The sequence below is a fragment of the Lagopus muta genome, chromosome 7, assembly GCF_023343835.1.
Source record: "Lagopus muta isolate bLagMut1 chromosome 7, bLagMut1 primary, whole genome shotgun sequence".
NCBI lineage: Eukaryota > Metazoa > Chordata > Aves > Galliformes > Phasianidae > Lagopus > Lagopus muta.
The window spans coordinates 30173687-30245775 of record NC_064439.1 but is presented as its reverse complement, the minus strand read 5'-3'; the positions used below and the strand labels follow the sequence as shown (position 1 = coordinate 30245775).

Here is a 72089-nt window from a genome sequence, read left to right as displayed (position 1 = left end):
TTGGTCTTTAACACCTCTGGGGACAGAGAATACACAACTTTTCTGGGCAGCCTGTTACAGCACATCACCACTATCTCTGTAAAGAACTTTCCCCTGACAACCAATCTAAACCTTCCCTCAGCTTAAAACCATTACCCCTTGTCCTATCACTATCTACCCAACTAAAAAGTTGATTCTCCTTCTTTTTATAATCCCCTTTTAAGTACTGGTAGGCTGCAATGAGATTTACTTACGACTTCTTCAGACTGAACAAGCTGAGTTCCCTCAATCTGTCTTCATAGGAGATGTGCTCTAGATCTCTGATGACCATGTGGCCCTCCTCTGGGCCCTATCCAACAGCTCCACATCTTTCCTGTACTGGGGTCCCCACATCTGGATGCATTACTCCAGATGGGGCCTCACAATGACACAGAAGGGAGGGACAATCACTTCCCTGTCCCTTATGCCTACCTCTCTTCCGATGGAGCCCAGGATACCATGCGGGATCATGTTAAAGGCCCTGCAGAAGTCCGGGTACAGGACATCAGTCGCCTTCCCTCTGTCCATTGATGCTGTCACTCCATCACAGAAGGCAATCAGATTGATCAGGCATGACCTTGGTAAAGCCATGCTGGCTGTTTCAGATCACTTGCTCATCTGTCGTGCCATAGCATGTCTTCTAAGAGCATCTGCTCCATGATCTTCTCAGGTACAGAGGTGAAGCATACTGGCCTGCAGTTCCCCAGGTCCTCCTTCTTCCCTTTCTTTTAAATGGGAGTGATGTTTCCTTTTTTCCAGTCCCTGGGGACTTTGCCTGACAGCCACAACTTTTCAAATATGATGAGTAGCTGCTCAGCAACCACATCAGCCAGCTCCTTTAGGACCTGGGATGCGTGTCATCTGGTCCCGTAGACTTGTATATGTTTAGTCTCAAGGACCTCAGACTTGCTCAGCCCTTGCAGCAGAGTTGGGGGGAGGTGGAGAAGGGGGGAGAGGGAGGGAGCTTTACTGTCCAGGCTCCCATCTAGAGGCCCACAGATGTGAGCTTCAGGGACGCGAGAAATATGAGAATCCTGGCTGCTAGTGAAGACTAAGGCAAAAAACTCATTTAGTACCTCAGCCTAAAACTCTCCACCAAGAAGCCTCCGAAAATTCCAAGACACTTATGCTTGTTCCTCTCCATAGAAATCTTTGGTAAGGGGCAAAAGATGTATGATCTGAAGAGAATCCAGAATATATGATATTTGATCAATTCTTGGCTTGTCAGAAGTAGTGATCCCAATCCATTTTGCATACAAATGCTCATCAGGTAAAGAAATGACCTAAAAGATGATGTCCCTCCCCTTCTTTTCTGCCTGGCTGTTGACACCCAAAAGCTGGACTAGAAAAATATGCAACTCCATTCCTTCTCTCCAAACGCAGGTGTCTTGCATGAAGTTTTGCCCTGATGCTTTGTCCTCCATGAGATAGACTCGGGTGATAACTTTCATAGTAGAAGATGAAGTTATCAACCAGCTCAATACTCAACCAGTTACCGTTAACTGGGCTGTTCTGATAGAACAGGCAGGTCCTCTGCAGGGTCCTGACCTCTGACTGATGATAGAACTGAGTAAAAACTGCAGCAGTCATACTTGTTTTCCAGTCTCCCAGCTCCTGTGCTGTAAGGACTTCGGGATTCATAGAATCAAAGAATCACAGAATCGCAAGGTTGGAAACAACCTGCAAGATCATCCAGTCCAACCACCCTCCCATTCCTATTAGTATCACAAGCACTAAACCATATCGCGTAGCTCCTCATCCAGGCACCTCTTGAACACTGCCAGGGACGGCAACTCCACCACCTCCCTGGGCAGCCATTCCAGTGCCTGACCATGCTCTGAGAGAAAAAGTTTCTCCTCAAGTCCAACCTAAACCTCCTCTGGTATAACTTCTGGCCGTTTCCTCGGGTCCTACTATTTGCCTGGGAGAAGAGGCCAGACCCTTTTACGCCACAACCTCCCTTCAGGAAGTTGTAAAGTGCAATGAGGTCTCCCCTGAGCCTCCTCCTCTCCAGACTGAACAATCCCAGCTCCCTCAGCCGCTCCTCGTAAGACTTGTGCTCCAGATCCCTCACCAGTTTCGTTGCCCTTCTCTGGACACATTCCAGGGCCTCAGTGTCTTTCTTGTAGTGAGGGACCCAAAACTGAACACAGTACTCGAGGTGCGGCCTCACCAGTACTGAGTACAGGGGGACGATTACCTCCCTGCTCCTGCTGGCCACACTATTTCTGATGCAGGCCAGGATGCCGTTGGCCCTCTTGGCCACCTGGGCACACTGTCGGCTCATGGTCAGCCGAGCATCAACCAACACCCCCAGGTCCCTTTCCTCTTCAGTCATCCAACCACTCATCCCCAAGCCTGTAACACTGCATGGGGTTATTGTGGCCAAAGTGCAGGACCCAACACTTGGCCTTGTTAAACCTCATCCCATTCACCTCGGCCCAGCAATCCAGCTTATCTAGATCCCTCTGCAGGGCCTCCCTACCCTCAGGCAGATCGACACAACCTCCCAACTTGGTGTCATCTGCAAACTTACTCAGGGTGCACTCAATCCCTTCATCTAAGTCGTCAATGAAGATATTAAGCAGGATGGGCCCCAGCACCGACCCCTGGGGGACATCACTTGAAACAGGTCTCCAGCTAGACTTCACTCCATTGACCACCACCCGTTGAGCACAGCCCTCCAGCCAGTTCCTTATCCAATGGAGGGTAAAACTGTCCAAGCCACGGGCAGCCAGTTTCTGCAGAAGGATACTGTGAGAGACCATGTCAAAGGCTTTGCTGAAGTCTAGGTAGACTACATCAACAGCCTTTCCCTCATCTACCAGTCTGGGCACCCAGTCATAGAAAGAGATGAGGTTGGTCAAACACGACCTGCCTTTCATGAACCCATTCTGACTGGGCCTGATCTCGTGGACGTCGCGCACGAGCCGTGTGATCTCTCCCAGGAGGATTTGTTCCATGACCTTCCCTGGCACTGAGGTCAGGCTGACAGGCCCATAGTTTCCCAGATCCTCCTTACGGCCCTTCTTGTAGATGGGAGTCACATCAGCAAGCCTCCAATCCTCTGGAACCTCTCCAGTCAACCAAGAGCGCTGGTAGATAGCTGAGAGCGGCTTAGCAATCACCCCTGCCAACTCCCTCAGCACCCTAGGATGAAGTCCATCCAGTCCCATGGACTTGTGACTGTCCAGATGGAGGAGGAGCTCCCTAATGGCCTCCACCTCAATCTCCGGGGAGACATTCTGCGTATTAGCCCAGATATCCAGATCAGGGCACAAAGTGCCCTGGAGATAACTGGTCTGACTATTAAAGACAGATGTAAAGAAGGCATTGAGGACCTCAGCTTTCTCCTTGTCATCTGTGGTCACATTCCCCACCGCATCAATTAAAGGATAGAGATTATCCTTGTTTCTTCTCTTGCCATTGATATATTTGTAAAAGGATTTCTTATTCTCCTTTACTGCAGTGGCCAATCTAAGGTCAAGATGGGCTTTCGCCTTCTGGACTTCCTCCCTGCATACCTTAGCAACTTCACTGTAATCTCCCCTAGTAGCCTGTCCCTTCTTCCAGAGGACATAGACTCTCTTTTTCTTCCTGAGTCTTGACAGTAATTCCCGGCTCATCCACACCAGTCTTCTCCCCCTACGGCTCGCCTTATGGTATTCAGGGACAGCCTGTTTTTGTGCCTTTAAGATTTCCATCTTGAGGAGCATCCAGGCTTCCTGGACCCCTTTACCCTTAAGGAGTGACTCCCAAGGGACCCGTGCTACAAGCGTCTTGAGCAGGTCAAAGTCTGCCCTCTTGAAGTTCAAGATAGCAGTTTTGGTAGTCACCCTTCTGACATCTCCAAGAATAGAGAACTCTACAATTTCATGGTCGCTCTGCCCTAGACAGTCTCCAACTTTCACATCACCTACCAGTCCTTCTCTGTTAGCAAAGAGCAGGTGGAGCAGGGCATCACCCCCGGTAGGCTCTCTTCCAGTTGTGTAAGGAAGCTATCTTCCACACACTCTAGAAACCTCTTGGACTGCTTCCTTTGAGCCATGTTATATTTCCAACATATATCAGGGAAGTTGAAATCCCCCACAAGAACGAGTGCTGGTGATCGCACGACTTTCGCAAGCTGCTCGTAGAATGCTTCGTCCATCTCCTCATCCTGATTCAGTGGTCTATAACAGACCCCAACTACGATGTCTCCCCTACAGGCCTTCCCCTTGATCCTCACCCATAGACACTCCACTTTATCATTTGCAATCTCAAGCTCTTCAACATCAAAACAGTCTTTAATATAAAGGGCCACACCGCCACCCTTCCTTCCTTGTCTGTCCCATCTGAAGAGCTTATAACCATCGATCTCAACACTCCAGTCATGGGAGCAGTCTCACCATGTTTCAGTAACAGCAGCTAGATCATAGTTAGCCTGGTGCACAATCGCTTCCAGTTCCTCCTGCTTGTTGCTCATGCTGCGTGCATTAGTATAGATGCACTTGAGCAGAGTCATTTGCCTCACTCCCAGCTCTAAAATCATTCCCCTAGGCTCTTCTTTTGTGAGGCCTGTACTGTCCCCTTCCCCCGTCATAATTAGTTTAAAGCTCTATCAATGAGCCCCGCTAGCTTCTGAGCTAAGATTCGTTGCCTCCTTTGAGATAGGTGGGCTCCATGGTTGGACAGCAAGCCAGGGGCTGAGTAAACTACCCCATGGTCGAAGAACCCAAAGTTTCTGGCTCAGCACCAGCCTCTGAGCCAGTTATTCATTGCTTGCACCTTCCGTGCAAGATCTGAGTCCCACACTGCCCCTGATAGCACAGAACAAAAGACTACTTGTACTCCTGCACCTTGAACTAAGTGCCCTAAACCCTTGAAATCCCTTTTCATTGCCCGTAGGCTTGTCTGAGCAATTTCTTCACTGCCCACCTGAACTATGAGCAACGGAAAGTAATCAGTGGGCCTCACCAGCTTTGGTATTTTCCTGCTTATGTCCCTGACCTGGGCCCCAGGAAGGCAGCACACTTCTCAGCAGCTCGGGTCTGGTCTGCATATGGGGCCCTCCATTCCTCTGAGAAGGGAGTCACCCACCACGACCACCCTTCTTTCTTTCCTGAGAGAGGCAGTCTGGAGGCATGGGGGTGGCTGCCTTGCCTTAGACTCCCTCCTTGCCTTAGGCTCCCTCCTCGGCAGATCCTCCATCACCTCATTGCTCACATCACCTTCCATTTCCAGCATGTGAAATTTGTTGCTAAGGGGGATCGGGGGATGCGGGATAGGCAGGCAGGGGGAGTTCCCATGACGTCGAGTAGGGACCCTCGTCCAACCCTCCTCATCAGTCAGGTCTGTCCTACTCTGATGGGGCTGGGGATCCACCACTGTCTCCCTGGCACCTTTTCCTCTGACATGCCAGCCAGTCACCTCACCAGTCTATCTCCCGCTCACATTCCCTGATGGTCCTAAGTTTCTGTACCTCTTCCTTGAGCTCAATCACCAGCTGGAGTATCTCATCCACTTGCTCACACCTCACGCAGGTGCCGTCTTCCCCAGGTAGCAGCAGGCTCAAGCAGTCCCTGCAGCCAGAGACTTGAACAGCCACATTTCTGAGCAGCCCCTCTGTCTGGGTTTCCACAGTCTTCTTGGAATAAACCTGTTGCTTGGTGGAAACCATGTTAGCCTCCCTGTTCTCAATAGGCTGAAACAATGGTTCACACCTGCTCTGCTGTGTGGGTGGAAGATATCTTCTGCCCTCCCTGATGCTACTTAAGGATTATTAGAGGGTGTGAACTGCTTATCAGCATTCAGATTCAGAGCCTCTCTGAACTCAACGCAGACCTGTCTGGGATTTAGGCTAGACTTGCAAGTTATTGCTGCTGTGAACTATTTCTGACTGTAAGTGGTGCTTTTCACAGAAGCCATTTTTTGCTAATGCAGGGTCCTATCCACAATATCACAATAAAATTTAAAGGCTTTTGGCATTTAGAACAGTCGACAACAAGCTACTGCTCAAAATAATACCAAGAAACACTTATTTCTGAAGTAATCTTGGTTCTGCAACCAGCCATTTATCTACACTGAAGCCAGTACAACTAACCTCATCCACAATAAGCTGTGCCTTAAGACGCCACTTCGAAGCAATGCCTGGGTGTTGAAAAGAGCCTTGTTATTCACCTTGAGTGAAAGATCAATGCCATCAGGCTGCGGCACTTACTGCTCTGTGCTGGCACTCCTGGAGCCTCGCGTGCAGCCAGAACTGCAGCCCACTGAGCTCTGTGCAAGGACCCACCACCATTGTGTCCCTATGTTGTACCCCAGATGAGGGACAGCAAAGCTGACTTGTGCTGCCTAATTCTAACACACCTTGCAAAAGGTATTACGGCTAAAGCAATTCAGCAGCAACATAGGTGAGTAAAAGACAAGGCAATCTCCCCAGCAAACACAGAATGGAGATTCATGCACATCTGTCCTGTTTGCATTCATTTGACCATCAGCCAGTGCATGCAAGTTTCTGTTTTCACCAGTGCTGTAACATTTTCCAATTACAGCAGAGAGCTTGGAAAGATATAATCTCGTTCCCTGAAACAGCAGCGGATCCCTGCTCGGGGTTGGGTCTCTAAACTTTCCAAAGGCCATACAAATAGCAGTGATTCTCCTCAGGTTTCACCACCTATACTTATTTTACAATTATTCGAATGAAAGTTCAGGCTTGTGAAGGTTAATGGACTGCCTAAACGGGAAGCAGTCATTCTTTACTCACCCAGGGGCTGGATGCAGAGCAGGGACAGGCAGAACCAGCTTCCCCGTGTGCCCCCATGACCTCCGCTGTCATTTGGAGAAATCATCCTGGCGGAGGTCACAAGTACAGTAGTGTTTAGCCTCCTCATCTCCATGGCAACTTCCTCTTGGGCCTCTTCTTCAGAGCAGTTCCTTCCAATTGCGTTAATCTGCGTGTGGCTCTTTGACATATGAAAACCCACTTGCTAGGGACAGGGAGATGTGAGCAAACTGATATTGCCCAGAACCTTATGGCAGAGTTAAGGGTGAAAAGTGCACTTTCCCTAAGCTAGCCAGGCTCAGCAAATGACCTGTTCCAACACAACTTGCTATTTTTTTTTCTCTTCCAAAAAAGCTTTTTACCTTTGGACAAAGAAAAATAACAAGTCTGGAAAGGGCACTAGAAAAAGCTCTCGGGTGATTTCCACAAATTGTATGCAGTAAATGCTCTGAAGTGGCTAGCTCAGCAGCAGAGGGGTATCAGCTAGGGTTGTTCTTATCTGTATATTCATCCATATTCATCCACATTTTATACAGATCTATGTGGATGTTCATATATGAAAACAGATTAAAGTATTTCCCATGCAAGAGTAGCATTTTCTTCTTGTACACTTGGAAGTTCTGCCCTTTGTTTCTGAACAGAAGCAGCTTTGGCAGTTTTGCACCTTAGGCTCTTAGCTGCTCTACATGCCATCCGGGACCAAAACTCAAAGGCAAAGTTCAGATCATGCAGTATATGTCAGCTGGTGGCAATTTGACAAAGCTGGAGCTACAGAAACAGATGTGTGAGAGAGCTGTGAAGAACGATGCGTGCTCTAATAAGCTGTTCTCCCTGTTTTGGGAACATGAAAATGAAAGGAAACATGTAATGTTTTCATGCTATTATCTATCCAGAGAAAAAGACATTTAAGCAATTAGATAGATGTCTCGAGGGTTGTGCCACTCTGGACTGCTGTATCAGGGGAATCTATCAATTAAAGTGCAGCTTAACAAAAAGCATATCTTTCTTTCTGCCCAGGCATTTCTAAATAGTAACCTCTTAAAACAAAATAATTAAAATAGGAAAATTGAGACCTAAATACACTGAACCAGAAAGTGACTAGGCTGGCTATATAAAGCAGTGTTACAAAACACAGAATCCAAGTTGCCAAGTAAGTGCTTGCAAAAGTATTTAAAGAAGCAGTGTGCCAAGTCACAAACCTTTGCAGACAAAATCTTCTGGTGATGAATCATTGTGCTCATTTCAAGTCAGGTAATTTATTCCACAACAGACAGTCAAATTTCTGGTATGACGGGACCATAAAGACGAGAAAGCTTGTGGACTTCCCCAGAAGGCTCCAGTCCTGAAAAATGAATTTACCCTGAGTTTAATGAACTATGTATATACATTCAAGAGGTTTAGGTATGAAAGTTATTAACACAGACAAGGTGATGAATTCTGGCAAATGTATGAAGCAGAGCCTGCAGTCCCAGGCTTCAGTGGTGTGGACACCAAAGAGACAACCCAAATCCTCCTGTAGAATCTACCCAAGATCATTAGGTGAAACAACATCAGTTTTCAAAAGAATAAAATCAAAGCTGCTCATAATAAATACTGTTATGAGAAACAAAAAAAAAAAAAATATCCAGTATTTCCTTCCACAAAGCTTCATAGTTAAGTATTCTCACTGCTGTTTTTTTTTGTTGTTTCGGACATAACTGCACTGAAGTACAGATTTCCTGGCTTTCTTGCTATTATTATTATTTTTTTCAATCCAGCAAGAGGTACCTATAAATACTCGAGTAATAATATCAAGTTTATGACTATAACTGTCTGACGGTGTAAAGCAGTCTCATCTGAGCCTAACGTCATATTTTCTAACTTATCCCTCCTAAAAATCTTTAAGGAGAAAAGTACATTTTCAAAACACTGCATGGTATAAGAGAAAATAACTCATTAGCAAGTGAAAGTATTTTCCCATGCAGATCTTTAAAAACATAATCCTCACGAGTGACAGGAAGGTAACCTACTGTGCCTTTCTTAGAGGAGAAATAAAAAAACTTGTATCTGATTGCAGCCTTTTATATTGCCTCACTAGGAAACACCAAGTAACTGAAATTCTACTTCATTTGTATTTGGGATTTATTCAAAAAATTCAGTAAAAACTGAATTAATGTTAATCCCATTGCTGCCACATCACATAAGCATTATGTTTATTGTAGAACTCCAGCCATAATGTTGCTGTTACGCTTTGTGATTAGCAGCAGTAACACATTTTATTCAAGGAACTACTGTCTTTCTGCTTCATTTGGCTTCACAGGGTTTGAAGCTTCTTTTTGCTACCCTTTGGTTTGCAAAATATGCCAGTTTATGATGAAGCCTTTCCAAACAGGAACCCTTACGCCCTTGGGGGCAGTATTTGCCTCCCAACAGTTCAAGTAAAAACTTAATTATAGGCTTTAAATATTACATGATATGACAGAACAGAACACGTAAAATAGCTGCTGCTATTCCAGTATGCTTGCTGAAACTTTATTTCAATTGGAATATGTGAGACTCGAATCCATCTTTCTTTTAAATTGAGTGGAAGAGAATGGAGGGGGAAAAAAAGGAAGAAAGGTAGAAAAAAAGGCCACCAGGACATAATGAGCAATGTCACACACTGGTAATGAGAAGCCTAAGCCTTGTGAAAAATACCAATAACTTTGGCTAAAAATGGGACTTCTTTGCTGTCAGAATAAGCTTGCGCCTCTTGGTCAGCAATAGAAGCACACGTAATGCTTTTTACATTTAAAATATATTTCTCTAAAGGAATGGTTGCTTCCCTTTGTATTTTGGAAAAGTGTGTCAGTATTCTAACTCTGTAAGGCTCATTCAGACATGTACCTTTAGAAACGTTGATTACATGGGAATAATCAAAGCTCATAAGAGGGACATTTTCACTGCTGCAAGAAAAGTGAGGGCTTTGTATTAGAAATTATTTGGGCTGTCAGGTTTGCATAACTGCTGTTGTAATTATGAAAAATTGGTCTGTTTCTATTCAGAAAGGCCTAAACCATTGCTCACTGGATGAATACAGAGAGTAGAGCTCACATCCCCCTCAACACCAAACAGCTCCATGTATGTGCATACATGGACAATGCAGTGGAGGGAAAAAGTGGGACACTGAGGTGAGGACACTTCACCTTAGTTGCCAGTGTTGAGTGTGGCAGAATTCATCTCTCCAGTGGGAAAAAGTGTTAAGTCCAATTGAGATGCAAGAATGTTAAGTATTAATTCACAGCATAAACTGATGCCAATGATGACAGGAGATGGGAAACTCTGCAGTAGCTGATGGGCTAGCTAATGCTTTCTAGTCTATTATTCCTGGTTGTAATGTGATGGTAGGTACTGCAATAATAGTGGGGTGGCACAATCCGAGGCTGCAGCACACGAGAACAAACCCTGTACAGCAGCTGTGGATGCAGAAACAAAAAAGAAGAAAATGTGCTTACCTTTGTAAGGTCTCAGGTACACAGGGACCTCCAGCAAGATACCCTTGCCTCCACTGCCAACCCTTAAATGAGGTCTGGGAAGGGATGGATCCTGGCTCCAGCCCTTCCGGTCACTGAGAAGCATTGCTTGCACGCGAGCTCCTCTGGGTTTTGGCCCTGCCTTCCCACCAGGTGCTCAATCACTGGTTCAAGCTGTGACTCAGCGTTTCCGCTACTCTGCTCAATCCCTACTTCTATGAAACAAGTTTGTTCCCGAAGGGTACCAAACTGGGAGTTATATCAATATATATGTATTCACACACATGTGCACATGTGCATTTGCATACGAAGTTGCATTTCGGAAAGTCTTTCACTCTTCTCTCTACAATATCTATGTTAAAAAATGCTGATAAAGCCACAGTGTAATGAATCACTAACCTCTACAATGAAAAGGGCCAGTAAGCATTATTACCAAAGGGAGAGCTGAAATAATTCTTGCTCTTACAGACCTTTCTAGTCCTTCCTGCCATCAGAATCCTCCTTCTCTTTAATTAGCAGAATTAATTACCAAGCTTATGAAGTATGGTTTAAAAAGAACTAAGCTTAAAGAGTGGTAAGATTAATAGCAAAGAGAACTGAAAGTTGGAATCAGCTGATTTTAAAGACTTGTTTTCTAAATGAGAAACATTATTAAATCATCACCATAAAATTAAACAATAATTTCAAAGTGACACCAAGTACTACAGAAAGGAAAACCAGTTTCATGTCCTATTAGCCAAAATAGGTCAGTAGGGGAAAAATTAAAAAGGACAATTAATTTCTAAGAGTAAATGCAAGTTAGGAGATACAGAGGAAAGCATATCACCAAGGGGTAATACTTTTTTTTTTTTTCTTTAAAGCTATAAATATCTCTTATATTTCATTAAATTCTGACCACAGGAGGACCTGTTCCGTACTAACCACATTATTCAGCAGCAAATAATTATTGCAATTATTTAGACACTGCATTTACAGAACTTACATAAATGACCTCAACTGAGTATTTAAACTATACAAGTGTAAAATATGCTGTAGCTCAGAAATAAAATCACTCATCTACCCTTAACTTCGACTCAAGGGGAACATTACTGAGAAAGTCACAACAAGGTGGCATCCTTAATACATAATAATGACACATGCAGGAAATGCACCATTATTTATACATGTGACGCGCTGTAAATTGCTTCCATCATCAGAACTAATTGTAGTGATTATTAATGCAGTGTTATGAACTGTCAGAATTGCTCTATGTAATTACATTTGTGCAAATGCTTCATTACCTGCCTAATGAATTTGGCATATATGCACATGTAAACCACTGTTTTTGTTAACATAATGAAGGGCATTTTTTTCCCCCTTAGCTACTGATGTGGAACTGGTTTGACCTAGATTATAAAGTTCAGGCACCCACCACTAGGAAAAAAAAAAAAAGGGAAGGAGCTTTGATCTGGTTTATTTTCATTCTCAGCAACAGAACCTCATAATGCCAGATATTTAAATAACTGCTTCAGAGAAAAACTATATCCCCATTATTCAGTATGAACAACTGACTGAGACAAACTAACCTTAGCGTGTGTTTAACTGACCACTGTGTCTGACCTCTCTGTGATTGGCTAAATAGTTACAGAGGACTCTGATGCAAACAGTGAGATCTCTAGAATTGAATGGGTATATCTATGTTTGCAGCCCGGAAGGCTAGAAGATTCATGAGTGTGAAAATAACAAAAAGAGAAAAGGATGCTCTTCAACTCCGGTTCTTTGTCACACAGTTCAAGGGTATCCTGCCAAAGGGAAAAAAGGAATACATTTATCCACTTAACAGCCAGGAGTGTTATTGATAGCTGTGCCTGCCACAGCTGCTGAAAGGGAACACACACTGGCCTGAGGTTTGGAGGAGAGAGAAACAAAGATGAGCAACTACGACACAGTGTTTGGGGCAGTATTTCCCAGAAGCAAAGTTGTTGATGGTTACCTTTTTATTTACAACCATTCCTTAGGAATTACATCTTTGAACAACTGAAACTAATAAATATAGGGAATTTAAGTATAAATCTGTCAATAAAAACCACTATCATTTCTTTGCATGAGCCACCCACAGGCTTCTTTCCAGGTAGAAAATATGCAAGTTTGACATTTTATGAAAAACATATTGTTCCTTCAGATTTTACACCATTTCTGAAAAAGTCATGTTTGAAAGTGAAATTTAATTTTTTTTTTTTTTTTTTTTTTTTTTTTTTTTTTTGCTTTTGGTTGTTTGTAATACTGGCAAAAACTCTGAGCAAAATTCTATGAAGCTGGTCTTAAAACTACTGAGATATTTTGGCATTTCCCCATAAATCTTGCAGAAATTAATTCTTGACTCCTTGACAGTTCTGTATGTTCTACCTTTTAATTTTAAAAGAAACAGAAGTAACAAATCCGATTTTTGATACCTATAGAGACATAGATGTGTGGTAGAAACTTCAGAGGGATAAAGTCTTGGCTGCCAAAAGTAAACAAGTCATTGTTAACTGAACAACAGGTTGCAAAGTCTGAGCAAAAGTGAAGATTCTGTCTGACAAAAAAAAGCCTGTACTCAAGTCACCATCTTGAGTTTAACCATTAAAAATCCAAGACAAGCTTCTATCCTAAAGAAACAAAACATGAAATTTGAAATTTATTCCACCTAGCTAATGTGTAGTTTCATTTTCTCAGTACTGTTTTTTCCTCCAAAGAATTAAAATACCTTGACAAGAGATGTGTTAAGTATAATGTCTGCATGGGAACTTGCAGTAAGTTTCAAACACCAATGGCTTGAAACAAGGGGGAGGAGGAGAAAGGAGTGAGAGTGATTCCCAAAGTACTAAGCTTAGAAATAAGCTAATTAAAACACACATATGTATTTTTTGAACTGAAATTAGTCTGAAGTGGGACAATAATGCATATGGGTTGCTTTTATTAAACATTTTGTCCAGCATTTTCTTTCAGCTTTCCATTAAAAGCATTGCTATAATAAGTTATGTATATAAAAAAGGAAAAACATCAGTAGATGTGTACAACAGCAGTAGAAGATATCTGTTTAGTCACAGAACTATAGCTATTCTCATACTGCCATAATTGATACCTTTGTAGCTACAGCAGCTGTGACACAGCTCCTTTAGTGCACAGCTCTGCTTTTTCAGGTACTGGTTGACAGAGCTTCTTTTAGAAGAAACTCTCACCCTGCTTGCATCCAGGCTCTGCCTTCATGTATCCTATGTACACATAAAGACATGCTAATAGTATTAGTGAATCTCCAGGGTTGGAAGGATGGACGAGAATAATGGGGTTCAACATCTGGCTCCACACATGACCACCCAAAATTCAACCTGTATTTCTCATTACGTTGTCCAAATGCTTTTTGAGCTCTGACAGGCTTGGTTCCATGACAACTGTCCTGAGAAGCCCAAATACTTTACTAGGTGACTAAAGTAAATTATTTTGTTTGCTTTTATCATGGTATGATTTGCTGACATGAAACTTGCTACTCCACAGCTGACTGGCACCAAATGTGAAGACCTGTCTATAAGTTCCTCAGAATAAGGAGAACCAGGGTCTTAGAGGGAAGCAGGCAGAGCCCATCCAGGTCTTCTACATTTCTACCTCTTTCTTTGCCTACTTCCTTCTATCAAGCAGTGCTCACACAGGAGAAGAGTGAAAGACAAAACAGCGAGCAGTACGTAACTTGCTCATAAATTCCCTTCTTTATGCCTAACTATAAGAATTCATACATAGGGTACTGAAGCAATGCCAGAATATCTGGATGCATAAATCTACTCTGTGTGAGAATGGATATGGTCTAACCTAGCAGTAACTAAGAGCTGAACAAAATTAGCGGGTACCATCAAATGGAAGACCATGGCCAAGAGTTTTGATGAGACTGTGCCACTGGGTACAGCTGGTACAATAAACATACCTTTTTTTCTATCTTTATAAACATAGCTATGTACATCCATACCTAGATATTTAATGTGTATCTATGGACTATTAATACAACTTTCCCCCCAAAATGAATGGAAAACTGCCAAGTTTGCACGTGGCAGACAGTACCACATGCCTTCCATTTACTTTGGAAACAGAAGCTAGCAAAAAGACCCCAAAGTTCTGGTCTGCTACACATTAGTCATCAACACCATCAATTCTCCCCACAGAGGAAGGAGTAAATAAAACATGAATGAAAAAAGTCCATCTTGCTTTTACCTAGTCAAAACTGTAGAGGGCAGCGTATAGATTAGTTGCATCCTTGCTGGAGCTCCTCCGGTAATTTTAATCCAGTTTTCAAGTATTCCTTGAAAAACAAAGTGCTCTTCTGGGGCTGGTGCTGGTTCAGCACTAATGAAGACATGGAAATCAGAGTGACTTTCTTCACTGTATTGCTCGAGGAGTTTTTCCAAGGTTCCTAGCCCCTTGGCTGCCACACAAAATATTCTGCTGGAAAACAACCAATAGGCTTATAGTGAGATAACAAATACATTTGTTATCCTTAGGACATTGTTTTTGTTCCAGGCTTTGATTTTGAACCTAATGAAATTATAAACCTAGAGTTGAGTGATACGGTGGCATTACTCACATATAAAAATAAGTGTGAAGTGGTAGAGCACTTGAATGTAACTTAAATTCTCCATAGAACATGAGGCCTAAGACAAAACATGTCCAATACATACCAGGAGCGTGACTGAAGAAGTGCTAGGCAAAGGGAAATGTTTACAGCTATCTATAGCATACATAAAAAATGTTTCATACCACATCAGAATCTTTAATATTCTTAATATACAAAGTGAATGGAATGTCACTGACAGATAGGAGAAGTTCTTTATAAATGTAAAGAATTTGTCTCCAAATCACCGGCTAGGAAATGATGGAAATATCAAGATTTAAAATGGAGGTGTGTGAGTTCCACCCATTGACTAGCCCACAGTCTATACCTTTTTGTTACAGAACTAATAATTTAACTCAAATTGCAGCTAAGCCATCTCTGACTCTTCACTGCTGTGCAAAAAAATGATTGACCTGTCTTCTCTCTCCATGCAGTGGAAGAGGAATTAAAACTACACACACACACCAGCCAAAGAGTAGGAATATCAGCCTTGCTTGATGACTACTGCTTCACTTAATCACAAGAGCTTAGGAGGATGTTAGGAGGATGTTCCCAAATTGTCCCTTGATATGCGGAAAAAGGAATGAAGGGATGGAAAGAGACTTTCATGTCACATGCTGTGGCAGTGGCCCAGTGACACCTGCATTTTCATACAGGTTACATTCATCCATGCAGAGATGAGTTTATTTCCCATTTATTCCTGTGACTTCAGATACGCAATGCTGTCTGTTTAGGGTTTCCCATTTTCTTGTTTAGTCCCCAGAGTAACACTGAAATACATCTGAAAATCAACTCTGCTCTTGCTCTCACAATACTTCTCAACATTCAATAGAAAAAGCCAGGATGTTTTCAGGCCAGCTGAAGTAGCTTACTCCTATGAAATCTGGTTAAAGAATTCTTTCAGCTGCAGTTGAATGATGAGGCCAGTTTGCACATGTTTGCAGACTCTCTGGCATGTCAAGGCCTTTTGGTGATGCTATTTCAGTCGGTAGTGTACCCAGAGTCCAGCCCATTTCCTCATTTATCGCTGACAACTTGGTGGAGAGCTGAACGTGTGTTGCTGAGTTTAAATCCAGATGACGAGGAAATCACCTGTAATCACCTTCTAAGTATCAAGGATGGGATATGCATTTCTCCTATGATTTCTGGACAAAGGAATGTTGCTTTAGCAAGAGGGAATCTCAGAATCACAGAATGGTTGGGGATAGAAGGAACTTCTGGAAGCCATCTGGTCCAACACCCTGCTCAGGCAGTTCTCCTAGAGCAGGTTGCCTAGGCTCATGTCCAGGAGATTTCTGAAGATCTCCAAAGAGGAGTCTTCAGTGCTTGTCTCCCTCACAGTACAGAAGACTTTCCTTATGTTTAGATGGAACTTTGTGTGCTCTGTTTCCTGCATGTTACCTCTACTACTGCTGCTACCTTCTTTCAGTAGCACTGATAGTTTCAGTGCTCCTGTCAACTCTGTCTTTATATGTCATTTGGTTTGCTAAGGCATTGCATGGGGTTTTTGTCTGCTGCAGAGTTTGCAATGCTCCAGAGCTGATCAGAGCTGTTGTTGCTATCTGGATGAGCAATTCTCCAATAGTAATTACACAGCTTCCCAAGAGCTAGTCAGACCCATTTTATTAAGGTCTCCATCACTGTCCAGTGAATGGAACTATAGTTCCTAATTACGTGTGGAAAGCATATCCCTGAGAACAGCCCTACCTACTCACCAGAGGCTTTCTGTGTTATCTCTCTTGCTCCTCCTGGGAGGGCAAGGATAACATTAAGAAAAATATAGCATACAGTCTATTAAAATAATGTTTATCCTGTTACAATTAAGAGTGAAAAAGAACAATATTATTAGCCATTTAAAACTTTTGCTGTAACCTTCTTCACATTTTGTTTGTAATCTGGGAACATCTCTCCAACTGAGTGGACAGTTGCCTTCAGAGAGGCCGTATACCACCAACTTGGAGAAGAAGCCAGTGGCCATACTTGGCAGCCTTATCAAGTCCTCGTCCGCAACCATCTCCTGCCCTTGGCCTAAAGAGATATGAAATCTTCCAGAGTCTATAGTGAAGCTTTTTGTCTGTAAAAGAAATAACTGGGGGAGAATGACAGAAGGGGAGGAGATTGGAAAATTAGCAAAGCAGAAAGGAAAAAGAATGATAATGCCCCCATTAATTTCACTATCACTTGTGCAATGCATATTACTTCTTCTGAAGCACTTCACTAAACCCTTAGAATTTCAACAAGCAAAATTGCGAGCTCTCAACAGTGGCCTTATTGCTGGTATTAGAAAAAGCCTGCAGAAATCTGTTCCCTTGGTTTTAAGATAATGAACCTTTTGACATTTTGATAGATGCTCAGCATTGTTACTGAGCTTTAGAAACTCTTACAGGGGGTACAGAGCAATTCCCTTATAAAAAAGGGAGCAACATGTGGTAGATATCACATCAGTTTTTTAACTGATTGGTTCAGTGGGTAAATGCACAAGTCTCTCACCTTGTGAAGCCTGAGTTTAAATTGAGCGCAGTGAGGTCACAGCTGTATTAACCTGGTATTCTCACTATTGTCTGTAGGGAATAGTAATCCTAAGTATAAAGCGACAGAACTCTATACAATTGGGTATAGTTTGTATAATGACCATTATTTAGTCACAGGGGGCACAAGATTACATGAGCATGGAGAAAATTGCCCTCTGGCCCTCATCTAGTCAAAAGGTAGAAAACAGTACAAAGAAAACCTGCATTATGCCAAGCAGAGGAATGCTCAGTCTAAACATTTCTTCACACTGCAGCACTTATGGCCTTACACTTTTCATCCACCCAATTTACTATGAATATGGTGGGGGTGGAAGAAATTCAGAACTTGAATCTTCTGCTGAAAATAAACCCTGGCCAACTTTTCCATGGTAACACACACTCCATTTTAATGACAGATCATTCTAGAGGGCTTTGATTTATTTAGTAAAAATAAACTCATACACACTCATGTATGTATGGGTACATACATACAAGCATAAATACAAATATCATATATTGGTATGTTTACATATATGGCTCTGTGTGGTCCATTTCAGTTGGGAGCTCATTTTTTCTTTAGTTAAACATGCCTGCATGATCCTTGCATCAGAAGCAAGATCTCCATGTCTTCAAATGAGTTCACTCCTGGAGATGGAAAGAAAAACAAAGGAGTGGTTGGACTGCTTTCTTTGTATGACTTTACTAAATCCATTCCTTTGCCTTCCACGTATCTCAAGCTACACTCTGCCTCCACAAAATTCCTGAATGTACAGAAAATATGTTCTTAAATAAAAAACGCTCCCTGATGTACACTTTAAGCCCTCACTATTCTTGAACTTGAAATCTGATAATGATGGCCTAAGCAGTTTCATTAAGGACAGTGTCAGAAAAGTGAATTGCTATCAAAAAAATAGCCAGATGGTGATCTGTTTCTCAGTGGAATAGAGACCACATCACAGAAAACTGGAGCTTTTAACTGAAAAGGACTTCTTTAGTTACAGAATCAAAGTAGTCAATAAATGCAGGCAATGTTGTCTTGTAAATCCAGGGCACTTGGGCACAATAAACACCAAGGACAGAAAAACTGCTTTCTCAGAAGGCGTCTAAATGGATAAGAATAGTGATGCTGTGGTGTGAAGGATCAGGTCTATGAGACCACCACTTAGGACCAGAAGATTAAAACAGTACAACTAGAAAGTAACTGAGATAAGAACAGATTAAATCTTTGCTGAAGAACAGAATTTTTCAAAAAAATATACTGAATTTTAAAAAAGAAATCACAAACACATATCTCCAAACATGCCACAACTCATGTCTCAACAAACCACCTGTTAGTAAACTTTCTCCAGCAGAACAGTCTGGGAATGGCCACAGGAGTTTATTTCAAATTCTGGGCAATCACCCAGTTTTATAAGTTCTTTGCCTACTTCTTAAATCTTTTTTTTCTCCTTGTATTTACATACAAGCTACTCTCACACATACTCACCCTGGCAAATGTCCTCAGATTTCATACCTATGAGCATATGTCATTCTTTCCGGATGGATTGCCACCAGCATGATTAGTTTCTGAAGAGAGTTTTGTGTTTCCATTCCCAGGAGAGCTTTTCCTTTTTTGGACATTTTTGAGTCCACTCACTTTTTCCCCCTCTAGGTGGATACTTCAATATCTTTATCTAACCTCTTGAATGCATCCATCACTGCCATAGCCTAGAAAAATACCAAAGGCAGAAATGTAGATGACACACTTTCATAGAATCAAAGAATCTTGGGGGTTGGAACTGTGGAGATCATCTAGTCCAAGCCTCCTAAAGCAAGTTCTCTAGAGTAGGTTACGCAGCAAAACATCCAGGAGAAAACAACCTCTCTGGACAGCCAGTTCTGATAAACAAGTTTTTCCTATGTTTTCTTTCTGTGGGAAGGATGAAAAGAGAAAACAAATATTGATACTTCCAGGAATATGTAAAAAAAGTTTGGTTTAACCATTTGCAAAAGACTCAAGGTGTACCTTAAGATACTAAATCATACATCCACAAATACTATTATTTTTAAGAGTTGATTTTTGCCTGCATTGCTTTACCATCTCCTTATTGTTAAACATTAAGATATACCAAGGTAGAAACCTTGTGTGGAACATTTAATATAGTAAGAAGCACTATGAAGATCAGTGATATCTTTCTAGGACACAAATTATAGTATAACTGGATTTCTTCACAATACACAATGGCTGAGGAAAAATACATTCAAAAGGGAAAGACAACTCTTTGAAAGCATCACTATTTCTACCACAAATTCCTTTGAAATGTATGACTTTATCTGAGATTGTCTGGTTGTAGCATGTCTCCAGAAATAACATAAAAAATGATTTAGAACTAAAAAGCAATTTTCACAATCTAATCTAATGGCACTTCATGACTGAGCACTTAGGAAGTCAACAGGACTCTGGTAAGTGCATTCAACTCTGAATCAAAGAAGGAAATCCAATTCAAGTACTTCTACCTCTTTATTTCTTAGGAGAATCTTGACAGTGTACAAAAATTGAAAAAGGCCATCAGACTTGGTTCAGAGCCACTTCAGCCTTAAAGTATTCAGCACTCAAAGTTTCACTGAGTAGGGAGCTCAGAGCTACAAGGACTCCTATGGCTGCTTTTTCTGAATCTCTGACGTAAGAATTTACATCTTGGTTTAAAGTTGCTTTAAAACACTAGGTTAAAATCTACTCCAGATAGAATGGTATTCAGAAATATTTGTTATAAAAGATTTTGATAGATTTTTCCAAAACCGCTTTTTCACACACATGCAATTGAACTTACCTTTACTCTTAAAATCACCTTGAAAACTCAACCTGACTCATATATTTTTGCAGAATATAGAATTGTTGTTCATTTATGTGCTGAATGGTAAATTCACCTAAATTTTAAAATGAGCTTACAGATATCAGCACTTGTTTTTCCTTAGATTAGGGGAACATAAACAAGCAAAAATATAAATCTTGAGCACTGAAGATAACTTTACATAAACTTGGCTACAAATTATTTTACACTGCACTACAAAAGAAGTAATTATTTCTGAATTCCATCTAATTATCTTCAAGTATCCATTTTACGTCTCAAAAGGCAGAAGTACAAGTCATGCACACCTGTCCACATCATCTTTCTAGGCGCTCTTCAGACTGCAGGCTGTCACAAACCTTTGGGAAATTTGCCATTCCTGAGTTGCTTCTTTAATTTATTGGTGGTGATAAGTTTTTTTTTCTTTTTTTTCTATTTTTTTTTCTTTTTTTTTTCTTTTTTTTTTTTTTTATGTTAGCAGTGGAATAGATTCATTATTATTTTGATGGAAATTTCAATTTTGTAGAAGTAGGATACAAAACTATAGCAACCAAAATAGTTCTTGCACTTGGACTGAATGCATATCAATAAAGCTTCTTCTGTGTCTAATAGGGTTTCTTCTGGTTGTTTTCCTACTTCAATTGCATATATTCCAGAATTTTCTTGCTTTCCTGCATGCAAGATAATCAATTTTCTTATGAATGCAGGCTTCTAAGAAGAGATGTCCAAAGCTGTCAAAAACGTGAGGCACTGGGGGTTGAGTCACTTCTGCCAAGAATCTCTTGAAGAAACTTTCAACAATCCATGAGCAAGTGCTAAAGACAGCAGTACTCTTCTTCTTCCTTATTTAACTCAGCAGATGTATCCCTCTCGCTCAAGAAAGCCAATAATTTTGAGTCCTTTCTCATAGCATCAGCAGTTTGGAAGATTTGCCACAATGGATCGTTTACAGAGAATCCCTGACAGCTCCTCCTCCCTGACTCTGTGGGATGGCTGCAAAAAAGGCAGGTGAGCTTGAGAAACACAGTCAGAAAGCTTCATCAGAATGGAGGCAGCCAGCAGTGAGGCACCTATATGGAGGTACTGTAAACCAACAAGAGGTTACATGGCATCGTCCTTTCTCAGACTCACAATATTGTCACCGTAATCATCTGGTACAAATAATAATCAATACATTGGACTTCACTGCTGGACACCCAGCACTTCTTGCTTTGTGAAACCAAATCAAGAGAGAGAATTGTGTAACTTCAGTTGAGTAGTGGTAGATGGGGCTGATGCTGTCCAGACTATTCTAATGAAGTAAAGAGATGGATCAAAAGGAAAAAAAAATTATTATGTGACAATTCCTTACCATAAATAAGAAGCTGTGAACTTACGGGTAGACAGCACTTGCTGGAAAGACAGGAATTTGACTGCTTTTGTCTCATAGGAGTAATTTACTAAAAATAATTAACAATACACATTTTACAGGTGAAGTCAAGATGTTAAAATTAGTTCAGCAATTATTACCTTGCAATATATTTCTCCTGCAGTTGACTCAAATTTCTCAACAAGTTTGCTGTCACCTACAAAGCTGCTCTGGGCAGCTGACAGACTGAGCAGCATTTTGGTCTCAAGCTGGAGCTTGATTTCAAAGAGGTTCTTCTGCTTCTCCAGCACTGACTAGCAGAGAGAAGGAAAACATTGCATTTAAGCAATAAAAAGTAGCATTAAAAATACTGTTTTGTAGCATCTGTGAGCTGCATTTTTCATTTAATTACATCTGTTGATTTAATTTAATTTCTGTAAGAGAGATCTTCTGGGACACTAAAGCAAGAATGTCAAGTTCATGGTCAAGGAGAGCACAGTCAGCACAGAGTAGAACTTCAGCTCTTTCCTAACCTTCTTTTTCAGATCATGCAAAAGGGTTGGGATCCTGCCAGAGATGACAAACTGTAACCTGTATGTAAGCTGAAAAAAAACAAGAGTAGCTCCAGATTTAAAAACACCACTTTGGCAGCAATCAGGGTGACGAAGCATGGTTGTAGTCTGCTCTGCTGTACAGACCTTCTAAAAGAGCAATAGCTTGACTGGTCTCCTTGTGATTTTGCCAATCTCACACCAAAATCCAAAATGACAGAGGTGTGCTAAGCATACAGCCCCATGTGGAACTACGTTTTGATGGAGAGAAAATAGCCAGATGCTTTTGCATCATGGTCTTAAGCATTCTTCTAAAGATGATTAAATTCTCAGAACCAGCTTGCCATTGCATGAAGCAGCAAGGAGATGCAGTGAACTTTTGCTGGTAAAGTTTGTAAAGCGCATGAGTTAAATGGACATATATGTTAGAGAAATAGGAAGCATTCTTTTTTTTCATTTTGTATCTCTAAGTAATTTTTTTCTTTTTTAGCTCACAGATCAGTCTGTTCAATCTCCCCTTTATAATCATTTGTTTAGGTATTTCTGCTCATAAATTACTGTGTATTTGTTATGACGCCAACAACCACAGAACTGCATCTTGCAGAAATAAATTATGATTTATTAACCAAGTGCCCCAAGTCTTAACAGTGCCATCATATCCTCTTATGGACTGGAATGAAATTTATTTGCACTTATTGGCTCAAGATCATTGAAGCACAAAGTACTGCAGAGGGTTTTAATCCTGTACTGTAAATTAAAGGCAATGCACAAAGCAAACTGAGCAGTAGAAAGAAGTGTGGGAAAAACATCACAATGAATTTAATTTCTAGCAGAGCTTTAGGTTGAGCACAGCTCTCTGCGAGCACCAATTTAAGCAAATCTATAGAAACACTTTCAACAGTTTACAGTATCTGACCCTTAAAATCTCTTTAATGTGTGGGTTACTAATAATTACTGTACAGCAGTTGCAAATAGGCAGATTAAAATCTCAGGAGCAACAGAAAGATCAAAATACATTTTTTACCTTATGGTTTTCCAAGTCAGGAAACTGGTCCTCAGAAAACAGCTGTTCTTCCAGCCTGTCCCTGGTGACAGTGAAAATAATGAGGGTGGTCTGAGCCTTCAGCTCTGGCTTGTATGGAGGGTTAGCAAGTTTAGTGTGAAGGATGAGATGGAAATTCCTGTCGAATTCACTTTTTTTTTTTTTTTTTTTTTTTTTTTTTTTTTTTTTTTTTGTCTTCAAGCTGGATATACTTGAAAAGGAATAAATTGCACAAGAATTGGGGAAATAAAAATAATCCTAATTGCAAAAGATGGGTATTGTATAATTTTGGCAGCACAAGAAACAGATGCAAACCAAACTTTATGTGCCTGCAGTTTAAGGAACAAAACAATAACTGAAGACATCAAAACTATATGAAGAATTCATACAGCATTTCTTAATTGGCAGTTTCATTTGCATATACAGCAGACATCAGTTTATTCACTGCTGTGCTGAAGAGTCAGTGACATAGGGGTAAACTCACCTATCTTAATTGCTTAACATAAGCTGAGAAATGTTTTCAAACATTTTTATCGCTTTATCACATAACTGTTAGTTCTTACAATTTTTTGTTGTGGTGTTTTTTTTTTTCCAGCTTTGTTTTGTTTTTATCATTTGAAATAGCTTTGCAAGAAATTGTACAGCACTAAACAGATATGAAAGAATGAATCATTCTGGGTTCACTTTTTATCAGTTGAACAAGAACCCGTTACTGAAGAGATGCCATTTTCTCACCGAATCAATTTTCAAAGTGATTGCAATACTACTATGGCTGAGTATTGAAATGCAAGTCATGAAAACCTTAATGAAAGCCTGAATGGAGCAAATCTGTACAAACATAAGTACTGATTGGTTTTTAGAATATCAAAGCAAACCTCCAGAGTCAGGGGCATATATTTCAACTTTTAGTATCCTTGCCTACTTCTAGCATCCCCTTAGCCAGAAGTCAGAGACTAAACAAAACAATGTTCTGAATGCACTTTTGCATTTCACCAAGGACCAGGAAGAAAAGGCAGCCAATTATGATACACTGCAAATGAATTTCTAAGAATAACTTCATGTGTTGGGAAACCCATGACTCTAAAAGACAAAATTAGATGTGTGCATAATGTATGCACTAATGCAATGCAATCTACTGGAGGTGACCATTCCTGGTTTGCGCTCACACACCATAGCCATGTCCAGCTAAATACATTCAACCACACAGCCTTGCAGCCTTCCTTAGATGGAGCCGAATTCTCCTCTCAGCTCTGCAACATGGATTTCAGTTCTAACAGCCAGTAACACTACTAACTCCTCTTCACAGCCTTCAAAATTGTTTGCAGATGGAGATAATGGAACACTACAGCTCGATACAGAGCTGTACAAAGGCTGTGCTTTCAACACATAAGGTAAAAGACAGAAGCAGAAATCTGACAAAAGGTGAGCTTTAGTTTGCCTTGACAGTGGAAAGAAAAACTTTACTAAGAGATTTGCACTGCTTACTTTACGGGTTCTCAGTTCACAGGAGCAATAAATCAATTTTTGTGATTGTCATCTATAAAAGGCAGAAACTATATAATCACTCAGTTTTAATACTGCTACTATTCTAGGTTTTGTGATCAGATCTGGGAAAAATAAATGTTATATATTTGCTCTTGCTTGGATCAAGGAGTATAAGTAACAACTAAAAACACAAAGGTAACTCAGTAAACTCAGTAGAACTACCTTTTTTGTTTTGTTTTGTTGTTAATGAAATGCATCCATTTAAAGTTTGCGTCCGGATTCTGAAATAATGCAGTAGGTATAGGTACCATTTGTGGAAGTGCTTGATGGATGGCATAGCAAAAAATGAACTCCAAAGAAATTACTAAAGATAAAATATACTTTTGATAATTTTTTCTTCATAATCATTTATTCCACCAGCAGAGACAGATAGAACTGACCAAATTAATGTGTCATTCTAGCCACGAATACACAGAGTGATTCATCTGAGATCTAGCTCTCTGTTATTTTGAAATATACTGTTTTCCTGTTGGAATTCTCATGGATCATGAAAGAGTAGATTAAAGGATTCAAAAGTGGTTCCCAAAGCACTTTTAAAATCCTGTGTAAATATTGAGGAATAACTGGTTGTCAATAAAAGTTAAGAATGAATACAGCTCAGAAGCTAATGCAGGCACCGAGATCTCATCTGTGAGAAGCCCAGGAATGAGTGCAATACCTGTTCTGACCTGCCAAAATCTGAATTCTCAGCGCAATAACTGCTTTCCCCCTGTACAAGTGCTGCCTAAAGAAACAATGTGTAGGACTTTCAATCAGAGCACTGAAAACAAAGATAAAAATATGTTGATCATACAATAACAACTTCATATCATGAAATGTCTCAAGCTTATTAAAAAAAAATATCTTATCAAACACTTTAGTTCAATTCAAAATTCTAAAGAGTATATAAATATAAAGTGAACCGTCAGCTACATAACATGATTTTTCGCCACAGTCACTACCATTAGCTGTGCATTTTCACCAGCAACAAAAAAGATCTCACATGCAGCACCTGAAGAAAACTGCACCAGCGGGGGTGACCCACTGTTACTGTTGCCAACACTAAAATGCACCACCCACCCCCTTGCTGTGCTCACATCCACTGTTTGGTCTCCATGAATGTTCAGCAAACATCCTAAGCTTCAGTGAGTGCCATTTCTTCTGTATGGAGGAATTCAATTCCACCCCTTTACTTCACGTGCACTTTCATGTCAGACATCATTCTGTGAGACTGCCCCTCTGCTGCCATCTGTCACACAGCAAGAACATGTAACAAAATATTGATAGGAAGGTTCAACCTCTACTGCCATACCACCAACATCTGCCTCTGACACCATGGACCAACATAATAAAATGGGAGGAATTGCTTTCAGAGCATCCCTTGTATATAGATCTATTTATATAATCTCTCTATTATTATCATTACTGTTATTTCTCTCTTTCTTTTCTGTCTTAGTAAGTAGTTTTTACCTCAACCCTTGAGTTCTACCCACTGGGAAGAAATCACACTGGGAGGTGAGGGCGTGAGCAAAAAGCTATGTAGTGTTCAGCTGCTTGCCAGCTTAAACCACAACAGAAAATAACTGATAAATTCTTGGATGGGAAAAGAAAGGGAAATGAAAGGGAAACAGTATTTTTCAGTATGCAGAAGGAGGGATAAACACGTTTTCCAGAGGAGCCTTTTTTTCACTTCCCGCTGCTTAAAATTAAAAGCTTCTGGAAAAGACTTGCAAACTCCAGCAAGTAATGTAGAGAGAGTAGTTGAACAAATCAGGTGAAAACAAGTGCAGAAGGGAACAGTTAATAGGCAGTCTCAGTAGGCAGACTGTGTAAGTTGGTCAAACTTGCTCATGGAAAATGCTGCCTTAGAGTTGCACAGCTGGCAAGACGTTCAAGGCAAGGAAAGCCATCTCTGTAGAGAAACCAAGGGAATTGTCTTGCTGAGCATGTGTGTGAATAACAGTCATGCCTCATGAGAATGGAAAGTTGTTCATTCAAACAACATTTGCACATAAATCAAATTTCTAGACATCTTAATCCTGAATAGCTCAGTCTTGCAGCTGAAGAAACCTGACTACCACTTTGTGAAGGCGCGGAGGATCTGAGTGGGTGTAGCAGCTCATATGAGTGCAAACAGCAGTCGTATGAGCAATGAATTTATTCTTTTATCATCTCCATTGCTAGTCAAAGTGACATTGACTTATTATAGCTAATGCTTACATACAGTTATCTGTCTGGATCAGGGGAGGCAGAATAGGAAATACACAGATAAACCTTAAATATCAAAGTTTGTCCAGACCAAACCTATTCATTGGCATCACTTCTCTTCCGGAATAAGCAGGCTAGGGCAAAAAAAAAAAAAAAAAAAAAAAAAAATTGTACAAAACCGGTGCTTGCTTACTTCCATGCCTTGAGCTGTTTGTTTCAACAAATCTCAGTATGTGCATTCTAAACCATTTTTGCATATGCTGCCAACAAATAGCACCTAAATTTTACCCCTTTTATTTTCTTTTCTTTTTTTTTTTTTTTTTTTGGTATCATCTGTGCTTACATAGAGCTGTGTACCGCAACAAATAAGGTTTGAAATTAACAACTTTCGTGGTTTTTTCTCCTCTCTAAGAAAAAAAATGAAATGAAAATATTAGCATTTTTTAGTTCTTTTCAACATGGGATCAACATACATGAAGATCCACTGAGCAGGCTTTCAGCTCCAGAAAGCTGAACTAAACTAAAACTTGAGCACCATAAGCTTGTTAAGCTTCTGTCTACTAGATAAGGCACTTGAGTAAAAAAAATCAAGTTTTCAGAGATAACAAGCACCTGTAGTTCACACTATAATCACCCAATTTTTGAAGAAAATGTAAATGTATACCTATATTTGAAGTGTCCTGAAGCTGAGAGTCTCTTTTTTTGTTTTCATTCAAAAACAGTGGTGGAAGTGATACAAAATATCTGATACAATCTTGGTAAGCAGTACGGGGAGGAATAGAATTTTATGAAGCTGCTTCACAGAACAGAAAGTTCTCTAATATGCAGGCCAGTAAATTTGCTTTGGAAAGAGTACAAGTTGATAAATCTCCCTATCTATGCTTTCTGTCGATTGATACGATAAGATATATTTTACTTAAAATTAGGATTGTCTGAAGCTCAGTGGATTTAATTATTTGTAATTATCCAGTTGTTGTCAGTCTGTGGCCATTTTATGACAGTGCTATCTACTGTGTGGGTCAGGTTCAACTGTATATCTTTTCAAACACAGAATTAATGTACTATTGATGAAACCATTACTAGAACCAAATTAAAGTCTGGACTGATGTATTGGTCCACAGGGTGCTGTCAGACATGAAAGGAGTAATTAGTATTCATTACCTCATACTCTGCAACATTCCAATTATTAATGAACTTCAAGTGCTGGACTGCACCGTATCTATCACAAATACCTTTCTAGTCTTTCTTTATTAGGAAAAAAAAAAAAATACCAAAGTGCCTGACACAACTACAAAAATAAACAAATAACAGAAATTAATCCAGAATGAGGGAAACTCTCCTTCTTTAGTAATATAGGGGTGCATATATTACTGGTGCCTCACAAAGGAGACCTGCCTCATCTTCAGCACGCTGTGGAACACGTCAGGTAGCTCAGGTAGTGCTGCTAAAATACTCACCCAGAGAACTTGATTTCAAGTCTTGGTACAGGGCAAGAGTGCATCTTCCAGTAGCTTCATGTATTCAAGGAGATACGAGCTGTTGCTTAAAGTTACAGCATGGGCACGAATGCTTGAAATTCTGGATGGTGGAGGAGGGAGATAAGTCTTAAGTGATCTGTACAAAACCAGATATCAGTTTTATTGAATATATCTTTCATATATTCTCCTGAAATAATCTCAATCTGTGCAAGCAGTCTGAATGTTCTTTGAGTATTATTTGAGGCCCGTCAAGAAATGCTTTAGGAATATCTCTAATTTTTACTGAAAAGAGAATTGTATTCTCAAACATGAAAAGTCTACTTCGTGAATGTGTTGACTGAAAACAGAAATAGAGTAGGAGAAGCCTTTAGGACTTAAAAATAAATTCATAATTGAGTGGAAAGAATAACAAGGCATTTCAGCCAGCCAGATCAAACATTTAATGTGGTTTATGTGGTTTACTCATGCGACTTAAAATCAGTATTGTTCTTTAGGCTGACAGGTGCATGGGAGACTCAGCAATTACACTGGAAGCTTTCGTGTAAAGTGATAGAAGACATCACAGTCTAACATGGTTTTGTACAAAGTGTTGTGGATAAACTCAATGATTTTTCCTATTATCATCCATGAAAATGTATCTAGAGTACCTTACCTAGATCACAGAAATTCATTTTGATGGTATTTTGACGTCTTTTTTCCCCCCCCAAAAAAAATCTAGAAAAAAAGGAAGGTGTAGAATGTAGAACAAAAGTTGAGATTCATAGACACACCCAGAGCGTGTTGTATGCCTGCTTACTAGGTGCAACAGTTTCAGAGAGAGAAGACACAGTAAGTCAGTACTGAATTACCTGGTTTGAATCTGAATCTCCCTCTTGAACACCTATCTCCAGATGTCTGAGTCGGAGTGCTGCTACCTTTCCAATGAAAGTTTGGGACAGCTTCTGTTCTTGGACTTCCTTTATTTATCTATTTCTTTGTTTTAAAGTATAGAAGTATACATTTGCACTTCGAATTGAGGAAATCTCCTGCATATCTGTATTACATTTCAAGTCCAGTTCAAGAATTGAGAAGGTTTTTTTATCCAATCAGATGCAAGTACTGACATTTTAATATCCATTCATCATCAGTTTTTAGGCATTGAATTTTAAAATAAACAAATAACTTCATGAAAGGTTATGAAATAGTAAGCATAAAGTATCAAATCAAAGCAATATATATCCTGCTATCACGGACAAATTCAGATTACAAAAGTATACCTTCCCTTTTTACCTGTATGCCTTCCAAGTAGGGAATCAAGTATGGGATCGATAGATTCAGCACTGTTTCTGATTAGTATAATCTCTCCACAAGCCAAAGTTGTACCAACAGTCTTCAGAAAGCTTTCCATGAAAAGGAACAAAACTCCTCAAATATTAGAAAAGTGATGATCATAGGCAGAATTCTATAATAAAACTGAAGAACCTTTTCTAAAATAGCTTGGTTAAATTGTGCAAAATTGTTCACAAAGACTTCCTTGTTAAGAGTTCTAAAATTTGGATTTAAACATATTTACATTTATGCTTTTCTAGTCCTAGAAAATATACTGCTGAAGATTTTCCTGTAAAAGCAAACGTGAGAATCAGGCCCCACACTGAAGATCTAGAAATCAGGGAGGGAGAGAACACATTTACTAACATTTTTTTTTAACTTTATACTTAAGTATTGTAGATTTCTACATAATAAACATTTTCTTCAATGGTTAGACTGAATAACTTGGGAGACCTCTGCTTCAATAGGCAGCAATTAGGGAGCAGACAATTGTGGAAGATAAATAATTAGGACAAGCTAGCTTTGTGCAGAAGTGTATTGCAAAGTATGAGTGAAATTCACAAATATTTATAATGTTTGGGTAAGGGAAAAAATAATGGCAGGTGGTCAAAAAGAGGAGCAGACAGGATAAATGATTAACAGTTTTTAAACATGAGACATTGCTGTCACCACTTGCTATGTAATTTCATGTTTTATCTGGAATTCAGTAAAATTAACTCAGATAACTTTTAACTGGAGCAGCTCAAGACTTAAATAGTTGCCTCCCTAAATCAAGGTAAATATGAAAAACAATATGAACAGATCAATTGCATGGAAGTGCTTTCAAATTATGTGTCATCCAGTAAAAGCAACAAGAATTAGAACTGTACTTATTTATCTGCAAAGGACCAGATATTACCTCATGCCTTGAATGCAGTACTCTGGATTGAATTTTGTCTTCCTTTAGGTGCATGTGCAGTGTTTTGCTGACTACACTGTACAGAACAAGCTATGTCATACCATCAGGATTTGCACCTTACCATGGAAAATTGATTTGCCCTTCCCAACTTGTTTTTTATTCTCTCCTCAACACTTGAACAAAGTACAACAAAATGCCTCCTTTTAAGCACCATTTCAAATGGAAAATGATACTACAGGTAAATGTGCTGCAGTGTTTTTAGTATTCCAAGTAGTCAAGTAAATGCATTCCAACACAGAGCAAACACAAAACTTGGGGGAAGTTCAGAGAGCATGAAAGCCAGCCTTTCAGCACACACATAACCCTTCTCTCCTAGATGTATGTCTTTAAAATCTGCTCTGTATTTATTCTTTGTCCGTTTAATTCCTGGTTTCTAGGGATCCATCATCACAGGGCAGTGCTCACAGCGTGTCAGAATGGTGTCAAGTTCTGCTGACATCTCATCACCAAGCTTGTTACCTTGTTACTCTGTGCTGCACTTGGAGCATCATCCATCAGGTTAGCATGGTCTGATCATAGGAACAGGAAACTTTGAGGCAGAGTGAAACACAACAAACCACCAAGATCAGCAGGCACCAAGACGTGATCAGTGCAATGATAACTGGGCTGAAGTAGTTTAAAGATTTTCCTGGCAGGATATTAAAGAGGACCCTTGCCAACTCAAGATGCAAAAGAATCAGTTTATGGTATTTATCTTGGATTTTTGAAAATGTATTTTCATTTAAGTTGCTTACTTCATAAAATACATTTATATTTGAGAAGGTAAACACATGCATTATAAATTTCAGGGTGTATGGATTCTGATATTGCAAATTCAATGCTCAAGCATGCTCTTGAGCAGGTATTTCTGGAATCAGTGTTTAATTTAACCAGTGAAATGCAGGACAAATTCCCATCAATTTCTTTGCCACGTTATCCCAGGTTTCCTTCCTTAGACCTATATAGTCCTTTCTGCTGGCTTGCAGGCTTGAGATTATCTTAAAAATGCACCTTAACATCTAAAAGCATGCACAATTTTTATACAAAAATCATTACATATATATAAGTTGAGCCAAATTTTCACATTAGTAAGAACAAACCATACATCCAATGAAGTTTCTGTGACAGAAACGTCACAGTTGCCAGAGTAGGATAAATACATAATTCTGTCCAAAAGCATCTAAACCCTGATTCTAATCACCAAGTCCAAAATAAAAGAACCAGATAGACGTATATCCTTGAAAGCATTTAACATACATATCTCCTGCATATAACACCTTTATTTAAAAATACCAAAATATGACAAGGTGATTTCTTCTGTCTCTGGACTGTAAAACAATGTACTCACTTCCATGAACTGAAATACTTCTTTGTGGATAAAAACAAGCAACAGAGTATTATCAGGATTTCTACACAAGTTTTTACGCAATACAATAAATGTGTTCTAAGATGAAAGCTTATACTTCACGACATGGTACTGGTTGTTGTTCTTTTTAAAGATTATTATAAATAACTAAAACTAACAATTTTTAACATCACCCTCTATATGCACTTCTCAGTCTTTTCCATTTGCAGGAAAATAATCTAATCTGAAATAAGGTCTTTTATTTATGTCTTTTTATATATAACCATCTTAAAAATACAAAAATACAGTGTAAACTACTTTTATTTTTAAAAGTTTCCATCCATTGCATAGGATGCTTAAAAAATAAAGAATGATGTTTTTTTCCAGGGCCCCACTGCCAAAACTGAGTAAAGGGAGGGCATTTTCCTACCTAGTGTTATGCTGCAAGGTGGAAGGAAGTACTGAAAGGACTTTATCTGCAGACAAATTTTTGGTTGGAAAGATCAGGGAAATGTTTTGAGCAAGACATAGATCCACATAAATTATTATTTTTTTAACTCTCAAAAAGCAAATAGCTGCAAAAAAAGATGGCATTGAAGCTCTGAGTGCTGACCTTGGGAAGTTAGGATTCAGCTTTAACTGTGAATTTCTGGAGTGTCCTCAGGCAACTTAGCTCATCTGCTGTGCCTTAGCTCAGTGATTTAAAATAGGGGCAAGCATTCCACTCTTCACATGCACCTTCAGCTCTAATTGTGGTACAGCACTGAGATTTGTGGCAGACATGAAATGTGGAACAAGCTGGAAGAAGTCAGGAGCACCTACATCAGTGAGGAGGAAAGGAACAAGGAAGGACAAGGAAGACAAGGTGTCAGTGCTGCAAAGGCAACGACACTAGAACAACCCAGCATAGAGTGTGCAGCAACACAGGCATGATGTAAGTTTATGCCAGTCACACCATGTCATGCTACAGCCGTACTGTATGAGCAGTGTTAGATAAATGAAGTGGCAGAAACAGGTGAAATATAGGTCTCCTATTTAGTAGACTACAGATTAAAATACTGAAGCATCCAAGTGAGAAAGATTTGCGGATATAACTTCAAGAGTTAGAGGCTCTCATGGAATTGGAAAGGGAAGGAACTTTCTTTTCCTTACGTCCTCATTACCATCATGCTTAAAGTACTGATGAAAGTATTTTGTACTGGAGTGTATATACTGGAAATCAGACTGCAACAGGTATTTCATAGCCACTTTTAAACATGATTAATAATCAACAACAAATACTCCAAATTTTTGAGAGACTGTGACTTTAGCAAACTAGACTCCTCAGTTTAGACTGCCATTTTGTACGGTAAAATATCACTGTTGCTTTAGAAAAAGAATCCAGAAATGTTCCATCTTTTCCCGACTGTATGGGTTTGTGAAGGCTCCAAAGAAAGGTGCAAATGCTGCTGCTGACATAACATCATCACATACACTTTTCTTTTATGTTTTGAGGTTTTCAACAAGTTCGCTCCAATGCACTTTTTCAAACTGCAGAGAAAGACTAGAAAATATTGCCTGAACAACTTGGAAGTGACAGAATGTTCAACCCTCACATTATAAACAAAAGAAAAGCACTACAGGAAATGTTCCCTGTCAGTCAGGGATAAACTTCCTAAGGCTCTCAGGCTTGAAAAATTTCATACTTTCTGGTGGCAATTTGAACCCTTTGAATCTGAAAAATCTGGATAGAACTCTTCATTAAAAGCTTTTTATGTTTTTTTCCCTTATATTTTTTCCTCCCCTTTTTTGATGCTTTTGCTTAGGGCAAGTACACTGTGGTAGGCATACTGCATCACTGGCAGTATCTGGCATGTGCAGGCAGATACAGCAAGGTGGTGGTGCTTTGAGTCAAGGCAATCACTTCTGGACAGATTCAGAAAAGGCAGTGTAAGGAAAGGAGACTGTCAGGAAGAAAAGGAAGTACGAAGGGGGAAGGAAATGAGGTTCAAAAAGCCCACTAACTTCATCCTGTCCAACTCTCAACCCATCACCACCATGTCCACTGAGCCAAATCCCTCAGTGCCACATCTACATGGTTCTTGAAGACATATTAGAGTCACCTTCACCATATTTCAGAGGACAGAATGACTGATGTAAATCAAGGGTGAGCAAGAAAGAAGGGAAACACACTGTTCTTTACCCACTATCAGTACAGACATTTTTCAGTGGTGACGTTAATAAAAAAATATTTTTTTCCAGACATTTACTTGTTCTAATCAAAAACAATGAAAAGCTTGGAATAGACAGAATTCCTCCATGGTTTCTTCCATTTAAGAAATAAATCTCTGTGTTTAAACAAACAAAATAATAGAACAACTGTTAAAGCTGATATTTATGAAGAATATTACTTCTATGTTTTTCAGGCAATCAGGAAGTAAAGTCGTTAACCAGAAGACATGAAGAAATGGAACTCTGTAAAATACAGTGCTTAATTGTTAGCATTGAAATTTTTTACAGTGAAAATGCAGTAAGGCAGTGTGTGAAGGCCTCCCAAGCCCCAGTTACATTAATAAGAGCCACTTAACCAGGGACCAGTAAAGGGTTACTTCCATGGAAAGCTAAAACAGTAATATTTATATAGAAGAGTTTTGTTTTGAAGTATTTTAGACAGCAGTTTTTTTCCTATAAATATCACAGTATTCTTCCTTAAATCATTAAGTGAAGGCAACAAGACAAAAGTCCATTAATTTACAAGAGAGCTTTTTGATTTATCCATTCTCTCCTCTTGTTGTCACTGACTGGAAAGTCATAAACAATAAAGAGCACCCACCTCATTCTCCAAAATAGCTTTGGAATTTGAAGATTTACTAAACATAGAATGATTGTCTATTTAAATCTTCAGTAATTTTACCGTACCACCCAAGCACCATAAATCACTAGTGACATTGGCTAACAAGGGTTTAAGAGTTGGAACATGCAGTGTAATAAATTTCCAGACAGTTAAAAATCACTATAATTTTATTCTAATGCATTATAGATTGCCTGTAATGTCATCCTGGCCGGGGTGACCCATTTCTAATTTTGAACAGCTGTTCAGCTCGGGAGTTAGTTAATGATTAAATATAAATTGCCTGATTTATTAGTCTGAATGGTTGAGCTTGCAGGTCAATGCTATATAGACAAAATCATCAGTCTTGATGCTTTTCAGAACATAAGTGTCTCCTGTTCTAGTCAAAAAGAATTTATTCTCAGCAGAAAAGATATGACATTCTCAATTAATCCTTTTAAATATTTCCCCCCTTAACTTACACAAAAACATCACTAATAAAACCTCGTATCTTGTAAAAAAAACTTAACTGGGGATAAAGCTTCAAATCCAATCCAGAGTACTCACTGTCAGCAAGGCCCATTGGCTTCCATAGGGTCTCCAAAGGCTTTGAGGATCTGCTGGGCTAGGTCTACAGGGACTGACTCAGGCATGTTGGGGAAAGCAAGAATACTCATATGCAGATAACATTGTTACGCACCGCTGACTTCACTGTTGTTCTGCAAAGCAAAGATTATTCACACACTACAAGTTTCTGACTGTACTAATCTTAGAATCAGAGAACAAAAATGGATCTGTTTTAATTTCCAAAAATGGAACTGTTTATTTATTTAATTTTTTAAAATTATTTTTAGCCTTATACTTTAATGGTGCATTTCTTACAAACTGATTTAATCTTTTTAATTGCCAATTTCTGCTGAGAGATTTGCAGAAACAAAAATATTCTTTCTGTGAACCTGGAAAGAAAGAACACAATGATCTTATGAAACCCAGGTTAAAACATTTATGAAAAAGTTATTAAGGCTGTCTTTGGTATAGTATTTTAACTATTCTTTGAAGCCCTTATTTACTGTTATTTATACTTATTTGTGAAAAAGGAATGAATAAAACTAAAGGGTGAACCAAGACAGACGATTTGTGTAAGACTTAGGAGAGAGCACAGCAATGCTGTGGCTGATTTAAATGGCCAGTAACCATTAAAGAAGCATGTGTTAGCTATAATGATGTTTGTCTATAAATAAAGGCAAAAAACACAATGAAATATATGCATTATTCTAATGTAAATGCTATTCATTCTTATCTAAAAATGAATGGTTTCTGCAAGAGGGAAAAACAGAAGCAAGCAGCAAATATCTGATTGGTGCCTTCCACTTACGTACAATCAAAAGTGCAGTGAAGGCAGATGAAGGGTGACTCCATCCTGACCTAGAGGATTATTCAGTCTTTCTGCTCATTAACTAGAGGCTGCCCAGGCTGTCAGGATGTGTTCTCAGTTATGTATAAATGTGGTGCCTTACTTATTGAGATTTCTCCTTAGCAATCATGCCAGTATCAGTCATTCAGTAATACCTGCTTTTTTTCTTTCCTTTAGGAAATGCGAAGTTATATTCCTCAGTTGCAGTGCAGCACATTTTGCTTCTCAGGATTTTATTACTCTCTTTTTTTCCCCTTCATTTAAAAGATTCTTTACGAGGGTCATCTCAGGTGTCACTCCCAGCATTTTGTCCTTACAACATCTTCAAAATTTGCTTCTACGTTTAATGGAACATTTCAAATATCTCAAAACTCACACCAACTCCAATATTCAGGCAAAGTCCTCTTACCTCAGGTCCCTCGACCAACCTGTTGGACATCTCAGTAGTGTTGTTTATTTGGATGGTTGACATCATCTCTGTCTGTCTTCCTCTGCAACTGATTTCTGAAACGAAGGTGTGAGTTTACACAAATTGCTATCCAAGACTTACTAAGTAAAGGGATTCGTTTAAATGTTGAAGTGTAAGGTTGCTTTTTGTTGCTGTTTTATTTGCTTTTATTTCAAGTAACATATTTTAATAATAATGTTAGATAGCGCCTTTAAGTTCAAAGGATAAAAATTTCTGAGGAAATGTTTTGTTGTATTCTTTGTTCTTTCTGCAGCTTCTGGAACAGCATAATTAAGCACACTGTCATTTAGACAAAAAAAGTAAAAAAGGAAAAAAGAAAGAAAGATTGGAACCCCCTACCAAAAGTTGATTTAAATGGAAGAGATTAGGTGCTTGAAGATGATTAGAAGTGGATAAAAATTTCTGCTAGATGACAATGAACTATATTACTGAGGGATCTGAAGACCCCACAGAACTTTCTGTTTAGGATTCTAGATGGCTGAGAACATTGTAAATATCTCCTGGGTGCTTCAGATCATTTAAAATTGCACCAAAGAAGGGAAAGAAAAAGCAAGAAAAAATAACTAGCTAACTTTTTTATAGAGAGCTCACGGCATAAGATCCGGCAATTTGCTATTGGGCAAACAGGATGGCTTTACCAGTACCAGGAAAGAGACAGATATCCTGAGTGCCTATCCACACTTTAACCATCGTCTTTTGCACTCTGCTTGAAGCACAGCAATGTGCCCTCTCTCTGCTTTCAGGCATTTCCTCCTGAACTCACCTCAACTCAGGATCAGCCACTTCTGCCATATAACTGGTGACTCACTTAGCTGTAGTGTTTTCTCCAGATTTCCTTTATAGAGCATTCAGGTTGACATGGCATTCTTAAATAAATCACATATATATATATTTTCTGTTAATGCCTGTGTAGTTAAAGCAGCTGAAAGATGCTTGGAACAGGAACTAATTTTTTTAAATTGTGGTTTAAGTTTCAACATCCTGTTCTGAAAAAAAGTATCCTCCACAAGAATGCACTTGGCCCAACTTTTTAGCTTTAACACTAATGACACATTACCTTACATCCTCTTTTATTTTTGCATATGATAGTCTTAGTTATTGTAATACATACATGAGCATACAATCAGAATTTTCACAAATACTTTTGGAAGGTAACTGTAGTCTTTCAAAGGATGGAGATTCAATTTCATTTAACTTAAAAAATTTGTGAAAAGAAATCCATTTTTTAATTTTCTGTTTCCTAATCTGTTTTTCTTTCCATTTAGTATAAATGCATAGCAATTGTTCAACTAGGTGGACAAATGTCTATGCTTGTATATTAAAATTTAAACCTGCAATATATGATCTGCAGTTATCACCATCCAAGGAATATTTTTTCAATCATCTTTAAAACACAGTAAAACAACATAGAGCTTTAGTAGTAGTACTGGCTTGTATGTATTTGACATTAAAAAAATTACTGTGACAATACTCATTACAATAATGCCCATGTTTGATAAGAATTTAATTTGTCATTTAAAGATATATTCTGGAAACCATGAAAAGTGGAAAGAGGTTTGTTTACTGTGCTGTCTCTGCTGAAGATGTATTATTGATTACCAACAGCTGCAGCAATTATCATTACTGAAAATTGCTGCCCACAAAAACTTCCATATGAAAAATATGTACAACTCTCCTCTCTCTCTCAACCAACAGAAAGAAACTGAATTATGAGTCAGGGAGCACAGCACAGCAGTGAGTGCAGGAGCAGAGATCACTAACAACTGATACTCTGCCCTCACTGTCTATTCTTTAGAAAATTAGATAGAGGAAGGTTGGAAAGAGACAGGCAAATAAATGAGCAGAAGGAAAAAGGACAAGGAAAAACTGAAGCATAGGGTGCAACTGAACATAGGGATTGATTTGTGGATGCTGATAAGAAAACATTAATGTCACTTTAATGTGTTGAATCAAAAGAGACAAGATAGAAGAGTAACTGACTCATTGCTCTTACTGAATTTGTTTAGCTCCAGAACAGAGAGGGCTATCGAGGAGCTAACATTCATAAATGACAGACAGAGTCTCTCTTTTCCGTTCTGCTTGATTTGATGCAAATGTGAAAGGATTTACACTGGTGGAGTACTTTCTCCTGTGGCTGAACATAGAGGTCTTGTGCAAGCTTAAAAGAAGTTTAACCCCTCAGTAGACAGCAGATAGGGCAGCACAGCAAGTTGACTTCTGAAGAAGTGGTGTGAGATGAAACCTTCCCACAAATTGGATCCAAATCAGATAGAGAGATATACGTAAGAATGGCTGTGCATCAGGAGTTACCTTCCTTCAGGGTTAGAGGACTTCAATGTTTTACAGACTATGGAGGCATACAGGTGAAATAAGGAGCAAGAGCGTTCTGCATACTGACTATGTACATGGAGTTACCGGTACCTAAGGTGAATTAAATCTAGGCCTACTTTTTTTACACTCTTTCCCAGAATAAATACAAGTTTGCCTTCACTTTATACTCATTTCACAGGCTCCTCTCTATAGCCAACTATACCTTTAAAATGTCTCCTATAAGCCAACTGGAACAGCTTGCATAGGGCAGAGGGACATATAACAAAATACTGTAAAGCAGATAGGAAGTTAACCACCGTTGGGAAAATGGAGCTGATGAAAGCTTCCTGGATGTGAAACTCACTGGAAAAGTGGAAGATATTGGTTAAAATTTACACAGTGCTTCACGCTAACTCTAAAAATGAATGCCAGCAAAAAGTCAATGTACGTAGCAGACTTTGCCATGGGACATCATGTTGAACATCATGTCTTTCTGCTTGTGGATTAATGCAAGTTTTGAGCTGAGGAACTCAATATGATTTTAAGTGTAAGACAGGACACTGCAGTCCCTTAATCACATAAGACCGTTCAGTAGTGATGAAAAACTGCACACTATGTTATTTCCTGTTGACAGTTGTTTGCATGTTCAGTTGGAGAACGCTAAGCCCAGAAAGTGGAGGACCTATGAAATGCCGGCTGTAATTATGGTTAAAACAAAGCCAAGCACGTTGTTGGATTTCATGGTATAAGTGAATATGAATTCAATTAAAAAGTAGAAATGCAAAGACAGGAGTAAGTCCTGTGGAGTTCCTTCCACCTGCTGAACCTCTCAGCAGTGACTAAGTGACTCAGCCTCTTATCATCCTCCAGCACTTCACAGGTACTATTTGACACTAAGGAGCAGAAGCCAGTGTAATTGCGTCTCTCTGTGATACAATTTTTTTATGGTTGAAACTTCTTGAATGATAATTTCATAAAGTAGGTGTCAAAGAATTCTTATAAAAGATGCTTAAACTTCCTTCTAAGATTTGGAGGTCTTTTTAAGTTCTATTATGCACTAACATGCAATTTTTGTTTTCCTATAGTTGCCAATTGCAGGGGAAGAAAACCAATGGCTTTTATACACACATCTTCATGGTTTCACAGGCACTTTGATCATTTCCAGTCTGGCACACAGTTATCAGATAGGACATGATTTAAACAAGTAATTAAAAGGAAGTTGCTCCAAACACATCCAAATCTTTTCTTTAAATCTCTTTCTCCTGATTGATGCCTCAATGACTGACCAGATTAAAAATGCCTAGGAATGCATCTAATAAGTGATACATAGTAATCAAGAAGTATTCTTGAACAGCTCATTATTTTCCTTCCAATATGCACTATTTTCCATCAATCAACAGAGAATTTAATCTACCACAACTCTCTCCATTCAACAGCATTGTGAGCTCTGGAGCTCATATTCTTACAAGCAATATCTACTAGAAAATCACAAGTTAAGAAGCTAAAGACCTACTTAAAGATGTTCATCAAGTTATCAGCTGTTCTATGAATCAGTTATCTGGATCCTCTCACAGAGCAAAAGGAAGCCTGTCAGAACATGCAATATGGGCTGTATAAAGCAGTTAGAAAAAAACCCAAACTCATAATAAGTGGCGGTGTGACAAATGTTAGCCTAACACAGGAAACAGATAACTGCAAATGGAACTGCAGCTTTTTCTGTGGTGCAGAACTCTTTTCCCACCAGGAACTCAGTAGAGTTGAGAAAATAAACTGCTGCTAATCAACTCCAAAAAATTTATGAAGAGATGGAAGTGGAAGCCAATAAATAATAAAAGACAGGACGAGGCTTAAAGTTGGAAACTTACTCAGCAGCAAGATCACCTTAAATAAGAAAGGATTTTTGGAGATACTGTCAGACAAAGAATAGAGATATATTAGTGCTCTCCTCTGAGGGACACTTAAAAAAAGAACAACAACAAACCTCTCTGAGTTTCAAGGGTGACTGCTGTGTATTAAAATTAATAATAAAAAGTAATTAAGGGCAATTTTGTCCAAAAAAATATTTGCATTTAATAAACATCCATTGGTGTAGCTATATGCAGTAATAAAAAAGACTTTTCAATCAAGATATTTTTTAGTGTAGATACAACATTCATTAGGGTTGATGATATGAATAGGTCACAGGAAGGCTATATCACAAGTAGGGAAAAATACATGTTGTACCAGCTGGTGGGATTTGGGGGGTGAAGGGCAGAGAGGACTAGAAGAGGAAGGTTGATCAATGCTATTTTTGTTTAACCATTAAATCTTCATCTCCAGAACAGGAAAAGCTGGGTGCTATAGTAGCAGGAGAACTAATTGGGAATTACTGAAGGAAAGAATAAAACTTTCAGATACTGTAATCCACAGTTTTCTAAGAGTTTCATGAAAAGCAAGTCTTTTTCATTCTTTCGAATTGATACTTTAGAAAGGAGTGAGAACAATCCCCACATTATGAAACCAACCAGCCTTCATTTATTGCTTGATAACTTAACTTGAGATTCCAGGTCTAAATACTCACAACAGAAAGAGTCAAGACAAAGCCTTCTGAATTCAGTTAATGCTACGTCTTTTGAATCATTTAAAGTTGTATTTGATAAGTCAGAGTAATTAGCTTGCAGTAGAGGAACTCTTTCCACCCACCATCTCCCAAGATACCAAAAGTGTCTTTGTTTGTTTCAGGAGTGTTTTGTGTTACAGTTACTTCATTAAATGAATAATTTAATAAACATCCACAAATAATCCCTCAGAAATGTTCAGTGGGTACTTGCTGGTAAACATAATCCGTTCAGTCAATGCAGAAAATATTTTTGTCAGTAAAAGTATGTACGTAGTCAAATTTTCTGCTTCTAATGCATGTATGCATGTGTATGTGTTTGGAAGTCTTTCAAAAAAATCAGAGGAGGTTTGATGATATTTTAATGACAAGCTTGAGCACAGACGAGCTGGAAATGCTACAGTCCTTTACTCTAGTTATTCTGATAGTCCAGTAGCTTACTTATAAACACTCAGCATATATATCTAGTAAAAATCATAGCCAATGATTTGTACCAACTCTTATTTTGGTTTACTAACCTATTTGGTATAACATGTCCAGGTGGCTTTTGGGATATTCAGAAATTTCTTAGGGACAGCTTCATGTATACTCACCAAAACCACTGAATGTTGTGCAGTAGGAAAATATAATGACAATGCTCGATGTAAATATATCCTTAATACTTTAGCTGAGAAGTAATAAAATAGATTAAAAACAAAACAAAATAAATTAAAAAAATAAATTCAATGGGCTCAAGATATTAGAAAAGTATGCATATAAGTTAAGTATTGCTTAAAATAAGCTTCTTCCTGATTGTGTGTAGATTCTCTTTAGCTGTTGCTAAATTAGTATTTGCCTAGATCAATACACAACATTTTGACTCTACTTCACTGTACACCTTAAGAAGACAACAAAATACAACATAAGTACAGTAGACAAAATGTTGGTTTCATATTCGTTACCAAATTTGCAAATAACTTCTGTTGAAAGATTTTCATGTTACTCTGTTGGTCTTTTATTACAAATATTTGCTTTATAACCATTCATCTACACATCAGTGAAACACGTAGAGATTTCTTTCAATATATAGGGAGAGACTAGAGGATATGCAATTATAGCTCATGTAAGGGTATTTTAAGCAGAACCAAGTACATTCTCAGGAGGGCCTATTTTTCAGCTGAAATTAATCTACATATAACTTTTTCATAGTTTTAGAATACAAGTGTAAGAGAGGCATTAAGTTTAAGTACATTTCTAACCTAATTATCTATCTTGTAATTAAATGATAATCTGCTATCATACTAGAAGAATGAAGCAAACTTGCTACCAAATGTTCAAGGGAATCACAAATGATGAGCTATATGTCTTACACTCTAAACAGCCAGACTCAAATGGACATTTTGATTTAAACACTCACATTTGGAGATGAATATTTCCCAACTGTTCAACATAATGAAAATTGAAAGGATCTGGACACCCACACCTCTTTTCCAGCTTTTATTATTTCTAAAAATAAATACATATATACATTCTGTCAAGTACTGAATATCTTCCTTGGAAGGAGGCTGCATTTTCCTCAGAACACTAAATTCAGCTTTCTAAGATAATAAAGACCTTCAATAACAGAAATTTCCCCATCAGAGCTAGTAAAGAGAGGAATTGGTACACAAACAACTAAGTGAAATTTACTGTATTGATAACCCAGGCACACACTCCTTATCATAGTTTATTAAAGCTTTAAAGAAGTTATCAACCTGCAAGAAAAGAAGCTCCAGTGCATTATTTCTTTTCCATTTCAAAGAACCAGAAGCTAACTCCTAGTTTCATCACAAATGCAAAACTGAAATCTTGCATTAAGTTGTTGCTTTGGAAACATTATGCTGTAAAAGCAAAAACATTATTTCCCTCCAAATCCTGAAGAATTTACCCTCACAAACATATTTTGTGACTCGTGCAAGTTTTTAGAGATGAGATAAATATCGCAAAATTCTCTCCCTTTGTCTTTTCATCTATTTTTCCTATTAATAAATTCCCATGGTGCTCAGGCTGGCTTAAACTTGTCACCAAACTCATGCAGAAGAGAACAAAGCAGAATCAGCATTTATCCCCTGAGACTTGTGAGAAAATAAATATATTATTTAGTTTCTCCTTCTCTGCCTCCAATTTTTAAGTATCCTTTTCTCCTCTAATTTCAGATCCTATACCATACCCCACAGGCCATGAAGTTTCCCATAAAGACTTCCAGAGATTTCTAGCTTTGGTCATTGGGCACTTTCTCTTATAAGTCAGTAAAAACCACTACTGCAGCAGTACCATTTGTTGCAGCCACTGGAGGGTTGGTAAAGGCTTTCAGATCTGTAAGATTAACCTGAAAAAGGAAAAGCAGAGAAACACATGCAGGACTGTGCAGTAATAGGGGATTTGTTCCACAGGACTTTCTATTAGCAGGAATTTTGAAGGCTATCACTAACATTACACTACGAAATATTCATGATCACAGCCTCTGCAGTCCTGTGTGTAAGGTGCAACATAGGCTGATGGGAAGTGTAACACCAGTTCAGGTATCTGTTTTTGCACAGAAAAACAGAAAATCAAAGAAAACAGCAGGGAGACAATAGTCAGTCTTGGCCATACACTGTGGTGTTCCCTGCAAAGTAAAACATTCACTGTATTTTTTGAGCATAGATAAACGCATCAGATTTGTTAGAACAGCCTCCATCTTTTGGTAAATTTGCTTCATTCTTTTTGTTTTCCTGTGCTAAATCTGAAACTGTAGGGCTAAAACAAAGGGGTAAACAAAAGCAAATAATATATCCTGTATGAAAACAGTATTTATTTCATTTCGGGCTTGGAAATTAAACATATCAATGTAAGCAGATTCAGATTCATCAAAAGTCTTTTTTTGGCTCAGATTGACTTTATTTCACTTAGCTTCAGTTTTAAGTGAAATCTGAGCACCTTCACAACTTCCTGCACTGACATAACTAGCAGTTTAAAAGCTGATTATAATTCCATGGGTGCAAATCTATTTGGTAGATTTTCCCTGGAGGGCACTGTGACATCTGCAGTTGCATATTTGGGAGATTATCATGCATATTTCTCAGGACACATTGCTTAGGGCTGAAGTTGGTTATACAAGCTCATCATTATCCTTGTACCTCATGCTCATCTCACAGGCATGTTTCCTGTTGGGTCTTGCTTAAACAAGTCTAATTAGAGAGAAGGAGGATATCACAGTGATCAAGATGTTAATATTTGGATCAAGCATTGTGCATTAGCAATAACAAGCCTCTATAAGAATGCAAGATCCTTACAAAATTTCTTTTTACAACTGCCAGGGGCACTTTCCATGTATCCATTTTGTAGGAGGGACATAAACAGACATTAGCCATGGAAATAACGAGGATTAAAAATCAATATTCCTTACATCAGAAGTGTTACAAATAAAGTTAAATCTTTGTCTCTTGTGAAAGAGAAGTGCTGAACAGAACTGGTGTAGTTTTTAGGATGAAATTCCCAGTTCTTATTGGTTTGCACCTCAGTCACAGTGTATTTTTAAATTAATAAATAAATTAATTAAATAATGGATATACAGTTGCAGCTTTGAATTGATCTATATGGTCTCTAAGAAAGTTTGAAGCCCATGTTATCAAAATTAACTTAAAGGAAGAAATTTAAAACTCAGTCAAGATACTCCTTTGGTTAAACTTACTAAGCATTTAAGCAGGTGAAAAAGCATCACTCCAAGAATGTAGCACTTCTTACATGAGACAGTATTCTTCATTAAAACGAACAGTTAATATAAGTCACACAAATTCTATTACATTCACATAGTTCTGTCTCTTTTTTCCCTTACATTTAGTTACTCATTGTGTCTTGACACTCAAATCAAATACAGGACAAGTTCACTTTTCTTAAGGGAGAGAAAAACAAACAAGTTGCAGATAACGTTTAGAAAAGTATTTCTCAAATATATTTCCCTTCACAAGAGATGAAGGAGATTTTCACTATTTCTCCAGAAGTTTAGTCCCCTTCACATCAATAATTTCTACGCTATAGAGATCTTAAGTGATGGCCAAATTGTTAGAAAAGCTAGAAGGAATGTACCCTATTGTGTGCCATTAGCAATCAGACCATGAGCACAGCACCTTAAACATGCAATGCAAACAGCATACTTCAACTGAGAGAGGTAAATCAGAAAAACTGGTCGGTGTGGATTCATCTTTGTCCCCAGTCCCCAGCTAACGTCACTGTCTTGTACCCACCTACAACCTCCTCTGTTTGATTTCTTCTTCTGGCAGGGTTCCCATCTAAAAAGGCAGTGTCACATGCATCTTCCTCTGGGAACTTCTCTGGCTGGAAGCATTCAGAGCACACAGACTGCTCATAAAATGACAGCAGTGTTACTGCTCAGTATTTTAAACCTCAGTAGTGCAACATTCATAGTCAGACCCTTGTTGATTACTGTATGGATATGTAGTTCTGCCATGTTTACAGGACATCCAAGCTGTTCCCATGTTTCCTGAGGAGTCTGATCTAAAGTGACTTCCACTCTTCATCTTTTTTTACACAATGCTTCACTCTGGGGAATACCTCTGGGACATTTAATGGCTCAAGTGTTGTAAAACTGAGATATAAACAAACTACAGTCTGAAACCTGCAGAACAGGATAATTTTTAAAAAAGCAGTGCATTTTAATCAGTTCCAAAGATTAATCACAAATTACTAGCTGGTGGGTTATTGGTTTGGGGACCTTTGGTAGCAAAAAGATTAGGAGAAGATTAATATTCAGAAGCCTACATTAGCCTTATAACAATGTAGCATTAAACAACACCTTAATTCCAGTGAGAATGTTTCACAAGTGCAATAAAACAATGAGCAGGAGAATATGGTAGTCATCAATGCAACATGCTGAATGTCATCTCTGAAACAAAGTATCCTACAGGTACTATTATCCCATGACAGTCACTCGATGTGGTTCACCTAGTTGCTTAATGAATGCTTTATTTTTTGATCATCTTAAATTGTAGCATCATAAGCACATAGATCTTATAGGGGGAAAACACCAAAGAAAAGAGATTGTTAGGACACTGAGCTTTTTGATCCAATTTGCTCAAGTTTAATTGATTGCACTGTTTTGACTTGAAACTTCATAGCAATTTTTGATCCCTACAGAAGATATGGACTAGTGAAATGCTGAAATCCATAATTAGCATAATGCAAAGAAATATAAAGGTCCTGACCCAGCCTTCATTTATGTCAGTGGCAAAAACCACTTTTCCTTCATTAAAATTAGGGTGAGGCACAAGGTTATTATTGAAAGTACTAACTATCAGCTAGTAATAATGTCTTTTAAAAAACCAAAACAGAAGTGAATGAAAGTTTTGACTGCTCCTAAACAGCATAGCTTTCTCCATTCACTAGCATCTGAAATAGGTTTACAATTTTTTTGGCAACTTACAGTTTCCATAGCTCAAAATCAGATGTGAACAGCTATTGTGAGTTCTTTAAAATTTTCTCTCTGCAGTACTGATAAATGACACAATGGACCTAAAGTTTTGTAGAAATGCTGGAGTTGGATGAGTCTTTCAGATTTAAAGGCAGAAGAGCTTCAGTTTATAGCATTCGATACTTTGGTGTTTAATTTCAAAAACTGCATTTTTAACAGTAGATTCAAATTATAGAATCAAAATGAAACTGCATTTCTATCCAGTCTGTGGTGAGAGCAAATACACTAAACCTCTATGTTTCCAATGTGGAAGTTGAAACTAATATTTATAGGCTGAACTGAGAGGAGTAGGAGGAAGATTCAACATTGATGACGCATACAATTAGGAACTCCATTATAATCTTAAAATGCAAGGCTTGCACCTTGCAGTATTGCAATGTACTGGAATGGACTTTTGTATCAATCGAGTTGTTCAATTCACCTAGAGCCTCAAAGCCTTTAGAAATCTGAAGTGCTCAGAGATGACTCTCTGACCTTTACTGTATTACAAATAGGTCTGATTCTCAAGATCCACATCCATTAAATGCTTGAATGAGCTCAGTATTTATTGTTCTTTCATCTCATTAAAACAGCTAAAAGGTTGGGAAAAGGCATAATGTAAAGAAAGGTCAAGTGGTAATCACGGTGTGAAATGCTGTTACATGTGTAAGTATAATAATTCTTTAGACTTTATGCTCCCTGGAGAGGAAGTTGTTCAAAACTATTCACCTAAAAAGGCTTATTTTCTACTAAATATAGCTCAACAGCACTAAACGAGGGAATTAGACCGACCTTTTGCTCCTCTGCTTTGACAATGGCCTTTTCTTGGCTCACTTTCTCAGTCTGAAACCTTATCTTAGCAATCAAAGCTTCAGCATCTTGATTTCTCAGTTGCAGTTCTGGCTCTTGTGAAGCAAGTTTGAATTTTAGATCTTCTACCTACAGGGAAAAAGATAATGCATTATTAAGGAGTCAGGATCATTAGCTATCATTCTTGAGAAATTCTAACAATACGTGCCCCAGGAAGTTGATCTACAAACAAAATTCATGTACACTTCATGGATCTCTATTAAAAGCATTACCTTTTGTTTCCATTTGACAGCTCATATTTGTAGCTCACAGAATTTTGATGACTTTGAGAACTTTGTAAGAATAGTCTAACTGCACCTGCTGCACAGCTCCCTCAGGATGCTCAAATGTCCATCTAGTTGCTGAAGCTGTTTTGTGATTGGGTGTTTCAGCATAGAATGATAGACTGGTTTAGGTTGGAAGGGACCTTAAAAATCTAGTTTCAACATTTCTGCTATTGGCAAGGACACCTTCCAGTAGACCAGAGCCTACTGGAGCAGGCACTGAATAAACACGTTACCTGTGTAACCTGCTTCAGTGCCTCACCACCCTACAGGGAAGGAATTTCTTCCTTACATCTAATCTGAATATACCCTCTTTTAGTTTAAAGACATTACTTCTTGTCCTATCACTATATATCCTTGTAAAAAGTTCCTCACAAACTTTCCTGCAGGCCCTCTTTAGTTACTAGAAGGTTGCTATAAGGTCTCCCTGGAACCTTCTCTTCTCTAGGCTGAACAATTCCAGCTCTCTCAGCCCGTTTTTACAGGAGAGGTGCTCAAGCCTCTCATCTTTTTGGCTCTCCTCTGGACTTGTTCCCACAGCTCAATGTCTTTCTTGTGCTGAGGTTCCCAGAGCTGAATGCAGTACTGCAGGTGGGGTTTCAGGTAGGCAGAGTAGAGGGGGACAATCACCATCCTTGCCCAACTAGTCATGCTTCTTTTGATGCAGCCCAAGCTGTCTTTCTGGACTACAAGTTGGCTTGTGTTGAATTTTTCATCATCCAGCATCTCCAAGTCCTTTTCTCTCAATATGACCTCAATGCAATCTTTGTCCAGTTTGTATTTGTGCTAGGGATTGTCTCAACCCACATGCACCTGACCTAGTTGAACTTCACGAGGCTTGCTCAGGCCCATCTCTCAAACCTGTTAAGGTCCTTCTGGATGGTATCCCTTACCTCTAGCTTGTTGACCACACCTCATAGATGGGCATCATCACCATCTTGCTGAGGGTGTATGCAGTCCCACTGAACATGTCACCAACAAAGATGTTAAATAGCATCTGACCCATTACTGACCCCTGAAAATCCTACTTCTCACTGATCTCCACCTGGACATTGAGCTATTGACTACAACTCTTTGAGTATAACCATTCAACCATCCAAGTGATCCATCTGTCAGATTACCATTTGGTCATTGTGAAATTAGAATTCAGAGTGTTTTAATCATTATTTAAGCTATGCTATTTCTAATAGACAGCAGTTACACTTTTCTGACTATTTTTGCAGGGCTTTAGATGGAGAAGTGGGAATGAACCAGTCTCCCGATGTTAAACTCATGTAGCAATACAAAGCTGTGATGCTATGCAAAGATGTAACTGAGCATTTCATTTATTTCATCTACATTTTTCATGTGAAACACACGCGTGGTTTTTTTTGTTTGTTTGTTTTTTGTTTTAAATAAAGATATTACTAGATTACATCTAGGTGTGTGTGTGGAGAAAGGCTGAAAGCAGCCTCCCCATCCCTGACTTGCCACAAATGAGACAGCAGCACTGAGTGGGGGCTAAGTGGCGCTGACCCCACAAGAAGCAGACTGCTGATGTAAGGCTCCAGCTGTCTTTGTTACCGTTCAGTTGGCCATGGGCCATGCACAAAAATCCCCACATACAGAGCTTCATCTTCTTGTGATTTGACTTTTACCTGACACTTGCATTCCACCACTATCCTCTAGGTGCATGTCATAAGCCCTGAAATTGCAAATGGATTCCTGAGTGGCTGAGCATAACCAAGGAACAGGAACAAATGAAATATGAGAGCAAAGAAAGGTCTCAAAAACGACAGAAGAAGATACTAAGGATGGCTCACTCATAACAGTATTCTTCAAAGTTTACCTAAAACATCATTTTGTCATCATGTAAAGGACATTGAACTTAAATGAGTCTCCTCCAACTTTTTTTTTGCATACAAATTAGTTAATTCTGTGCTGGCATTCATGAAGCCTTCATTCCCATGGGAGCAAAGTGCTTCAACGGTTTTGTTTTGTTTTTTTTTCCTAAAATCTAAAAGCACAGATGATGTCAATCACTACAAATACAGAATTAATAAAGTTAGTCATGGTTAGACCAGATAATCTTAGTGATCTTGTCCAACCTTAACTATTCTGTGATTCTGTGTACAATATGTGAATTTTCTATTCCACCTCCGAAAACCCCACCTAAAAATATATCCCATAAAGAAAATACAGTGGTTACCCTAAATCCTCTCATCTCCACATACTTCAAATATTGTTAAATTCCCACTCAGAACAGAGTGATTTTTTTTTTTTTTTTTAATGCCATTAACTTTGGATCAGACAGAATTGGCCATCCATTACATACCCTCAGCTCAGACCAGAGGCCCTCAGGGAAGCACAATGTGGGCAGAGGTGAAAACATGTTGGTAACTTCGCCAGCTACTGGCTGTTGGTTTCCTTCATTTTTTGAAAAAGGAGCTTTAAGAGTGTACTTCCCTGGGATAAAGGAACACTCTAAATTCATTTATCTTCATTTTAAAGAACTATATCTACCTGTAATACTAAAATACATCCAAATACAGGTCTAAGCTAGGATACCGCATGCTAAATTAACAGGGAAATACTAGGAAAGCCTATTTAACTCCATCATTGTAACTAACTTCCATTTTGTCCTCTGTGACTTCTAGCATACTTAACTTTATAATTTGTGGAGTCACATCTCCTTCATTTTAATGATTATTTATTGCATTCTGTACAAGACTAACCCAGTTCAATTAATCAAGGTAAGCCTAAAAATCAATTAATATGAATTAAATGAGCTACACCAACTCTTAGGAAAGTCACACGTAATTTACCAAAGCATTGTCAATAATGCTTAGAGAACTTTGGGAAAATTGCTCACGAGTGGTTGTTGATGCAGTTAAATGTTTTAAGCCTACATCATTAATATTACAATCAGGCTGATACAAAAAATCTTGCCATTTTTCTCAGTGAGAAACCTCATTATTTTCTCATGACTTTTAAAATCTAGCTTAAAAGAATATGTATTTCACCCGCAATTGCTACAACAGAAATTAATGCAAGGTCTAAACAAAGAATGATTTACGCTTAGGGAAAGCAGAAAGAAATTGCTTTACAAATAATAATAATGAAAACATACATTAGTTGAAGCAAAGCTAGCAAAAATCCATCTTATGTTACATGCACTTGTAAAAAAATGTTTCTAACAGCAAGGCTGGTCAGCAGGAATGGGCATTTTATGCAGATTTGTGCAGCACTTGGCTTCACACTGACATCTCTTACAGCCTTTTTCTCCTTTCCTATTGTGTACGACACGCACACCCTGCCATACAGATCTTCCTAGGCAAAGATAGTCTTCTCACACATGATCCTTATGAGAGGTCTCTACTCAGCAGCCCTGAAAAGCCCTCTAACAACAATTTCATTTGTAAATCAGTGAGGGAAGAAGTGGGTTCCGGTAGAGCTGGAAGTGGCCAGAGACAACTTGTCTCAGTGGGGCAAAATAACTACTGTTACCGAGCTTAACAAAATGGCACAGCATGGGAGACACGCCGAGCCAGAGAGCAGCTGGTTGTAATTCACGCTGTTTTTCAGAAAACACTAATCGTTCCCAAACAGACCTCTTTGATGATTGGTCTTCCCTGCATTTCCAATTTGTCACTTTCTCTTATGATAAGGTCAGCGGTGACAGCACTTCCTGACATTAACAGCTGTGGCTTTTAAAAGGGTCATTGTGGAACTACTAATTGCAGTAATTTCATTAGCATAAATTATTTATTCTGCCATTCATTTATCCCCAGTTTTGTGGTTTTTTTTTTTTTTTTTATGCTACATTGTATTTTTCAGTATATGCCTATTCAGGGTTTTAGGCAAAGGAAAGTATTCTTGCTAATTTAGCCTTATTACAAAAAATATCGAACAAAATGAGTTGATACAGTAACAAAATCTGATTTAATTGCCATTCACTAGAAAGCATAAAGTAGCTTGAAACCAGTAGTGAAGAATAGGTTGTCACAATTCAAATTCAATAGTCCTAAAGATGAGTGAGAAATAAGCCTACTTTAAACGTGAAAGAACATATATAGGCAATGTCTTTTGTTTGTTTGAGATGCAGTCTCTCTATTTTGGACCTTGGCTGACTGACATTAAGCATCCAAAAACAACAGTGCATGTTACGAGGAGGGCTTAGGAGCTTTGCCTGAGTCCTTCTTGTTGCTTTCCTTGAGGTGTAAATCCGTCCTAACCAAATTGATAAATCAAGCAAGACTGGGTGCATCTCTGAACTTGAATATGTGGGAGGAGTATAAAAGGCAATAGGAGAAGGCCAAAAAATGTTTTTTCTGTCTTCTTTTCCATATCATACTTGTAAAATACTTTGCATTTTGCTAAAAGCATAATTAATTTATCCTTGGTATGCTTACTTGTATGTGATGTTTAGTGCTGTGTCTTGAAGGAGCAGCATACAAGACAGCAGTAGCAAAATAAATATGAAAAGCATATATCAGAGACGTACTTTGAGTTATTTTAAAAGAGATAGATTAATTAATTTGATTCCTTTACTATGTGCTATGGTGATACATGAAACCAGAAGAAAGTAAGGGCAATTGTTCACCACAATGAATGTAGAGACAGACATGATTTTAAAATAATTTTAAACTAGTTTAAAATACTCTAGAGGATATTTTATACCAAGTGAGCTACAAAGGCATTTTTGGATGTTCATTCAGCTCAGAATACAGATTTTGGTATCGCTGTACAGTGTTCTTTGCTTGTGATCTTTGTGTATCCAAGTTCAGCAGTTTGAGTATTCAGACAGAAGAGGGCTCTTTTCCTCTTTCTTTTTTTCTTTTTTCTTTCTTTCTTTTTTTTTTTTTTCCTGCCAAGGTGACATCCAATCAAAGGCATCTAAACCAATTACATTTCTCATACTCTCAGTTTTCTCTGACTGTGTCTAAACTCACTGCCCTTCTTGCCCTTCACCCCTACATTGGCCAGGAATAAGTGGGGATTTATGTGGGAAAAAGGAAATTCCACACAGCGCTCACACCCTCCTTCGTAGCACACGCTGGCACTGCAGCTCGCCTTCCTCCCACAGATGAACTGCATCCTACAGAAAAGCACCTGGAACTGGCTTAAAAATAGATAGGGAGCTCAAGTCTTCCTCCCTGGTTCTCAATCACCCTGATTTTTTTCCTAGATTTCCTTTATCATTTAAACTCAGAGATGTTCCTTTTCCTGTTCCCCATCATGTAGGTATAATGACATATTTGTATAGAATACTAAAAGTAATACGTAACAAGCAGAAACATTCAGTATGCTTCCTAAATAGTGAAACAGGAAAGCTAAAAGTTAATTATGGCAAAATGATACAATAACAGATCTTTCACTGCTCTTTACAATGCCAGCAGTTACACTGCGTGTCAGAACTCCAGGTACCTCTCCTACTTTTCTAGTCCAGTTTTGATTCTCTTCTCTTACAACATTGTCACAGTTTCTCATGTTTCCATGCCTTCCTATGCTATGTCTTTGCTCTGGGTCCACTCTTCTCATCACTTTCCAATCCATCCTGTCTCCTCTTCAGATTTTTCATATCCTGTCTATTGTTTAACTCAGGCACTGCCCTACCTGTGTCGATGCTGCATGAACTTTCAATCACAAGCAGTAAAGCGTTCTGTTCTTTACTAAAGATTTGAATTCTAGAATCAAGAATTATTTGAGTTGGAAAGGACCATTAAAGGCCAACTTTTAGTTCAACTCACCTGCAGTGAACAGGGATGTCTGACTGTCAGATTACGATGCTCAGAGCCCCATCTGGGTTGACCTCAGATATCTTCAGGGATGGGGCATCCACCATTGACTGCTCTGGGCAAACTGTTCCAGTGCCAAAAATTTAGGAATTCTTCTAAACAGCTACAAAGCAATTACACAGGAATATAATCCTTAAAGTAAATTATAACTTCCATTTGAAAATCTTAAATCTGCTGACCAGATGTACTTTCAAAAGAGCAAGATTAATTATGGATCAGGGTCCAGAGGAGGGCCACTAGGATGATCAGGGGACTGGAGCACCTCCCCTATGAGGACAGGCTGAGGGAGCTGGGCTTGTTCAGCCTGGAGAAAAGAAGGCTGCGGGGTGACCTCATTGCAGCCTTTCAGTACCTAAAGGGAGCCTACAAACAGGAGGGGAATCAACTCTTTGAAAGGGTTGATATGTGTAGGACGAGGGGAAATGGTTTTAAGTTGAGGGAGGGGAGATTTAGGAGGACATCAGGGGAAAATTCTTCACCCAGAGAGTGGTGAGGTACTGGAGCAGGCTGCCCAGAGAGGCTGTGGATGCCCCATCCCTGGAGGTGTTCAAGGTCAGGTTGGATGGGGCCCTGGGCAGCCTGGTTTAGCATTAAACGTGGAGGTTGGTGGCCCTGCATGTGGCAGGGGGGTTGGAGATTCATGATCCTTGAGGTCCCTTCCAACCCTGGCCATTCTGTGATTCTGTGATCTAAATTAAAAAAATAAAAAGGAATTTAAGTTAAAACAAATGTCTATTCTCATTATGCCCGCATTGTCCTGTTATTTTTTTTTTTTTTAAATAAACGGGAATATGTAAGTTGGCAACAGGTTGAAAAAGAACAAGCCCCCCAGATATCCCACCAGACATAACCGCGTGCTGCTGGAATACCGTGGGCGGTGCTGCAGGAACGGAGCGCAGAGGCGCAGCAGAGCTGCACTTCCCATCCTGCCCTATAGGGGGCAGCAGCGCGCCGCGAACTGACGGCCCCGGGCAGCCGCAGCGCCCGCCCGCCAAGAGGGCTCTTGGCTCTATCCCCCGACCACACCAGAGAGTGAATAATTATCCAGGCAGCAAAGTTCTAAACGCATTTGTCATGTCACAGGGGAGATTTTAACTTATAGCTTTTCTTTAGTTAGCCTGGAGTGCATACTGCAAAATTTCAGCCTTTACCCTGCTTGCAGTGTAAGTGAATACATTCAACTGAAGGGCAAAATGAATTCTGTACCTATGGTTCCTAAACAGCTCAGGATGGAAGGATACTGCAAAGACAGTGGTACTATGAATTACAGCACACTTTTCTTTTTCTGATCCCTTCCCTGAACTGCACTATGTTGACCTCCCTAAATTAGAATCACAGAATCATTAAGGTTGGAGAAGAGCATAAGGATCATCAATCCAGCCAATGCAACCGCTCCTCCAAAGGAACTGGACAGTGGCATGCTCATAAAGTGCAGCTTCTACCAGGGGAGAGCTTGAACAACATTGAAAACAGTATGCAAGGACTTTAAAGAACATTCAGCTTATTCAGTTACCAGTCTTTCAGATATCTCTGCTGCTTCCTTACAGGGCTAACAAGCTAAAGGCTCTGATCTTCCTTCTGGTGCCCCCAGTGAGCCTCCCACTGCCCAGCGTGGGGCATCCTGCAGCCACAGATAGAGTTAGTCGATAACACACAGTTAGCAATACAGGGAGCACTCAGCCCAAGCTCCTAGCATGAGTCCATGCAGAAACACAGAATATCTGTAGGGAGGAAAGGAAGGAGAATTATACAGTGATGGAGACCAGCAAAGAAAAGCGTGCAGTGAACCATGAACCCACACTGGGGTGAGCCAGCTCACAGCTGAGGCTTTGAACAAATTTGGCAGATACAAAACTTAGTCAGCTAGAACGGTACCTTGGGCAAATAGCTTTTACTCTCTTTCCGCTGTACATACACTACATACAACTTCTGCTCGCTCTCCCCACATGACTAGCAGTCTTCTCACTTCGATAACTGTAAGAAAGAAAGCAGCTTCACAGAAATGAAGCACACATTCGCCTAGTCCCTGTGACACCAAACCAGCTCTTGGGTTTCTTAATCTGTTTGAGCCACTTCCAGCCATTTTAATACGCACTGCAACTCTGTCAAAAGAAGGTAAATGAAATGAGATTGGGATTTTGGTTTCTACATGAATATTTAGAAACTATTTTTAAAAAAGAGGAAAACCCAAACCAGGCTATAATAGTCAAAGAAAAATAAATTTGTATTTGGCCACTGGTATTACTAGGCCTATCCAAAGCAATTCACATTTGGGAAGGAAGGATTACTCTATCTTTCTGTTGATATTCATGGACCTACTTACTGCTTTTAAAGCATGTTTTGGCCCTGGTGTTTGCTTTTGTTTAATTAGCAAAATTAGAGACATTAAAATCTTAAGACAGGTCTGTGTTCTTTCCTATATACTTCTCATTAAATGAGGTATCCTTTTGCCTTACAAGACTTATCACAGAATGGCTTGGGTTGCAAATGGACCTTACAGATCATCTTCTAGCAATCTCCTGCCATGGGCACAGTTGCCAGCCACTAAATCAAGCACTAGAGAAGATCACCCAGGACAATGCGAAGGGGGAACAATCACCTCCTTCCCCGTGTTGATCACTCCTTTTTTGGTGCAGCCCAAGATACAGTTGGCCTTCTGGGTTGCAAGGACACTCTTTTGGCTACTGCCTATCTTTTCATCCACCAGAATCCCCACATGCTCTTTGACAGGGCTGAGGTCAGAATCAATCAATAAATGTCCTTTGCTCACAGGCCAGGTCAGTCTGTGTCACACAAAAACTTTTCCTTCATGGCTGTGCAAACTGGATGGGATTTTGAGACAACTGCAAGCTTCAGATTAACAGCACCATTTTTAGAAGGCCAATTGTAACAGCAAGAAAAACAGAAGCAGTCCATTTCTCTTGTTGTGCAAATAGAAGAAAAGAAAGGTAGAAGAGAGGAACAATGATAAAAGAAAGAAGACAGAAAGTTGAAAAGGGGTATGAGGAAGAAGCAAGAAAGACAAACAGAAATAATGATTTTCCAAGTTCTGACAGACACCAAGAGAAAATGCTGCAGACTAAAATATTAAGTATTATAAAATAAAATAAAATAAAATATTAAATAAAATATAAAGAAGCATAAAATAAAGAAGAATTCATTGAAATCATTCCTGGTTGGTGAACCATAAGTATTTAATAAATTAGGGTCTCCAAGTCTGTGCTTTAGACTGCACTATGAACTAACTGCATGTTCCACTTTTTATTTAGTCCATTTACTTCTTTACATTTCTAAATGGAGGCTATTCACTAGAACCTTTTCCATTTCCAACATATTTATTAGCTTCCCATAGGTTCTCATAGTACATTTTTAATCTGTCTTATGGAACAGGATATGGATGACTATTTCTTGTTAGAACAGTGTTTTGAATTGCTGTAGTAATTCTGGTCCCCCTGCTGATGTATTTTATTATGAAACTGCTTAAAATACCTCTCTAAATCTTCTACAGTCTAAAGTTCTTCTAACACAGCTGATTTGCAAAGTGCCTATAAAGTATCTGAGAACAAATCAGCAAGATAAACCAATGGTTTTAAATCATTTGTGACATTTGACTCTTGCAAGAATTACAAGCAGTGGTACATGTTCTCATGCTTGAAAGAAGAACGTCCCACACTGTCTTCAAGAGTGCCAGCAGAAATGTAGCCACTGGTCTATGTCTGTGCAAAAAGACAATGGAGTCCAGCTTGTACAGGGACAGCAGAAAGATCTGTCAATCAGCAAGGCGGCCTAATGTACAGAGAAGACTTTATTTGCCTTTTTTTTTTCTAAAGGCAAGTGGCAGAAATACCCATGTAGAAATCCATTCTAGCAAAATGATGGCAACTATGCTAAAACCATAGAAAGACCATGGAAAGATCTTGGAATTTACAGCAAGATCTCATTATGCTGATGAGAAAGAAGGACAAACAAAGAAGCAGCAATCAAAAAGATTCAAGAATAAACAGTCTCCATTTCAAAAGTCTGAAATAGAGAAGTAACGTAGGTGAAGAATATGTTGCATGTGTTTCAAAATTGTTGAACACCTTGGACACTTCTCATAAGTTTCTTCTCTTTTACACCACACATTCTTCAACTAGATATTCTCCCTCTCATTCATGTCACCTTGCTTTCTGATAAAGTTCTATAGTTATATTATCAGACACATATCAAAAAATGTTGACGTTTGTGGCACCTCATTTTCTCCTCTTACCCCTCTAGCAGCCACCTCCTCACATAAACATACCACCCTTGATACGGTAGCAATAGTAACGGAAAGCCAAACTGAATCTATCACACCTTCAAATCTGCAAACCATAGTCCTGGAAGCTGGAACCTGGTGCTGGAACTTGAACCTTTTTCATGTTCCTACAAGGCTCATATTGGTCATATTTGGACTCAACTCTCTAAGCAAGGAAATGCAAGAAGTGTCCAATTCAAAGTCTTGCACAATTTGCCAATCAGAAATCAGTATTTTTGTCTTGTGCCCTCAGTAGTATTTTATCCTTAGTAAATATTGTGCACAATTCTTTGTATGGAATGTTTCAAGCCCTATTTACATCAGTCTTGTGTTGAGCTTCAAAGAAGAAGGGACCTTCTCTAACATTATTTGGTGGGACTTAAAAAACCTAGTATCTATAAGACCTATGTAAGGTTATATAAACTGTGGATCCCTGAAAGATAATGCTGACATCTTGAAACCATTCTCTCTCTAACTTCCTCCTAATATCTAAATGCTAGATTTACAAAATCATACCCAGAATCCATTTATTTCCTCCTTGCTTTCAACCATTCCTCCAAAAATATTTGGACTTTTAAAAAAAGAGTTATTATAGTAACATGTTCTAATCTCTATTCTAATCCCATGCTAGTTCAGCACAGTACTAGTAGATCTCATGCGGGTTACCACAGGACACAAAAGCTCTTGACACTTATCTTCCATAAAGAATTAGTAAGGAACAGAGTGTGAACAGACTGATGACTGAAGGCAGGCAGGAGAGAAACAGATGAAGCATCTAGCAAAAGCTGGTAAACATAATAAGCAAATAATTTTCATGCAGGCAACCAAGATATAAGCACTGAATGTTTCTCATATAGTAAAATAAAGTTCTCCCAGATTAATCCATTGTTTTATTTTAAAGAAACAGATTTCATGAGCAGAGCAAGGGAAAAGGCTAAGTCAAGTGGATGCCAGTCATGTCACACCACAGGCAGGTCCTTAGGATTGTAAAACAGCCTTCAAATACACTAACATAGATGTAGCCTTACGTCACTCAAAAAAAGATGGCTGACATTCGAATTAAAAAAACCTTGGAGCTTTCCACAGAGAACTCCATAAGAGCCTGCCAACTACAGAAGAAGCTAGGTTTTGCACTACAAAACTTAAGAATCCTGGGACATTCTTCACTGTCTAATAACTTGGGACTTCATTTAGTGGGGGAAAAGTGTTTGTGTGTCTCTCCACATGCCTCCTTGCTGGCACTGGTTGTTGACTTGAAAGATTAGTCAAGAGGTGCAGTTGGTAAGTGATAGATGATACCATCTCTTGTACACTTATATCCTCGTGAATCAATACCAGGCTAATATTAGCCAAACACAGAGTCAGAAGTTCTCTAGCTGGGATTAAGGCATTCAAGCTGAAAGGCATGTGCATTTATTCTCTTGAAGAAGTAGCTGTGACAACTGGCCAACAGCCCTGCTGTGATGGGGCTGCAAAATTTACAAAACAGAGCGCAAGAAAAGGCTAACATGTCTTGATGAAAGGAGGATTTGGAAATGGAGATAATTATTTTAAAGAAAACTATTAGTAATATCATAGATGATACTGCTTGTGGTGATGCAGGGCACCTGCCACATGATACTAACTCTGACTGAAATTTGAAGCCACTAGAGTCCCTCAGAAAATGGAGAGGAAACTAAACACTGAAAGGACTATGTAAGGAGAAGAATGTTCTCCTTGCATAAGGAGATGTGATGGATGTGATGGCTAAAGTATTTCAGTCCAGTCTGCTCACTGGAAAGGCAATGGAAAGAAGATGTCCCTCGACAAAACAGCAGGAGATATAATTCTTATTGCTGGGAATTCACAACAGATTTCATCTAGGGACCATAAACTTACAAAAGTGAGAAAAGCAGACAATGAGGAAACATGTTCAAGAAACGGGAAATGCATTTGCAGTAGAGACTGGCAGCTTGTGAAGAATACTGGCTACACAGGGACTGAGTAACAGAAACGCCATTCAGAAGAAAAGCCATATGTCTTTATAATATATAATCATGTTTAAGAGCACTGAGAAAACCAAGATGAGCTATTAAGACACATAGAACAAAGAAAAAAGGCAAGGACAAAAAGGCGGAAAGAGTATGTTTGTCAGGAAATTTACACTTAAGAAGTACGTTTCTGTAGGACCTGTGAGCTCCAAGGTACTTCAGGTCTGGTATTCCCCCTTTTTTTTTTTTTTTTTGGAAAAAGTTGAAAAGTTTCTAGAATCAAAAGAATATTAATATCAAGTGGAGATCAAAAGACAACAGTTCAGGATCTTCACGAGGATCAACTGTCCTTGTCTCCTACCCATGCCTTTGAGAAAAAGTTGCTTATTCTGCCTTTTAGTTTCTAAGAGATTTTGGTAACTTCCAGAGTATTTAAGAGTGGTTACTGCGCAGAGATGCAGGATATTAAAAAACTTCTGGATCTCCAGCAAATAGGAGTGAGCTCTAGAAACTTTTTAGCCTATGCAATGGCATATCTTATCTCTGTCAGCACATTACCATTTAGAGTGCTCACCCATCAGAGCTGTTTGCTTAAGCACATTCTTGCTTTTAAATTTATTTCACTGTTCATCACGAAAACTTTTGAAATTCTCAGCTACATATATATCCACACACAAACTTCAACTACAGTCCCCTGTGTTACAATGGAGCAGTCCTCTGTCTTCAACTGACATGCTTCCACCTTACACTGACATAAACATATACCAGCATAAATGACATGTTCTCAGTATACTAATAGTGGAATTGATTGCAACTTCCAGACTGAAGACAATCAAAGCAAAAGCTGCACAAAGAGCTGCAGTGGTCCAAAGAGTGGCAGTCTGTTCTTGAGGTGTGTTCCTCATCATAAAGAGATCTGCAGGGTATAGAAACACAGAATTGTAGTGGTTGGAAGGGACCTTTGAAGGTCATCTAGTCTAACCTCCCTACTAAAGAAGGTTTCCTATAGTGGATTGTACAGGAAGCCATCTAGACAGGAGACAATATCTCCAGAGAAGGAGACTCCACAGCCTCTCTGGGCAGCCTGTTTGACTGCTCTCTCAGTCTCAAAGTAAACATGTTTTTCCTCATGTTCATATGGAACTTTCTATGTTTCAGTTTGTGCCCATTGGCCCTTGTAATCTGACTGAGCACCCTTGAAAAGAGCCTGTTCCCATCAACTTGACTCCTATTCATGAGATATTTGTAAGCATTGATAAGATGAAGGGTGAGCAAAATGGAAATGTGGGCTTAGCATAGAATCCTGACTTTTTAGAATGAAATGGTAAAATGAGACCATATTACTTCACTAAGCCTCAGTATACTGAAACTGTGTGAATTCTTTCTTTTGTTTCTTTTCACATTTCATTAGTCTTTTATTCTTCAAATTTAGTGAAAGTAGAAGGCAGGAGGTTGCTTGACACTAACTAAAAGTCCATAGAGATATCTTCAGTGTGTTAACTCATGAAATTTTATACCTTCTTTAGTACTACAGCGTCTCTACTTTGCTTCCCTGCAACATCAATAGATATTTCCTTTTCTTGTCTCCAGAAGCATTAATTTGCACAGTAGGGGACTGGTGAAATTGTTGCAAGGTAAAAGGTAAAGGTGTTTGAAAGCTGGTTTTGAAAAAGCCCTTAAAAAGAAAAAGAAAAAAAAAAAGAAAAAATGTAAGAGGCATAAGGAAAACACAAAGGGAAAAGGGAAAGAAAAGAGGAATAAGAACTTAAAGAAATGCTAGACAGCTTGTCCTAAAACATGTAATAGCCACAAAACAGAGACAAATAGCACTGACTAGAAAGAGAAACACTGAAGGTAAGCACTGCTATGGGTTATGTCAGTGAAGTCCAGAAAAGTAAAATCAATATGTAAGACTAAATCCTATACAAGACTCCATTGGACTTTGGGTTACAGAGGAAATTTGTAGAAGGCCAGAAATGATGGCAACAGAATTAGACAGGAGGGAATATCAGCAAAACTGAAGCAGGAAAGAAATGAAGACAAGGTGAGAGGAAAAAAATGAGAAAATGGTATGCTATAATGTTTTTAACCTCATGATAACCACTCTAACCTCACAAAGTTCAATAGGAATTACAAAATCCATCATCTGCAGAACAGATCCATGCACCAAGCCATGCTGGGGGCTGCCAGCTGGAATGAAGTCTGCAGAAGACCTGGGAGTCCTGGAGGATAGCAGTTTGAATATGAGCCAGCAATGTGCTTTTGCAACAAAGAAGGTTAATCCTGAGTTGCATTAGGCAAACTGATGCCAGTAGGCTGAGGGAGGTGGTTCTTCACCTCTGCTCAGCACTGGTGAAGCCATACTATCTGAAGTGCCATGCTCAATTCTGAGCTGATCAGTACAAGAGAGAAGAGACATACTGGAGAGAATCCAGAAAAGTTTCATGAAGATGACGAAGCACCCCTCCCACAAAGAGCGGCTGAGAGCTGGGACTGTCTTTCAGGAGAGGTGTGCCAACATATGACGGGTTGTGAGAAGACTGTAATATATTGTTCTTTTAACCAACTCACTACTGCCTTTTTTCCCCCAGGCATACCTTACTTTTAACAACTACTGCACTCCACTGAAGAAGAATTTCCATTAGCTTTCTGTGGTGTCCACCAAGTCCAAGTCAGTGACTTCTTTTCTGACTCCTGCAACTTTGCCCTCCACATCTTCATCAGTGAACAGATCAGGAAGATCTGAGAAAAGACAAAAGGGCAGTTAGGAGAAGCCTTACAGAGTACACTCAGAGAAAAAAAATATATAGTATTTAGCATGATGAAGTTTTGGTACATAACTAGAGAATTGTTCTGATAGTCAATCAAACACCATCTTTCTTATTCCCAACACCTTTTCACTTACTTAAAGAGAACAATTCTTTTTTTTTAAGGGAGAAGAAAAAATATTGTTTTAAAAAGGCATTAATATTTGCCAATAGGTAATTCACACACTTATGATGTATCCCACAGAATAGCAGTTCTTCTCTTCCCAGATGTTTTGTCTGGTTACAAATAGAAATAATATTTTTAAAATATATTCAAGATGCTCCCCAGCTGCATAGCATGGTTTTTGTCCTGTTTTCCTGTTTTTTTTTTTCTTCTCTCCACCCCCCTCTTTTTTCTCTCCTTTCTTCAGATCTCCACAACTGGAATCCAGATCCTCACATTTTCAAGATGGGTGCAACTGCATTATTCTCTTTTACACCTTTACATTCACAAGAAAAAGGCTTGATGTCAGTGAAATCATATCAAAGAAAACATATTAAGTGAAAGAGATACTTATCTCCAAAAATTGATTCACTCATGCATGATAAGCCTTTGCAATTTGTTTCCTCTGTGTTTTGTTAAGCAAGTTAGACTCGATGCTCAAGCTGGCTGGTTTTATTTGGCTTCTCCAAAGGCTTCCCTTACAAATACCTGAAAGAGAAATAATCTCTTTAAAGTTCACTGAAACCACAGATCATTTGTCATTGGAGAAGATCTTTCAAGAAATGTGTTGGTCTAATCACCTGATGCCAACAAGTCATTAATCAGCACAAGAAAGCGTTCATCTGGAACTTGGGCATCTGTCAGCAAAAACACTGTGGGTATGTTCTTGGCACCAGTCTTGATGCACATACTGGCAGTATCTACCTGAACAGAAAGGAGGCAATCATTCATATTCTGTTAAAATGTTGATACAGAGAAAGTATGAAATGTACATTAGTGAATAGCAACACACTGCTGACTTCTTATATTTTTCAATTTGTTTACATATTGCTAATTTGCTGCATAACATCCAAAGGGAAAGAAAGCGTGCCTCTGTTTTCTGTATTTAATGATGAGCACTGAGGTTTTGACATAAGCAAGTGGTGATGATAAAAATAGGTCCTGTGTGAAGGTTGGGTTGAATTAGATGATCTCCATAGTTCCCTTCCAATGCCTATGATTCTGTGATTCTATAATGAATGAAATCTCTCTGTGAGTGTATTAAAAGTTGGATATTGCAGCTCTACTGTCTTAAAAGTCTACTTTGTTAGCTCTGAAATATTTTTTTTTTTTTTTTTTTTTAGTAAGAAAGATCTCCTATGCACTTTCACTGAGACTGAGCACAGTATGCTGCTACTATTGCTATCAGCATTCATAGATACACCAGAGAGGGACACAGAACCATTGTGCTAGCAGCTGAATAAACATGGAATGTTTTCTGGCATTGAGTTTCAGGGGAAAAAAGAAAAAAAAAGAAAAAAAAATCTGCTGTGCTGGATTGTGATTACACTTGAAATACAGAATAAGGTCAGTGCTGGCTGATATGAATGAATTGCCACATGACCTAGCAGAAAACAAACTCTCAGGTTTGTTAGCAGACAACTGGAAATTTTCCACTCAGCAACAGCATGGGGGGGATTGACCACTTGTGCTTATGCTTTGCATTGAGTTTCATTTGCCCTGGGAAGGAGAGTGCCACAAGTGAGAGACTGTGTACAGTGAATAAGCCTCCATTTTTCCAGGATGAAGCTGATGTATCAGGCTGCATACATTGTGGCTTAATCACAGCTCCAGGCTAACAAGCAGTTTTGAGGACCACCCTGAACCTAGCTTAGCCATGATAGCAGCCATTATTCTGTTTGAGATCTAGAAGCTCTTCTCTTTGTATACACAAAGTGAAGAAAATATTTTGCTCCTTCTACATTTGCTTCCAAGATAGGGCTCAGCCTTACAAAGCCAGAAAGTCTGTAAGCCGAATAGAGCACCTCATTCAACTACCTTCCTTCTCTTTGCATATAAGCGGTTTCATTAAGTGACTAACATGCAGCAAGGGCAAAATTTTGCAACTGGGTTCACCCATAACAATTTCATTCCACTAAATCAAGACTTGTGCCATGACGTGCATTAATTGATCACTGACTTCAGAATTTCAAATACATCTTGGTAGTGTTTGAAGTAGATACTTTGAAGTAGATGCCTTGGAGAAAATGGGAAACTATCAGATTTCTGTGATGCATACAGACAGACATATTTTTGATCAGATATTTTACAGAGAAAAAGAAAATACAAAGTACACCTGAAAATCCTGTGAACCACAGGGATTATACTGCCTCATCTCTGACTTTATCAAGTCTATGCAGCAACAAAACATTGCATTCTTGAAGTATTTAACACTCAACAGACTTCAATATTATCTATTAGTTTACCTTCAGCTTCTGGCTTCCAGTCTTTCTTCCATATAATTTGAAAGACCGCTGGGGAAGAGATGTGTGCTGCCAGCCTTGACAAGTTTTGTTCACCACTACCACCTGCTGCAACCAGAAGTACACAACCCTTAAAGGCTCCCGGGATAGAATGAATCTGCCACTCAATGACAAGAAGCAGTAAACGTAATGTAGCCTTTAGCAACCCTTGTAATGAACTTTCTCAGATTCTTTTTACCACAGATATTTTTGTGCCAGTGCACTCCTGGCATCCCAACATACATTATCTCCATGTCAGCATTCCATTTCTTTCCAATAAATGAGGAAGTAGAAAGAAAAGTTGCTCTCCCTCATCAAATATTGAAGGTAACTGTAATGCTTTACAATGACCAGAGATGTCTGGTTGCTCCTTCTTTATGTTGAGCAGCCCTAAGATATCATTCCAAGATCTTGACAGATGCTGACATGACTCAAAACAAAAGCTTGGTTAACTTGAATGAAGGTTGACTGCGCTCTAGGAGTACATGAGAATACCACATCTGCTTGAAAAAAAACCAAAAAAACTACTTCTTCATTCTTTGAAATATCTCATGCCACAGAAAAAAAATAATTCCTGAAAAAACATTGATGAGAACTTTCTTAAATAAACATATAAGGATAGTGTATTTAATTTGGATGAATGTAATAAAGAGGTAGAAACCTGTTCATCAACCTAAATTTTACGAAATACAGTCCTCTTTGACTTCACTATAGAGCTTTGTCAGCCTTACTGATGATTACACAATGGATCCATAAAAATAAATTATAAAAGCTGGGGGGGAAATAACAACAACAACAGAACCAACTTTGCAGGATTTATTTTCACATTCTTTCTTCAGTGTCTGCCAAACTGTAAGGCTGAGACACCCTGCCACTTTGTTTGCCAAACTGGGATACTACTCTCGGTCACTAGACTTCAGAGGAGATGATAATGGCTTACAACATTTTCAGGCAAAATTAGTGATACTTGAGAAGGCTTCTGTCTGCACTCCTGATGATTATCACATTAACCTCTAAGTCAGCAGAACAAGATCTACAGTCCGTATGAAATATCCATAAGATTATCTTTGTAATTTAAGCTCTTTTTTAATCCTCTTGGATAGAAACTTCTACAATAGACTGCTTTGTCAAGCATGTCCTCTCTTATATAGCTCCTGCCTGAATATGTGAAAAGTGAAAAACACAAAGTGAAAAACAATGACACTGAAATTCTAGTACAACTCAGTAAGAAAAGCTTCCATGTTAAATGATTTGACACTGCAAATAATAGAAACTGCTTTAACAATACACAGTTCTGCCAGCATGGGCCTCTCTCTCTTTCTGGAAATCACTGATATTACACATAACTAGAAGGACTATATATGTTGAAGAAAAATTATAAGTAATGAAAAGGAGGAACAATGAAGATGTTTAAGGTATTTCTTACTGGTTCTTATTTTGAATTAAACTAATTTTAAAAGCAATTTTCCTTTCTCGGAAAGAAGAGATTTTCTTATAATATATATTTTTCTTATATTTTAATATATATATCTTATAATCTTATAATATCTTATAATATATATTTTCTTATATTTTCTTATGAGGGCCTATAATTGTAGAGAAATATTTCAATGTAAATAAGGCAGATTGCAAAATTATAGATTATTTTTTCAAATAATGAGTGTTGTTAACATCTGTGTAGCAGAAAAAGGGTTAAACGTTTCTGAAAGAAACAAAATGGAGCTTAGCTTTGGTCATAGCAACACAATCTACTCTTCCACAATAGCACAAATTAAGCATGTTTACCAGGACTATTGCTGCATGGTGCCCTTCCATGACCCATGCATTAAGAGTGTTAGGAGTCAGCACTGCAATAACCTCTAAAAAGCTGAAACAACAATTTCATGCAAACATTTGTAATATCATTATTAATTACTTGTTGCCCAGAGAATGTTAATAGATATTCCACTTACGTATACTACATAAAACTCTAAAATATAGATATGTTCACTGAAGCATGCATTTCACTGTAGATCTCTAGGAACTCTTCCAGTATAGTCCACAATATTTGCAATCCTTTCATTGGCCTATAGAAAAGGGCAGTATTTGCTCTTCCCCATTCTATCAATTATTTTAATTTTCCCATTCTGATGCCCTCATTTCTATCCTTATTCTGTTTCTCTCACATCTTTTTCACAGGCAAGGGAAAGCAAGGGAAAGAAAAGATTATGAAATGAAGACGGTGTTTTACAGTCTCCTTTTTTTTGTTGTTGTTGAAAAATTCATATATTGCACCTCCTTCTTCTTCTTAACTCTTAAGAAAACTATTTTCTTTTTTAAAAAATCAAACATACATTAATTCAGTATGTTTATTTTAGTTCATGTTTCTGCTTCTTTGTCTGATGAAAAACAAGCATACTTTCAAGCGAAGAGCTTTAGAAGGGCAAGTAGAAACAGTAACGTGGTCCATTTCTCCTTGGTGTTGGCACCAACACGCTAATTCCAGAAGAAACCATACATGCCATAACAACTGTATAACAGATTATTTTCTCTTTCTTATACCATGTCTTATACAATGACTGAGAGGTCTATATTTCATTACATATGACAAGAAAAGGAGGCATGTATATCCAGGCTTAACTGAGAACATTAAAGCAAAGGAACATATTTGCACCTGGCTTATATCTACAGTGTTTCCTCTCTGAAAATCAGGCAGGTGTATTATCCCTCAGCTCCATAGAGCAGAAAGACTAAAATGAAACCTGCATCCTAAGTATGCCTTGCAATTTATAGCACATTCCATCTCTAATAGTCGATAATGGCTACTTCTCCTGGACTAGCAACAATGTTAACACTTCAAAAAACATTTTTTTTCCTTAACGTGCTCTGGAATCCAAAGAGAGATTGCAATTTAAAATTAGCTGAAAAATAGCTTAATTCCTTTTTTGCAAATCTATACACAAATACTCTTAGCACTCAAGTTAAACTATTCAAGGAAAACTGGTACAAAAGGAACAATTTTCCAAGAAAAGTAAAAGTGCACTCTTGTGGTTGGAAATACACAATTTGGAAATGGAGAAAATGAAAACTGCAATGTGTTTCCATGTGTACAGTGATGTACTTGAAGAATCACGTCCACAGACAGATTGCTGCCTCCCCTTTCTAGTGAAGGCTCAGGTGTTTCCTCTAAGTTACTAACAACATCACAACAGAAATACTTGACATTCCTGCTAGTTAAACATTATAGCCAAGGCAAGAAGCTACCACTGCTGCAAAGAGTTAGAAAGCGTAACAAGAAGGGAAAACTTCCTTGATTTCTCTTCATCACTTACTCAGCGCCTGCTTTTCCTCATCAAGGAAGGTGCTTATAGAGGGAGCTGAAGATAAAAAAAACTGGTGTTCTACTGTTACTCATGGTTCCAGTAAATAAGATCTTTTGCTATCCAGATTTCAACCTGCTGGCATTATGTAAAATATTTTAAAGCTATTGACATAACTCAGGATATTTGAGCATAGCATCCATCATTGTTTTATGAAGGAAATTACAGCCTTTATTTTTGACTAGTTTATCCCCACAGACATTTATTGATTCATGCAGTCAAAGCTGCTGGCTGTCATTGGGTTGCTGTAAGCACTCGGGTGTAGCTAAAAAGTTAACACTGCTTATTTTTTCAGCACTCTCACTTGGTATCAAAATGTCAGTCTGCAGAATATTAGCCAGATTCTCACCTCAAAAAAGTTAATTGTGCTGCTTAATACCAAATATACATTGTGCTTGAAACTATGCCGCCTTCAACATGAACCAGAATTTCTCTTTAAATTAGCGAGATCTACAGCCAGCTGAGTCTGCAAAAGTATAATTAAAACAAACGTCTGCTCTCTATGGAATAGCACGAGGTTACTCATGGTCTGTAGCCCTGGTGCAGCACAGAGCACAGGGAAGCATCAGTCAGGATCTTACATGTTCGCTAGGCCTGCTTTGCAGTATTGATAGAAAAAATGAGACAAAATTCATCACAAACAATTTAGCACTTTCAAATCTGTTAGTCCAAACTTCTTTCTTCACATTCTGTGCCAGGTTGGGTTCAGATATGGTGAGGTTGACCAGTTCATCATGCAAACCATGGTACACAGAGCAATGTTAAGAGGAGACCTGACATTAAATATATTTTCTGTCTTAGCTATATATCTATTCCATCTACCCAAGCATAGTCACCTGGGGGCATGGATTATCTCTGTACAAAGGGCACTTTTATTCAGAATGGTCCAGTGGGATTTGCATCAATAAATAATAAGGAGCGATGATAGAGTGTCGTTAGGTAGAAAATCAACCCATGGTACAGAGTGGAAGACAGTGGGGAGCTCTCTCAGGTTGAAGGCACAGTAGAATTTAATAGCAGTTAGTGAGAAGTTTTGGACCATTGGCTTGTGAAGGCATATGGCTACTTGTATGATGGATGGAATATTCTTCAGTACTGAGAGATTAAAAGCATGCTGCTGAAAGTGGAAGAAAACTATCTTGTGTAGATGGTAGTTTGGGAATCTGAAAAAGACAAGTTTAAAGCAAATTCTGCAAAATGTCTCTGAAAATGAAAAGAGAAAAAGAAAGATTCCTTATCACAAGACAACAGATAAGATTAAATGGAGTGTTAAATGACAGTACACCCTGGTGAAAATCAGTCACCTGTGTGTCACAGAAAATACTTCATTTTTAGCTTCATCCCTGGTGCAGTTCCACAGCAGTTTCATGTCTGGCTCTGAGCCCCAAGGGCACATCTGCCAGGTGAAGGACCACAAGACTGCAATTGCTGTGAAATTCATTGAATTCTCAGTATCATCTCTCTCTATTTAGCTATTAGTACTTCAGGATTTTGAACCTGTACTGTTTCAGATGATGTGTTTTCTCCTATCCCCTTTGCTTTATTACCTCTAGGTAAGAAAGAGATAGGTAAATTATAATAATCTTATGTATTAATCAGGAATGTTATAATATGACACTTAAAATTGTAGCTAGAGCGTAGAGATTATAGTGAACTGGCAGCAGCTGGATTCATGCAGGCAACTATCCTGACAACTATAAACTTCTTTAGTAGTTACCTTCTGCTTATCGTACCTGAGAGCAAATGTAGCTTGATTAAAACCAGTGACAACCAAAAAAAAGGTCAAATTTTCAGGCTCATCCTCAGTAGAAGAATCAATATTTCTGCCTTTTTGGAAATTTTGGAATGTAAATGGCCATGCAAGTATCAAATTAGGATATCATTTAAAAACTTTAAAACAATAACAACAAACCAAATTAAAAGTCTGCTACAATAACAACAAACTCCTCCACTATTTCAAAATATTCTGATCAACATTTGTGTTGAAATGAGCATACTGTATTTTCACCAAAAATTCTGAAGACAATAGAGATTTTTGAATGAAACTAGGTCCAAACTTGGACTTGGACAACAGAGATAAAGAAGTTCAAATCAGTTTGACAGTGCACAGTCTGATAACAGCAGATAAAGTGCATAGATTTCAATAAGAAACAAAATTACAAAGATCATTTACATGAGCATGAGGAAGTGGCTGTGAGAGCAATGTGAAACAACCAGCACCAAGTACAATTCAGAGAAAGCACTGTACTTTAAAAAGGCAGCATGCTTAACAGATCATTCCTGATTTGCACTATCATCTGGTAAATGCTACTTCTGGCTCTCCAAATGACACTGCGTGGCTCTAAGTAAATTAAAAGGAGAACACTATAATTTTTGAAAGAGAGACTTTCAGTATCAGGTAATTTGAGTTCTGATTAGCCAAATCTGCAGACAGCCTCATTTCTTTGAACGTTAAGATACAACTGAAAGAAGCCAAGCAGCTACCATCTTTGCAAAAACAACACACGTATTCCCTGTTAAATCAACAAACTTCTCAATGGACTTCATAGCTAAATGCATCTTTTTCTCAAAAAATATTTTTTTCCTGTACATTTGCAACAAAACTTGCATTCTTCTCTACTGTAGATCATCAAATGTTTGCATTTAGAATTCCTAAATGGCAAAGTAACATTTCCCTAATTTGATGCATTGTTATCTTTTGCTTCAAAAGGAACAATTTAAAACAGAGAAGCATGTATAGTTCAAAAACTGTTTAAATTGTGAACTGTTTAGAATTAAACTCTAAAGACTTCACGAGAAAACAAAAAGATCACTAACTACAGTAGCATAGAACTCTGTGAAGACAGAACTCTGTGAAAAACAGGACAGTGCAGCAGTTAACTTTGCATGGCACTAACTTAGACATGATGGATTTCAATGAGCTAGAAATGCTTCAGATTCGAGCAGTTACCTCTTTTTCTCTTTATATCTTGTTCCTTAACAAAATATTTAGATGACATGCTCTATTGTTCTTTCATGAGGTGAAACATTACCTAATAAAAACTTAGACAATTCTGCATTAAGAGGCGAGAACTGTATAGATGCTGTTGGTCGCTACCCCAGGCAGGTCACAGCACACGCGACAGTGAGAAGAGCCCACTGTGGAACAAAAGTGTTAAGGATATAAGGGGAAAGGAATTGCTGAACACTTGGTGAAGCACAGAACCAAGCAGATACACTCTGCCTCCTTCTGCTGAAATATGAGTTTCTATGCATATAGCCTACCTGTTTGTTCACCTCCTTTTGACAGTG

General features: G+C 38.6%; 1 non-coding gene and 1 pseudogene across 1 annotated transcript; both read right to left on the bottom strand.

The window, feature by feature from the left end:
* Positions 1-1103: 1103 nt before the first annotated feature.
* LOC125696529 (U5 spliceosomal RNA) lies at positions 1104-1216 on the bottom strand. The gene has a single exon (XR_007378376.1). It is a non-coding gene; the product is annotated as a U5 spliceosomal RNA (small nuclear RNA).
* Positions 1217-11838: 10622 nt separating this feature from the next.
* On the bottom strand, positions 11839-49170 carry LOC125696161 (dynein axonemal heavy chain 11-like; annotated as a pseudogene).
* Between the last annotated feature and the right edge of the window lie 22919 nt (positions 49171-72089).